Raw genomic sequence first — 64,690 nt, forward strand, 5'->3', positions numbered from 1 at the left:
AGAGATACTGGCTCAGATATCTGGCTGCAACCACAGTGAGCTTGGCGTAGCCCACAATATGGAGTAGGGGACAAAGGTGACAATGCCATTTTACACACCATGGATACTGGGGCTGTCAGGAGCCAGTTCAGTCCCCAGAATAAGCTAGAGCAGCTTCAAAGGCTGCCCTAACTTATGTCCTGGCAGCAATTGTCCCAAAGGAACCATTCAGAAGATTAACATAACATAAGAATAGAAGAGTGGCCATACTGAGTCAGACCAAAGGTCCATCTAGCCCAGTATCCTGTCTTCTGACAGTGGCCAATGCCAGGTGCCCTAGAGGGAATGAACAGAACAGGTAATTATCAAGTGATCCATGCCCTCTTGCCCATTCTCAGCTTCTGGCAAACAGAGGCTAAGGACACCATCCCTGCCCATCCTGGCTAACAGCTTTTAATGGACCTATCCTCCATGAACTTATCTAGTTCTTTTTTGAATCTTGTTATAGTCTTGGCCTTTACAACATCCTCTGGCAGAGAGTTCCACAGGTTGTGCGTTGTGTGAAAAATTACTTCCTTTTGTTTGTTTTAAACCTGTTGCCTATTAATTTCATTTGGTGACCCCTAGTTCTTGTGTTTTGAGAAGGAATAAATAACACTTCCTTATTTACTTTCTACATACCAGCCATGATTTCTCCAGCCACATCCACTCCCTCTCCCCACATGCGTCTTCCCTCCCCCTGGCACAATATAAACATAGGGCGGCAAATGGGAAGCAGTAAAGGCCCATTCTGCAGGCCTTATGTTACTAGTAAACCCTTCTTACACTGGATTGGTGGAAGCAGATTCCCCAGTGGGAAGATCTGGTTGATTTTCATCCTCTTTGTTCTGCAGGAGCAGTGTAAAGGAGCCACATAGCAGCCCAGAATCAGAGCCCAAGTGTGCCTTGCTACTGTGCATGGGAATCATTACCTTTTCAGCAGATGTCACACCTTCAGAGAATTCTGTTTTATACTTTGACAGACCAGAAAACAACATCTCTGTCATCTCATGTCTCTCTTGTAGTCCTTTGATCATAGCATTAATCTCTTTCCAGAATGTTTTCACTTTCAAAATCACCATCTGGATTCTGGTTAAATGCTTGGATACCATTTTCAAGTGCTTATTTTCCCCTTGGGTAGCCAGTGAACAATATGCAAACATAAGCCATATCAGCAAACAATGATTTGCATAAATGTATCTCTCTTATGGAAAAAACCTTATTCAATTGCTAGTTAAAGATACTCTATACATTTTTTATAGGAGAGATTTCATTTTCTATTGCAATTTTTAGGTTTTCAAAGTAATTTTCTATGAAACTTTATGGGTTTCATCCTTAGTAAATTCTTTCAGACTTTTCCATAAGGTACTAAAACTAAATCAGTGCTTTACCTATATGGTGACCCAGCATGCTTTGCAGAAAAGCAGAAAAGAGAGCATTTTGCACCTTTATGAAAAAGAAAAAGAAACAAACAAAACTGTAAACCAGAGAAGTTGTAGTAAATGTTAGAGATGCAGTCAGTTAATTTAGGACAGACAAAGCTCATTGCTTCAAACTTCTTTGAAACTGCGTTACAAATAGATGTAAAGAGAACAGGAGTACTTGTGGCACCTTAGAGACTAACAAATTCATTTCAGTACAAGCTTTCATAGACTACAGCTCACTTCTTCAGATGCATAGAATGGAACACATAGACAGGAGATATTTATACATACAGAGAACATGAAAAGGTGGAAGTATGCATAGCAACTGGAAGAGTTCAATCTCTCAAACAAATAGATGTGTTTCCATTATGTTAGATATCAAAAATGAAATGTCTTCTTTAACTTTAACCCTTCTCCTGCAGTGCTGGAAATGCTGGGCTAGAACTTGCCAGCCAGAAAGTGAGACTAACTAGAAAGAAATATGAGAAGGTGATAAATAGCTGGGCCTGAGCAAAAGGAACAAATGGGCAGGGGACATGTCTGACTGAGGCATGTGGTGTAGGTATGGCACTTGTATCAGACAAGACTTGGTTTTTGCAAACTGCATTTGGTTATTCTAGGACTTGGCAGCTGCAGCCGCCATTTTGAAAGCCTTGTATGGAAGTGTGCATTCTCATAGAGACTTGGCTTCACTCTGCTCTGTATTGCGCAACCCCCTAGCACAGATGAGCTGTAAAAAGTGACTTACCCCAGTATAGATTACCCTGGTGGCAGTACCTGTAGCTACCGCAGTGCCAAACACGTTTGTGTAGCCAGGCCCTGAGCTCCATGGTGTTACTCCTGGGGGAATTCTGTGCCAAAAAATGAAAAATTCTGCACACAATATTTGAAAATTCTGCAAAATTTTGCATATTTAATTTGTCAAAATAGCACAATATAATCATGCCAGTTTCAATTATTTTGGAAATTTATTTCAAAATATCTGTCAGCAAGTATGTCTGTAACAATACAGAGCAATAAAGAAAAAAAGATTCTGGTAATATTTTTTTATAAATAGCTTTCTTATTAGGCATGTTATGTAGAACTTTGAATAATTCATTTAAATTAAAATACATAACTATATTTCCTGCACCTGTCAGAGGTAGTGCAAAGGCTGGGGAAGTAAGGGGTAACGGAGGAGCTGAGGGAGGGGAAAGGAGCCTAGGAATGAACTTGGAGGTGTTGGGTGGGAGAAAGTGTTTTTTGGGGGGATGGTATTGTTAGGGAGTTGGGAAGCCCCCTCATGCAGACCCTGGTTGACCCCAAGCCTCTCCCATTCAGTCAAGCACATCTGCCCTGTCCCCACACTCCCCATAGCCATGGGTCTCTGCAGACACCCTCCCCTCGCCATCTCCAGCGTCAGCGTTGTCACCCCACTAGCTCCTGAGCCCATGCCTCAGTCTGCACCACTCCAACCATTCTGAACCCAAATGTGTGACCCCTCAGCAGCCCTGTGTGGCCCACTCTGTCCTAGAGTGGCTCTGCGGGCAGGGTGCTGTGGTGAACTCCTGGGGGAATTCTGCAGAACTGGACATAGCATTTTTTTTCCCCACAGAAAATACATTCTGCCCCGAAGTACTGCAGTTCCTCCTTTTGCCCACCAGAGGCCGTTGTGCACCAGACCAGCTGGCTGCTTTCATGCAGCCGGCTGTTCTGGTGCCATAGCGGCCTCTGGTGGGCAAAGGGTGGAAATGCAGCACTTCGTGGGCAAAATGTCTATTAGGCGGGAAAATACACAATTATTCGGGACAGTAGCATTCTGTGCGTTCGCAGATGCGCAGAATTTCCCCAGGAGTAATGGTGGTCAGGGGAAGTGCACCTACTTCTACACCCTTTCAGGGGCTGCAGCAAACCCCAGCCTGCATGGCCAGAGGGTGCAGAGGAGGAAATGGGGGGTGCAGAGGAGGGATGCGGGATGGGGCATGACACTGCTCCAGCCCTTCTTTCTGTGCATCCCTGAGGAATATGGAGGGAACACTCCCCCATTTGCAGGGACTACAGTTGTGCCAGCCTCTTAAATAGGCTCCTTCTGACCCCCCCTCGCCCCCCCATACTCATGTAAGGGCTGGAAGGGAAGCAATTTGACCCTAACGCATTTTAACTAGCCATGGCGATGGGGGAAGAGAAAACAATTTAAGGACAAAGAGACAAAGCAAAGGGTGGAGATGCAATAAGGGACCAGACTCCTTGAGTCCCCTCCTCTTTTCTTGTCTGTCCTTTCTTCCTGCCCTTCTCCCGTACTTGCTTTCATGCTCAGTTTGGAGAAGTCAGTCCGTTTCTCAAATTCCTTCCTCAGGTCAGAGAAGCTGAAATACAAATGTGGTATTCTGGTGAAGCAAAGCAGAGCAAGCACTTAAAAAGCAGCCAAAGGAGCAATGGTGGGACTATACAGGATGGAGGGTGGAAGTATTCAAAACTCTTTATGTACCTAACATGGCTGGTTCAGGGATATTGAACCCAAACCTGCTACAGTGTGAGGTGAGGGACAAAGGACCAGATTTTTAAAGGTGCTTAAAGATCCAGAGCGGCACCTAGCCCACATCCTCAAAGATATTTAGGTGCTGAACCTACATTGCTTTCAATTGGAGTTAGTCACCTAAATACCTTTGAGGATCTGGGCCATAGTGGAATTTCCAAAAGCACCTCCAAGGTGCCCTCTAACCACCTATCTACATCTTTAGGCACTTTAATACCTTTAAATGTTTGGCCTTAAATGACTTACAAGACTTGTCTCTCCTTATCCAGCTGATTCTCTGCCAAAAGTTTCTAGAGGAAAAGAGATTACTTTTTCCCCATCTTCTCTATGTCTTGCAGGAAATCTTGGCTCCAGCTGTCCATCTTAACAAGAACTGATTTTGCCATCTCTATCTCATTGATTTTTACCGCTCTCCTGAGAACAGGAAACAGGGAAGAAATAACATTCTGGGTAGTTACTGCATGCTATACAGGAAAGAAATATGTCAATATGGTTAGTTCATGCTAAAATCAATTTCATTGCATGGAGAATTAGGCAAATGTCTCTAGATGTTAATGAGAATTGAGATGTTCACTGCATTGACAAATGTATCTTTGTCTTTCTTTGTAAATTCAGTCAACTGTGCAACGAAGGTTGCTTGGGACTGTTATGCAGACAGAGATGGCATAACAGTGCTGTATGTATGTCTATTATATAATTTCCATGATAAAGCCAGGGAATTTCATACAAAAGGCAAGGCCAGAACAGGCTATATTTTCAGAAGGCCAATGAATTCCAGGTGACTAACAACCTAATTTTCATCTACAGATCAAGTGATCATCCAAGTGCTAATGTTTGCTGCTCCATTCCCCCTCCCTCCCCCATCGCTTGCTCTCCCCCACCCTCACTTACTTACAACAGGTTGGGGCAGGAGGTTGGAGTTCGGGAAGGGGTGCGGGCTCTAGGCTGGGGCTGGGGGGGGCGGGGAGTTGCAGTATGAGAGGGGGCTCCGGGCTGAGCCTGGGGCAGGGGTTTGGGGTTCAGGAGGGGATGAGGGGTATAAGCACTGGGAAGGAGCTTGGGTGCAGGAGGGGGCTCTGGGCTGGGGCAGAGTGTTGGGGTGCAGGAGGGGGTATGGGGTGCTGGCTCTAGGAGGGGGCTCAGGGCTGGGGGTTTGGTTCCTGCGGGCTCCTGCCAGGCAGCACTTACCTCGGGTGGCTCCTGGGCAATGGTGCAGTGGGGCTAAGGCAGGCTCCCTGCCTGCTCCAGCCCCACACCGCTCCAGAAAGGGGTCAACGCTCCACTGCGGCCCCAGGGGGGACATGTGGCCGCACGCTGTCCCTCTCTGCAGGCACAGCAGAGGCAGTGCTTGCAGGCAGGAGCAGCATCAAGAGACCCCTGCTCCCTCTCCCGCTGGCCCATGGGGGCTTGCTGGTGGCTGGGAAAGGCGTGTGGCCAGGGCAGCCAGGGACCCTGCCTTGGTGGCAGAGGCAGCCCCACTACACGGGTGGAGATCGTGATCAACTGGGAGAGTCTCCAGAATCGACCAGTCGAATGCGATCGACTGGTTGGTGACCACTGTTCTAAGCGGATGGGATAGAGTTTTCCCATTGGCTTAATAACTCCACCTCAGTGAGAGGTAGTAGTCATGGTGGCAGAAGCTCTCCTCCCAGCCCCGACATAGAGCTGTCTACACAGGGGGTTAAGGTCGGTATAACTACGTCACTCGGGTGTGGACTTTTCATACCCTCAAGCAACGTAGTTATACTGAAGTAAGCATGTCGTGTAGACCTGACCTAAGTGAGCCAGATTGCTCCCTGTTTAATGATCTGTCCTCTTCATTATTTACCACTTCCTCAATCTTTGTGTCATCTGCAAACTTTATGAGTAATGATTTTATGTTTTCTTCCAGGTCATTAATAAAAATGTCAAATAACATAGAGCCAGGAACCAATCCCTACAGCACCCCACTAGAAACAAATCTGTTTGATGATGATTCCCCCCTTTACAATTACATTTTAATACCCATCAGTTAGTTAGTGTTTAATGATTTAATATCTACCATGTTGATTTTGTTTGTCTAGTTTCGTAACCAAAATGCCATGCAGTACCAAGTCAAATGCCTTACAGAAGTCTAATTATATTACAGCAACACTCTTTTCTTTATCAGCCAAACTTGTGGTCTTATCAAAAAAAAGATCTCAAGTTAGTTTGACAAGATCAAGTTTTCACAGACCCATGCTGCTTGGCTTTAATTATATTAACCTCTTTTAGTTCTTTATGAAGTCCTGTATCAGCCATTCCACTATTTTCTCCAGGAATGATGTCAGATTGCCAGCCTATAATTATCTGGGCCATCCCATTTACCTTTTTTAAATATTGGCACATTAGTTTTCTTCCTGTCCTTCGGAGATTCCTCATTGTGACAAGACTTGTTGAAAATCAACATTAATGGTCCAGACAGCTCATTGGCCAGTTCTTTTAAAATTCTTGGATGCAAATTAGCTGGACTGGCTGATTTAAAAATATCTATCTTTAGTAGCTGCTGTTTAATATCCTCTTGAGCTACTGTTGGAATGAAAAGTATTTCTGCACTGTATAGGAATAATATTATTATTTATTACTTGTATTACCATAGCACCTAACAGAGATGGACCAGGACCCCATGTGCGAGGTGCTACACAAACACAGAACAAAAAAAAGGCGGTTCCTGCCCCCAAAGAGTTTGTAAGTTAAGTAATTCATCAGTTGGCTTCTTCCCAAATACAGAACCAAAATATTTATTAAACATTTTTGCCTTTTATACATTATTGTTGGCAATTCCATCATTTCCAGCTAGTAACTGACAAACACTATTGTTAAGATTAACTTTGGTCCTAATATACTAAAAATCTTCTTATTGTCTCCATGTATCCTTTTGTTTCCATTACCAATTTTCTACAATTCCTGGCTTTTAAATTATATTAATTGCTATTAGCATCCCTCTATGTATTTATTTATTTGTTTATTTTAATAGCTGCTTTCATTTCCCCTATAAGACAGGCAGGGCCAGCACTTCCATTTAAGCGACCTAGGTGGTTGCCTAGGGCGCCAGGATTTGGAAGGGTGGCAGACTGCTCCAGTGGACCTCCCACAGGCACACCTGTGGCAGGTCCACCGGAGTCATGGGACCAGCGGACCATCCGCAGGGACGCCTGCGGCAAGTCGACCGGAGCCACAGGACCAGTGGACCGTCCGCAGGCACGCCTGCGGGAGGTCTACCGGAGCCGTGGGACCAGCGAGCCGGCCCTGCGCCTAGGGCGCCAAAAACCCTCACGCCGCTCCTGAAGGCAGATTGGCTTTTTAACCAGTGTATCCTTTTTTCTTCATTGTGGGAGCATGGGTTGGCTCTGCATATTTAAAGGGCCAGCCTTGGAAAGCCACGATGGGAGGAAAAATGCTCCTGTAAGAGAGTGACCCTGCTCTGGAAAGAGTTAGCAGAAAGCAGCAAGTCACCAAGGAAGGTGTCCTAGGAAAGAGGTTCCTTTGGTGCTGTGCCTGTCCTCACGCTCTCCCAGGGAGTGTAGGGGAAATGACACTTCAGAAATGTATCAGAGGGGTAGCCGTGTTAGTCTGGATCTGTAAAAGCAGCAGAGAATCCTGTGGCACCTTATAGACTAACAGACGTTTTGGAGCGTGAGCTTTCGTGGGTGAATACCCACTTCACAGACGCAGGTAGTGAAATTTCGCAGGGTAGGTAATATATGCTAGCAAGCAAGCTAGAGATGACGAGGCTTAGTTCAATCAGGGAGGAGGGGCCCTTCTAAGCAGTAGAGGTGAAAACCAAGGAGGAGAAACTGGGTTCGTTAATTGGCAAAGCCATCACCAGTCTTTGTGTTATGCCAAGCGACGGTGGCAAATGCAAATGACCTAGCTCATCAGTTTCTCGTTGAAGTCTGGTCCTGAACTTTTTTGCTGCCAGGATGGCCCTTAAGGTCTGCTGTAGTTGGTGCTAGGAGGCTGAAGTGCTCTCCTACAGGTTTGATATCGCCATTCCTGATATACTGATTGTGTCATTATCTTTTCCGTATGACTGTCCAGTTTGCCGATGGAAAGCGAGGGGCATTGCTGCCATATGTGGATTTATTGGTGGAACGGCAGGTGAATGACCGGTGAGGTGTGCTGATCTGGGTAGGTCCTGTGATGTTCGCGGTTAGATCATGGGTGGGCAGATGTGGCATTGAGTTGTTTGCATGGATTGGGTCCTGACTAGAGTTACTATGACGGTGGCAGTTGCCTGTGAGAAACGTTCAGGTTGGCGGTGTCTGCGGGGCAAGGATGGGCTGCCACCCAAGATGTGAAATTTGGATCATTGCCCAGAGTGGTTGTAGATCCCTGATATGGCGTGAGATGGGTTTATAGCGGAGGCTGTATGTGAGCCGTGGAGTCTGTGGTTCGTTTCTTGGGTTGTCTGTGCTAGAGAGTTCTGGGACAAACGCTGGCTCGTTTCTGTTCCTAATTTCTTGTGCGGGGTATATGTAGTTTGAGAATGCTTGGTGACGATTTTAAAGTGGTCTCGTCGGAGCGGTTAGAGCCAATGCCGTTTACCCAGTGCTGGCGTAGACATGGATGCGTGTGATGGCGCGCGGATGGAAGCTGGAGGCAATGAAGGTAGGCAAGCAGTCGTAGTTCGATAGTGGGTAGTTAAATGACACACTTATTTGCACCGTGGTGCTAGAAATGGACCTCCTGTGTACGATTGGTCCAAGCATAGGTGATGTGGGGTAAGTTGTAAAATCAATGGGGAATTTCTAGAGTTCCTTCCCATGGGCCAGAAGATGAAGAGTCATCATTGAGCGTAGTGAGAAGGGGCGTGAAGTGGACAGAGCGAGGAAGCGGTGTCCAGGTCCATTAAAAATATTGCGTATTGTGGCCATGCGGGATGCCATAACAGTGCACTGATCTGGAGACTATATGTCATCAAACTTGAAATAGTTGTGTGTGAATATAAGGCCAGACTCAGTAGCCAGTTGTGCTGTGATCATCAGGATCGTTCCTGACAGCTTGTATTCCACCTGTGGTGGGATGTTTGTGTAGAGACCCTCTACATCATGGTGCTAGATGGTGTTTCTGGAGGGACCACGCATTGTAGTTTCCCAGAAATCAGAGGTGTCCGGAGATAGCTGAAGTGCTGGTGGCTATGGTCTGAGTAGAGAGTACTACATATCAGACAGTCCTTCAGTGAAGAGTGCCAATCCCGAGATGATGGGCACTGCACTTTCGAAAGGGAGGAGTTGTGGAGGGACAGTCTCGCCTACATGATTTCTGGGATCTGGGGACTGTGGGACTGATCCCGCTGAAATGTAACAGAGCAGGAGCAGAAGTTGGCCCCAGTGAGAGTGCCAGTGCCCGAGATGATGGGGCATTGGCACTTCAGAAATGGGAGGAGTTGTGGAGGGGACAGTCTCGCCTACATGATTTCTGGGGACTGTGGGACTGATCCCGCTGAAATGTAACAGAGCAGGAGCAGAAGTTGGCCCCAGTGAGAGTGCCAATGCCCGAGATGATGGGGCATTGGCACTTCAGAAATGGGAGGAGTTGTGGAGGGAACAGTCTCGCCTACATGATTTCTGGGGACTGTGGGACTGATCCAGCTGAAATGTAACAGAGCAGGAGCAGAAGTTGGCCCCGGGGGCTTTAGAGACCCCTGAAGCTTCTAATAAACACTGGGGAAGGAAACCTACTCAGCAAGGTCAGGCTCCACTCATAACTCTCCTGTAAGGGCTTTCTGACCAGGCTCCAGCAGAGCCCACTGGTGAAGCAAACAGCCATCTCTGCACAGGTCACCTCACTAGCCCCTGAATCTGCAAATTCTAAGAAAACAGCGGGACACAAGTTTTCCCAAGACTCTTAGGAGTGAAAGATCATGTGTCATTGGAAATGAAATGTCTCCTAGATTTACAGAAAAAACTTGCAGACTTTGGATTTACATGTATGCTTTGCACAGTTATCTCTTTTTGTCTGATTGTGAGTGGTTCCTCTCCCCCACAACTTCCTCAAAAATATTTAAACGTTTATCTTGCATCCATTAATGTTTTGCAGTATGTTTCTAGCTGCTGTAACTTATTGTAGCTTTGCCTGCCTAGACACATTGTATGACCAAAATATCAACACAGCATAGGTGCTGGAACGAAGGGTGCTGGAGGTGCTGCCACAACCCCTGGCTTGATATGGTTCCATTATATAATGGGTTTACAATTTGGTTCAATTGCTCTCAGCCCCCCATCCCCATATACAAATTTTTCCAGTAGTCCTGTCACACAGAGCAGATTTTCTCTTTCTTTCTTTTAGTGGGAGCTCTGAGTTTGCACTAATAGGGTCTGTAGTTATTGATGAATAGACTGAAAATGCTAGGGTTGAGCTTAGTATTTTGTTAGCATATTGTTTACGGTATTTGATAGACTAGGACATAGATTTAATTATGTTACGTTACCCCCTAATTCCTCTTGATCTGAAGTTCAGCCCAGAGAGAAGGCAAATGGAACTGAAAAACCTTTAACTGGCAGGCAAAGATCTTCCCGTTCTGCTCATTGATCTGTTTCATGAGACTCACACGACGCGCGTTCAAGTATAAAACGGGACAGGTCTGTTCACGTTTTTCTTTTTTTAGCGCTGCAAAATGTTGCCAGTTCAGCCCCTGCGGGTGTCCGTGTATGGATATGAGGAAGCCGAAATAATGAATTCATTTCGTTGGTCCCAGAGCTGAAATGCGCCGGAATCGTAGGGGAAAAAAAACCTTTTAAAGGGCTGTGGCCAGCACTACGCTTTGTCGCCGCTGTACTGAACCATGCCAAGCACACAAGGCCCGTGCATAGAACAGCTCGTGCACGGAACAAGCACAACTTCTTTGTCTTTGCCACATCAGCAGGTGGGTGGGATCGGGCAGATCACAGCACCCGGGCATCTCGCTAAGTAGGCGAGTCACCCTGGGGGCGACCTGTGCCCGCGCAAAAATTCTTCTCACATTAGCAGTGAGGACCCGGGCGTCACCCCGGATCGTTATTTTCCTTACTCATAAGTTTAAGGCATAACAAGAAATTGGAGCAGCTAGAGGAGGGAGCCGACACGGATGCTATAACGGTCGGGGTGAGCAAGGCGTCAGTTCCACCCCGGATTCAGGTCAACCCAGGCCGCGGTTCCAGACACTCCTTACGCTTCCACCCGTGTCTCTTTTCAGCGTGAGCGTTATTTTCGGGGTAGAAATCGTCCAGGGTAACCGTGGTCGCGTATGCAAATATGGAGTCTTCGGACACACAGGATTGTGGGAACCGCGCGCCTTTCCTTCTCGCCCTCTTTGTGGCGCGCGCCTGGGAGGGGTCGCGCGATGCAGCGCCGTTGCCGCGCGGAGCTGGGAGGGGAAGCGGAAGTAGTTTAATCTCATGTCCGGGGCTCGCTCGCTGCGTCTTGTTTCTGGGCCCCGCGACAAGATGGCGGACCTGTCCCTGGACGAGCTCATCCGGAAGCGCGGTGTGACGGTGAAGGGGAGGTGAGCGGCTGGGGGCCCAGGACGCAGCGCGCCGGGGCGGGGAGTCACCGGCGGGACCCCGAGCCCCTTATCGCCCCGGCCCGGGCCTGTTCCAGCGGCGCCCGCCTCCTCCTCACACCCCCGACTTCCCATTGGCTGATCTCTGTCCCCTGGGCTCCTCTCTAGCTGCTAATTGGCTGGCCTTGTTGTCAATCAGAGCGGATGGGGGGATGGAGATTCGGGGAGGGGACAGTTGGGCGGCGGCGGCGGCTGCCCCCCTTCCCCCGCACTCCCCCCCCCCCCCGCGTGCAGGACTGGCCTCTTGTCTGGGGCCGGCAGCCTGGCAGTGCCATGGGGGCCGCTGAGCCCCTAGCGCGGGGCGCGCCTTGCCCTTTCCTGGTGCTCGCCTAGGCTCCCCTCCAGCTTCTTGCCTCCGCCTGCCCAAGCCCCCTCCCTGCCAGGGCAAAGGGCTTTTATCCCGCTGCTGCTTCCCGAGACTGCTGCTCCGTTGCTCGTCTCTCGGCCTCCCCTACTGCGGCTTTGTCTACACTGGAGAACTGAACCAGGCTAAGCGTAAAGGGTTCAGCGAGTCCACACTAGCCGTGCTGAAAGGATTCAGTAACTGTTGCAGGTTTGCCTTCCAGCCATGCTAGCATACACTGCTTTAAGTGTAGGACTTCACGTTTTCTGTGTTCTTGGGTACCTTCCCTGCAGTTCCTGGCACAGCTCCCAGAGGCAGTGGGACTTGGAAGGCCTAGTTTAAACATTTGGGCTAGTCTGCAACCCTACTGGCAGGAGTTCAGGATGAAGTGATTCAGACTAAACAGATATTTAGATCTGAAAAATCATAGTCTCCTTCATACAGGTGATAGCACACCTGCAAAACTATTCAGCCTACTTGTGGATGTGACATGTGTTATAAGGTAGTTAAGAGGTGAGAATGATTCTTAGCATAGCAAGTATGTATCTAGTGTAGACAAGGCCTATGTGCCCTCTTGATTTTCCTGCCCAGCTACCTTTTCTTATGGCAGCTTTTGACCTTCCTTTTTGCCTTAGACACGTGATGCCCCTCAAGACCCTGTTCATGCTTCGCATCTCTCTCTCTCTGCTCTTCCTAGGCAATCCAGTCTACTCCCATGGTTTTAATTTGGGAAGAGGTTAGACTTGAACATGTGCTAAACTGGATGAGTTAAAGTCTACATTGTCTTGTCTAGCTTCATCTTCTACAACAGGTTAGCTTACGCATATTGACTAGGGCAGCATTTCTCAACCCATGGGTTGGGTTGCAAGAAATTGGGTTGCGAGAATGTTTCAAAGGGTCGCGTGGCAGCTCCTGTCCCACAGGGCTGGTTGGGCTTGCCTCCCTGTTCCAGGCACTACAGCCTCTGTGGTCCCAGGGCCCAGCTGTCATGATAATGGGAGCCTCAACAGTCCAAATTTGAGTGAACCACACTGTAACCCTGTGAGCCAGGTCAGACCTCCACTCACAAATTTGATCCAGTCACGGAGGCGGGACCAGACCAGACCAGCACTGCAACCCCAGAGGTTGCAATGCCTGGAGCAGAAAGCCAAACTGAGCCAGCCCCACAGCACAGGAGCTGCCACTGTGGGGTGAGTGCCCCACCCCAGGGCAGGATCTGACTGTAACCACCCCAGGACGTCCACCCCCAGACTATATACTGGGTTGTGACAAGTCATAAACATTTACAAATGGATCCTGAGCCCCAAAAGATTGAGAACTACTTGGCTAGTACATTTTAACACACTTTTAAATCCTACTCTAGCCAAGGCCTTGGCTTTATCCCTTCATTCATGCTTTCCTGCATTCTTGGAACAGTCTTATGCTGTTTATTACACCAAGCACTTCCTCTCTCTTTCAAAACCCTTCTTAACAGGAATCCTTACAACCTTCATTTGCTCAGCGGTAATCTGTCAACAGCATCCCTTACTTGAACATTTGTGCCTTGTCTATTTCTTGTTCATGGTGTCTGACACAGATTGTAAGCTCCCTGATCTAGCTAATATGCCTTACTTAGTATTTGGCAAGCAGAATTAATTTGTATTACTATATAATGCTGTTTAATACAGCCTTGCAAGATTGTCATGAAAATTCAAAAGTCTAGGCATAAAATCTGCTTTCCTACTCAAACATTATGAAAGTGATCACTCTTATTTTATTTGTCACAATCAAGCTGTTAAGTAGAGTTTGTAATAACAGGAACAGAGTTATATGGAGTGATGTGGTTACTGGTTCCTCCTGTATTAGGGCATCATTGAGTTACTACAGGAGTGATTTTCTACAGAAAAGTGACAGTCATCATACCACCTACTTTTTTCTTTAACTCTTGCTCTCTTGATAACACTGATTTAATTTAATCTTCAGTACAGAGAATCCTGACTGATTTCAACAGTGTTAAGTAGATAGCAGTCTGTATAATTCTGCTCAGATGCTAATACTGGAATTGGGTGAATTGAAGTGAAAATGGCATAAGCCACTCACACATCCTAACATCTGAGGGTCATGCACTTCAAGAAAACATAACTTGTGTTTGTCTGACAGGAATTCTTGAAAAGATGTTAGTACAGGTTAATTTTGTTTTTCTACCAGGGGATATTGTGTTACAAAGAACATGCTGAAGGATGTGCTGAATCCAAAAGCATGGAAACCTGTTTCTGTCCTTTTGGTCTTTGCATGGTTCCCCCAAAATAACAACCCTTGAAGTCATAAGGGCTTAGATGGGAGCTGCTGTATGTTCAGCAATTATAGCTGCTTAAGTATGGACTTAGGAACCCATTTTTAAAAATCTTGTCATTTTACCTTTTGCATATCATGTCATATAGTTTATTAATCAGCTTATAAAACACCTAGGACCTTTAGATTAGATAGACTATTGGAATATCACTCTGTTGCTGTTCTGTATGTGCACATGCATACTCGGGGTTCTGTTTGGGAATTCAGGGTTTTGTTTGCACCCACAGAAATGCTTCCATTAATGTTAAAACCCGCTTTATCAGTCTGAAATTTATTTTTCCAGACTAAACAGCAGGCCAGTATTTGGAGGCATTCGATCTCGAATTGGGATCCAGCAAACCCTTTTAAGTAGACCAACACCAACCATCAGCTTCCAAAGGAAGTTTGATGCCCGGCAAAAGATTGGCCTCACTGATGCCCGACACAAACTGGGAGTTAAAGATGCTCGGGAGAAACTGCTTCAGAAAGATGCTCGGTTCAAAATCAAAGGGAAAGTGCAGGATGCCCGGGAAATGCTGAATTCCCGCAAGCAGCAGAGTGTGCCTGCCGAGAAGGTGACCAAAGTGATAGATGCCAGAGAGAAGATCAGCTTGAAAAGGAGTGCTCCTACTGCTGCAATTGTAAGTCCATCTGTGGGGACAGTGACCCCAGCCATGAAGATCACCAAAACAATTCAGGTAGGTAGTCACTGCTATCCTATCACTTGATCCCCACCATTTGTGCTATGACAGGCCAGTTACAATCATAACAGTTGGATAGATGAATTCAAATGATTACAGAGGAGGAGTGTGGGAATCATAGTGATGAATTTTAACCCAGACAGTGAAATAGGCATGCCGGGTTTCATGGTGTCTGTGGATTTTTGGTATTCGGAGTGTTGTCTGCAAAATCTGAGCTTTCATGTAAGCAAAAGTGACTCTGGTCCTTCTAGTGGCCAATAAAATCTTCTACATGTGACTAAGGTAGCGTTCTAAGTCTTCAGACAGACTGAAATAGTAGTACTGAGAGATATGAAGCACCCCCATCTTGCTCAGAAAAAATCTGAGGAAAATATAAGTATCATCATTAACTGCTACACTGCTGATCATCATAGCAAAACACCCATCTGGACAGCATGGTTGGATGTTCTGCTAATTGGATAGGACTGTCTGCAAGAATAAGATTACAAGTTAGAATATGCAGTTATTTGCATTTATAACAGATGTCTACAATTTTGGTCTTCATTTCCTCATCTTCTCTTCTTTTCCAGCCCTTTTCCAGCACAAGCTGATGATGACCTGTTTTAGCAGGAAAGTTCTCGTTTTCAGGAAGTGGCCTAGTTACTTGACAAATTACAAGTTTTGGGTTTTGTCCCAGTTTGTCCCAGTTTCAATATAACCAACTGATTGGCCTACCATCTTTCCTCTGCTCACTGAACTCTGACTTTACGCCCTTGCCATGGATACAACCTTTCCCATCCATCCTCAGGCAGAGGTGGATTAAGATTTATTGGCGCCCTGGGCACAAAGAACTTTTGGGCCCCCCATGCTCCTCCCTTTCCCACGCCAAGGCCCTGTGACCTGGCTGAAATGGGATAAATGGCCAGTTTTGCCAAAAAGGGACTTGGGGCTGGGAGGGGAGAGAAGAGTGACGGTGCTTGGGGGTGAGCAGCAGGGCCCAGGCCAGCCCCGCACAAGGAGGCAGGGGGGGAATATGCTCACTGGGCTCCAGCAGGCCAGTGGGCGGGGCCTAGGGAAAGAGGAGGAGCAGGGTGGCAGGACCCTGGCGGGAGAGGAGAAGCAGGGGTGCAGGGCCAGAGTTCCGGTGTTCCTGCAGGGGCCCTCACATTGGCTGGAGCTCCTGGGCACAGGCTTTATGGGCCTGTATGGTAATCCACCACTGCCCTCAGGTAACATGAATCTCAGCTAACTCTCCTCGACCCCAGTGCCACTTATCGCCTGCCAGACTCCACAATGAACTACACGTGCACTTAGTGCAGTGAGTAGACCCAGATGTCACTGTAAAGGAGGAGAGGATGCTGGACAGCTAAAAGGAAAGGTGCTGGGGGAGAGCTGCAAACCACCGCACATGATAACAGGAACTTACAACCTGATCCTGACCCCTTCTGGCTGCTAAATTGTCCTCCTCCCTAGGATGAGCACCACAGCTACCAAAACCTTTTGCTGAATCTCTTCCCTGACCACTCTTTTCAGCTGCTTCCCATGTCTGCTAGGAAAAGCCATTTCCCCCTTAAATTTGGAGGACTGAATAAGACTCTTTTTGGAGAAATTGCACATTACCTCTGCAGAGTTCCCAGTCCTTGCCAGCCTGGGGAGTGAGAGACTAGACCAAAGGATAGAAGCTGGCTCTTTCACATGGTAGTGTGATGCATTAATCACAGTACAGTAAAGCTTCCCATAGTTGTCGTTTATTCAAATAGGTGACACAGCAATCCTTGACAGTTAAGGTAAAGGGATGTGTACAGAGCTCTCGGCTGTGAGGCGTTAAGACTCTTGCAGTGCACACTATAAGATTTAAGTGGCTTCTGAAAACTTGGTCTACTTTAATGACCTTACTGATGTTTTTGACAGACTCCTCTTGCCCTACAGAGCTGACTAAGGAGTAGTGCAGGGCTTCTCAAACTTCATTGCACCGCGACCCCCTTATGACAACAACGTTACTACATGACCTCGGGGGTGGGAGGGGTGGAGCCCGAGCCCCGCTGTCCCATGTGGCGGGTGGGAGCTCAGATTTCAGCTTCAGCCCTGGGTCCCAGCAAGTCTAATGTTGGCCCTGGTGACCCCATTAAAATGGGATTGCAACCCACTTTGGGGTCCCAACCCACAGTTTGACAACTGCTGGAATTGTGCATAGTAGAGTTAGAAATGACATGAAATCACATAACTAAAACAATAGAGGAAACTCTACATGTGATCTAAGATTCTTCACAGGTTTTGCTAAAATTCCCAGCTGTTTGCAAATGCCGCTGCTCACAACCCACAAACTAAACTGTCCTGGTCCCATCAGGCAGGCAGCCGTGTTGCCTTGGGATGCAATCTTGTCAGATATCTGACATGAATGGAAGATAGATCTTGATCATTACCTGAATGAGAGACCTCCAAGGAAACCTCAGGGTGCTGCAGGAAGTGGTGTTGGTGGTTTAGTAGGGAAGACATTCTCTCTCTGAATCTGAATCAATGGCAGAGAAGGAGCCTAGAGGGAGCTGTGCTGCAGGAGATGCAGTCTTCTAGAAATGCAAAACTGAGGCTCTGACTGGTTGTGATTATTAAAAGTTCCTATGCTAATTTTGCAAAGGGAATATTAGCCCCACTGTCCTGGCCAAGTTGCGTACTGCTCTCAGAGATGGCTGCTAAACTGTTAAGAGACCCAATAGCCCAGAAAAGGAACCTTCAGTTATGGAGTGGTGAAGCTGTAGACCAGAGGTCTCACACTCAAATGACCATGAGGGCCACATGAGGACTAGTACATTGGCTTGAGGGCCGCATCACTGACACCGCTCCCGCCGCCCTCGGCCCTGCCCCCACTCCACCCCTTCCATGAGGCTCCGCCCTGCTTCTTCCCACTCCTTCCCTGCCCCCCTTCCAACCCCTTCCCCGAAATCCCCACCCCAACTCTGCCCCCTCCCTGCCTCAATGGGGTGCAGGAGAGGTGTAGGGTGTGGCAGGGGCTCAGGGCAGGGAGTTGGGGTGTGGGGTGAAGGAGGGATGAGGGGTACGGCATTGGGGTGCAGGAGGGGTGTGGCAGGGGGCTCAGGGCAGGGAGTTGGGGTGTGGGGTGAAGGAGGGGTGAGGGATGTGACGGGGTCAGAGCAGGGGATTGGGGTGCAGGAGGGGTGTGGCAGGGGGCTCAGGACGGGATTGGGGTGCAGGAGGGGTGTGGCAGGGGGCTCAGGGCAGTGCGTTGGGGTGCGGCAGGGAGCTCAGGGTACGGCAGGTGGGTGGGTGTGGCAGGGGGCTCAGGACAGTGGGTTGGGGTGCAGGAGGGGTGCGGCAAGGGGCTCAGGGCAGGGTATTCGACTGCAGGCGCGGTTCGGGGGGGTGGGCTCTGGCCCAGCATGTACTGGAACATGGGTGAGGAGAGGCGCAGGGGTGTATTGCTGTTGCTTCACCACCACCAGCATCTCCCATTGGCCGGGAACAGGGAACCGTGGCCAATGGGAACTGCTGGGGGCGGTGCCTGAAGCAACATCAACACACATCCTGCGCCTCTCCTCCCCCACGTTCTTTCTGCTTCCCAGAACAGCGCAAGGGCAGGGCAGGCAGGGAGCTTGCCCTGACCGCGGTGTGCGCCAGGCCAGAGCCGCTCTACGTAAACACTGGGGGAAGGCGGGGGGCTCCCCTGGGCTGCGTGTTTGAGACCCCTGTTGTAGACCCTGGATTTATTTCAGTCGCACAGGGTAACTAGTCAGACTGCTGAAAGGACCAGCTGTACCATCTTGTGCAGCATTAGCTTCAAGCAAAACTTCATACTAGAGTAGGGATAAGTTCATGCTTGATGTAGAACAGAACTTTTGAATTACTTTGATCCTTAGGGTGTAGGTTTCTGAACAATACCATAAAATGTGGTTATATGCACTGTTGCTTCCCACAGCACCAAAGAAGGGCAGTCTGCAGATCCTGTCACTTAGCTGTATTTAATATTTATATATGCATAAGTCTGATCTTAGCCTTGCAGGTTTTAAATTCATCTCCCGCTAATCTTGAGTCAAAGCTCACATAATTGGCAGTTATAAATCCTCTACCTAGGCTTTAGCTCTTAATTCCTTTGTTGTTTTGGGCTGGTGTGTCATGCTGAACGCTACTGCAGAAAAAAAAAATGATTCTGCATTATTCTGTCTCTTCTGTGCCTTCTAACTGAGGCTTTGTTTCTATATCCTACCATGTCGTGCCATAGTATATATGAGAGCAGGGGTATGTGAGTCTTGTTTAAGTATTCTTGAAATGAACAAATGGCTGCCCTGTTTTGAGACTGGGACCGGCAGATTCTGGTGTTAATACTTTGGCTGTTTTTCCTTTGATACCACAGCAGAAGGCTGCAGTCCCAGGACACTCTCATCCTGCAGGAATGAGGATCAATGTAGTGAACAACCACACAGAGAGACAGGTGAGTTCCATTCACTGGCAGTACTGGTACTATCCACTTGTTGTTATGTGTTTTCCCCAAGGATTAGTAAATGTGACGGGGACACCTTTCATTTTCCTCTGGGTTCTAGTGTCTTGGAAAGGGAGGAATTTGAAAGTTCTTTCACACCTTGACTCTTGTGTATTCTTGTGAAGAAGGTAGGAGGAGGAGAGGTCAAATAAAAGGGACTTTTTATGTTGTAGCTATCGTACATGACAGTTCTGAGAATACAGGGTGGTATTTACAACCTTTGCCTTTCTGAGTTTTAAAGTTTCTTTGCAGAATCCTCTCCTGTGTCCCTTCCCTCCAGACTCTTGTCATAAAATCGTTGGTAATATCACACCAGATCATGCAGTTGGTCCATCTAGTCCAACATCCAGCCTGCTAGGCTGGATCTGATTGTGGTCTGTTCACAAATGACCAGGTGCATTATGTGGGGGGTTCCCCCTTCTCAGAAGTTCTGCATACTGGACCCTGATGAGGCAGAATGCTGGATTACGTTGACCAGTGTTGTGATTTAGCCTGGTAGTTTCTGTATTCATTAACTGAGCACACCTCCGCTGGAGGTCTGAGGGAGACATCTGGCACTCTGTGCTGTCACTTTCTTTTACCGTATTTGCCTTTGAAAGCTTTAGCACCAGCCAGACTTGTAACATTCTCATCCCCTTTGATTCTTTTCTCTTTCTTCTTCTGTACGCAGGCTCTTGTTTCTTTTGGGGTTTTCCTCTCCAATATTTCTCAAATCTATCTTTTCCTCTTCATAGCTATGGTAAAACCTTTTCCATGTCTTGGTCATCTCTTGCCTTGATTAGTGTAATTACCTTCTCCCTGGCCTTCTTTGGTCTTACCTCTTAATTTACTCCCCACCCCTATCTGCCCAGAATGCCATTGGTTAGAACACTTCTTTCTTCCTTTCTTCTGGCAATGTTGCTGCATTCCGTGAATCCCTTCACCAACTTTCTCTTTCCATCCATGTCAGACACAAGCCCCTTGTCCTCATCCTCAGTGTTCCTGACAACTCCATCCCTACCAACACTTCTGCTCTCATTTCATCCAACTATCCCTCTTCTTACAGTCCTGCTGCATCTCTTGCCTTCATGCTTTCTTCATTACTGCACCTTATGCTTGGAGCAGACTCCTATTTCTTGTGCCCAACTAGAACCTGTGTCCTCCTTAAATCCACTTCTTTTGCAGATCCTTTCTTCACTGATCACCACACTTTGTAAACTCTTTCCCTGAGTATAGAATTATAGAACTGTAAGGGACCTCGAGAGGTTATCTAATCCAGTCCCCTACCTTGTGGCTGGACTAAGTATTATCAAGACCATTTCTGACAGGTGTTTGTCTAACCTGCTCTTAAAAATCTCCAATGATGGAGACTCCACAACCTCCCTAAGCAATTTATTCCAGTGCTTAACCACCCTGACAGGAAGTTTTACCTAACGTCCAGTCTAAACCTCCCTTGCTGCAATTTAAGCCCATTGCTTCTTGTCTTTTCCTCAAAGGTTAAGAACAATTTTTCTTCCTCCTCCTTGTGACAACCTTTTACGTAGTTGAAAACTGTTATCATGTCCTCTCTGTCTTCTCTTTTCCAGACGAAACAAACCCAGTTTTTTCAATCTTCCCTGATAGGTCATGTTTTCTAGACCTTTAATTATTTTTGTAGCTCTTTGGACTCTCTCAAATTTGTCCCCATCCTTCCTAAAATGTGGCACCCAGAACTGGACACAATACTCCAGTTGAGGCCTAATCAGTGCAGAGTAGAGCAGAAGAATTACTTCTTGTGTCTTGCTTACAACACTCCTGCTAATACATCCCAGAATTATGTTTACCTTTTTTTTGCAACAGTGTAACTCTGTTGACTCATAATCAGCTTGTGGTCCACTATGACCCCTAGATCCCTTTCCACAGTACTCCTTCCTACACTGTCATTTCTCATTTTGTATGTCCGCAACTGATTGTTCCTTCCTAAATGGAGTACTTTGCATTTGTCCTTACTGAATTTCATCCTACATACTTCAGGCCATTTCTCCAGTTTGTCCGTATCGTTTTGAATTTTAATCCTATCCTCCACAGCAGTTGCAACCCCTCCCAGTTTGGTACACCTCTACCCTATTATAATGCGACCCAATATAACACAAATTTGGATATAACACGGTAAAGCAGCGCTCGGGGGGGGAGGGGTTGCGCACTCCGGCTGATCAAAGCAAGTTCAATATAATGCAGTTTCACCTATAACGCTGTAAGATTTTTTTGGCTCCCGAGGACAGCGTTATAGCAGGGTAGAGGTGTATTGTCTGCAAACTTTAAGTGTACTCTATGCCATCATCTAAATAATTGATTAAAATATTGAACAGAACCAGACCCAGAACTGATCCCTGCGGGACCCCACTCATTATGCCCTTCCAGCATGACTGTGAACCACTGATAACTACTCTCTGGGAATGGTTTTCCAACCAGTTTTGCACCCACCTTATAGTAGCTCCATCTAGGTTGCATTTCCCTAGTTTGTTTATGAGAAGGTCATGCGAGACAGTATCAAAAGCTTTACTAAAGTCAAGATATACCATATATCTTTGTGTTTGAGTTGAATTATAAGCTCTTTGGGCAGGTATCTTGGCTTTGTGTTTTGGAAACAACCATATGCATTTATGTTTCCCCTTAAAAACAGCATTGGCTGCAATGTAATGAGAGTATTTGGGAGTTCCCCACAGTGTTGAGGGTAGGGATTCAAAGCACCTAACGAACCTTGGAAGTGAATTGTTCATTCAGCAACAAAGAATGTCAACCTCCTCAGCCCAGTGTATTCTGGGACTGGACAGGCATCTAATGTGTTGAATACAGTTTATTCAAAAGGGTTTTGGACTCACATGCATTTGGTAGCCATTTGCTTACCAAAAAGTCATGTACGTTTGCATTAGGCTGGTAGCTGGCAGGAAGCTAAGGAACAGCAGGCACTAAATCTTCACTGTATTAATGTTGTCCATGAGCCCACATAACGTCCAGGGATTCAGAAGTCTGTATGTAGCTGCAGTATTTCTGGAGAACTCTTTGCTGTGGCATCCCTGAGGAAGAAGTGTCATTGCGAGGGCACTCTTGTGTCCACTTGCTTTTTGAATCAGATTTATCCAACCTCACCTCTTTGTCACTGAGTTGTGAGGGCAGGAAGAAGGCACAGAGAGGAGTCGTTGCTACCATCTTTCTGACCGTGAGCAGGTCTGTTCCTCAGGAGGCTGGAGTTGGGGAGAGGAAGGTGATGGGCATGTGCCATCTGAGTAAAACAATGCCCTTGTGAGACTATCGTTTGCTTGCTGTTTGTCTTTAGGGCCTGTATGACATGGAAGATGATGATGAAACCATATCTCCTCTTCCTAGCAAACAGATGAAAATCACCACCACCAATAGCTTCCTGCACAACGCGGTAAGGGGGTGTCTCAACAGTCCCCACCACACCATGCTCACCTTGGGTGGACACGCAGGCTGCAGCTTTACAGGGCTTATGTTCTTTTAAAGTATGTAAAAGATCCCCTTGGTACGTGTTTGCCCTCAGCCCCTCCCATTCCTTCATGCCTGTGCTTCCAGCTTTACCTTGCAGGTCAGAGGAGTCCTCTTTGGGCTCCGTACGTTGTTACAAGCCTTTTGCAGCCAGAATGACTGCATACCGTCACTGGTAGGAGATTTCTGCATGTTGGCTTTTGGCTGTCTTCCCCTGGTGGAGAATAGTTCCTTGAACCTGGCTCATCATTGCCTGAGCATGCGAGCAGTGGAAACTTGCTGATCCCACTGATCCCAGACTGGACTACTAGAGAGAGATCCTCTTGCATTGCAAAATTGCAGCTGGCTGCCTATCCGCAGGCACCAACCATCTGGAGGAGGGTGGAAAAGCAGACATATAGATGTGGCTGTCCTGGTGCTCACAATCTGGTTTGGTCCATGTAAGTCAGTGCTGAATCAATACCACTTAACTCCGGGAGTTGCCAGCATCTGACTAAGATTTAAAACTGAACTCCTGACCACTTAAGGTCATTAAAAATTCCTGGATTTTTTTTGCAAGAGTAGAGGTGTTAGTTCCAATACACTGACCACATTCCAAGCATGATCATTATATTCTGCTGACCTAAAACTCCCCAAGCAGCGCCCAACTGGAGATGTTATTCTTCACATCTCTTCCCGTGATACTAGGTTAGTGTTTCTGGAGAAGAATGGCCACTGCATTCTAGCCCATAGAAAGATGAATCTTAATGGATGAGTGATCTCTGCAGGCAGTTTGAAAAGTGCTTTGGGATCTTCAGGATGAATGATGTAAAATGAAAATCCTTCTTAACTGAGCTTTACTACTGCAATGTGAAAACAAGTACCCTTTAACAGTGCTTGTCTGCAAGGCGTGGTGACGACTGTCTTTAGGGCTAAATGCATTCATAAGTGCTTTAGCTGATTTCCCCAGCCAGGGGTGGAGCTGCTGACAGTCTCCAGTAACTCATAAGGTCATCAGACTGGGAGGGTGTGACAGCACCTCAGTGTGTGTTGGTAACTCTCCCTGGCTATTGCTGCTTGAAAAGGGGTTTCTGCTTGAGAAGGTTACATCTTTCAAGGATGCTGTTATTCACCCTTTGTTTAGGCTGGGCTCAGTGGCAATAAGTTCTCTCTTTCCAAGACCGTCCCCCTCACCAAAGTGGTCCAGAATGACACCTATACAGCCCCCCCAGCACCTCTCTCTCCCATTCGGACAAAGGCCCTGACAAACATGTCCCGGACCTTGGTGACCAAGGAGGAACCACCAAAAGAACCAGCACCTGTTGAGGTGAGTACAGGATAAGGGGTCTGCCTTCTAGTGGAGAACCTCCACACCTCTAAAATCTGTCTAGTTGGGCTGGATGGAGAGCTCGCCTCAACATCTCCCTCCCACACCCTCAACATGGGATTTGTTACTTAGAGGATCAAGCCAATCTCGGTGACTGGAACCCACTTCCAGGCATTTTAAAGCTGAATCTGTCTATGAATCCTCATTTATTGCTAGACAGTAAGAAGGGGGAACGTTTGGGCTTCCCATCTTGATGTTTTTGTTGAATTTTCTGTCCCCCAGAAGTCCTGGCAGAATCCGTGTTGCTAGGATAAAAGATAAGAAATGGGTGGTTACTTCAATACCAATGGTGACTTCAGGGACCAATGGGATTTGAGATTTAACTGACTGTTTACATGTGCAGGGCTAAACTAATGGTCACATGTGGGGTTGAGGTGGAAAAATAACTTCAGAGACCTATCAGCAGGAAAGATGGGCTTTATCTGTTAAGACCAGTTGGGCTAGGTTTGAGGGAGCTTAGTACTGTCTTAACTTTTCAGCATTGTTTTTCCCTCTCCCTTCACCCATTTGCCTTCCCTAGGGCCCTATTTGCTTCAGTTTATTCATGTTTTTTCTGCCATGATGTCTTCTCTGATGTCTTTTACTCTGTCCTTCTGCATATGATATGCTCTTCTTTGTGTTGGCAGCCAGTGTTCAGCCCTTTGGAAGGTACAAAGATGACTGTGAACAATCTGCACCCCAGAGTCACAGAGGAAGACATTGTTGTGAGTGCCATTTACTGCTGGGCTCTGTGTGGCTAGAATTTCCCTCATGCCCCTCTCCATAGATTTGATTGCACTAGCCACATTTTGTGTTAGTGCAGGGGTTTGCATTTGTGTGTTTTGTTTTTTGGAAGAGTTCTTAGAGTTCCCTGCCTTCCACTTCTTAACCTTTATGCTGAAGAAAAATCCCTTTTAGGTGCATTGAGACCATGTCTAGTTGGCTGGAGGAGTTGATTTCAAGGGATACATGGCATTGTTCTCACCCTTCTACTGCCCGCCCTCCACACCCAAAACCTCCACAGCACTTGCTCATAGTAAGCCTCCCTTGTGCTCCCAGCCCCTGAGCACTAAACACAGGCCCCCAGCTGATTAGAATTTTAATTTGTGTTCCTTTCAGAATTGAAAAACATGAAAATCCTTTTAATCCCACTTTGGAAAAACTTTCCTCTCCCTTTCAGTTAGACAGAGAGGGGTTACTGGGTTTAACTCCAGTTATTTCCTATGCTATGAATTCTTTCAGTTATTTCCTATGCTATGACTGAAGTAACCTTGAACGCTTCATCCTGCAGTAGTGTTAGTAATCAATCTATCAGACACCAAGTACTTATACCAGTGGTGGGCAGCCTGCAGACATTTTCCTGCCATTGACCGTCTGCAGGCACTACCCCTCTCTCCCCCCGCAGCTCCCAGTGGTCACTTTTGCCATCCCCGGCCAATGGAAGCTGCAGGAAGTGGCAGCCAGCACATCCCAGCGGCCCACTGCTTCCTGCAGCTCCCATTGGCCAGGAATGATGAACCGCAGCCACTGGGAGCTGCAGGGGACCATGCCCGTGGACGGTCAACGTCAGCAAAACGTCTTACAGCCCACAGTCACATAACCCTGATGGGCCGCAGTGTTGCCCACCACTGACTTATACCATAGTAGGTATCTCTAGACTGCTAGCTATTTCACTCCCAGAGTCTTGAACTACTCAGCTGTGGATGTGGGGGCCCTCTTTCTGAGCCTGGCCCACCATGGTAAGACCGTCAGATCAAAGCAGTAACTCTAATGTGGCACTGACAGCAAGCACAGCCATGACCTGCTGTCTGTCCTCAGGAGCTGTTCTGTGTGTGTGGCGCTTTAAAGCGAGCCCGTCTCATGCACCCTGGAGTGGCTGAAGTGGTCTTTGTGAAGAAGGAAGATGCCATCACAGCATATAAGAAATACAACAACAGGTGCTTAGATGGTAAGTTTGAGGCTGGAGTTGAAGGTCAGGTGCATGAATTAATCAAAGGCTTTCCAGCTCGGTGCAGATTTCAGAAGGTAATTCAGAGTCTTGTGCTGCTCCAGGAGGGAGTGTATCAGGGAATGCTACTGAGAGCTGGATAAAGGGGGTTGGGGTTCAATGCTACAGGTTTTATGTAGGTAGTTGAGTATCTCCACTGTCCATCAGTGTTGTTTTCAAAATCTTGTTTCCCTAGGGGAGTGGTCTAGCTCAAAGTTTGCATCTGGCTTCCGTTGAAGTTAAAAACACACAATTCTCCCCACCAGATAAAACTATTGGTGCATCTAATCCAATATCCTGTCTCTGACCCCAGCCAATGCTGGACACTTCACAGGAAGGCATATTGTCCCTGCATGGGCAGTATGACAAACCCCTGTTTTTTGCAAAGGCCTCAAGGCACATTCAAAGCATTTCTGAAATCAGGGGGTTGCAAAAATGAATATCAGTCTCTGTATGGATTTTGAATAGTACAGTGATTCAGCTAATACAATTTACCGATTATATTATTGTAGATGGAAATTCATTGCTGACTCTAGATGGTTATTCACTTGCTCTTTGCCCTTAAACTTGAGGATTGATGGCTCTTGTAACTTTATCCTAGCGAGCAAAGTCACTTAAGGTGCAAGCAGCTCACAATCGGAGATTCTCCTGCATCTTTGCTAAACCATTGCAGTCTACTCTGTAATTGCTCGGCCAGCTGTTAGCCAGTGCTAGAGTGTTGTAACTGCATTAAGCTCTTACGGTAGCTCCGCTACTGCTTGCAAGTGCTCTGACTTTGCCATGACTCAAGAGTGAAGCTGCTGTCTCTAATGGCTCCCCACAATTCCCTAATGAGTAGGGCTGCATCCGCTCACCTCTGTCTGCACATCAGTGTAATGCTTCTGGGGTCTTGCCTTGCTGGGGATATGAAATCTGGTTTTGGGTTTTTTTTAGGGCAGCCAATGAAGTGCAACCTTCACATGAACGGGAACGTCATCACATCAGATCAGCCAATCTTGCTGTAAGTGCTCAGGGTGGAAGAGCCAAAAGAATTTGCAGGTTCTGTTTTGGGGAGAACTTTTTGAGGTGAAGTGCAGGAGGAAAATTTTTCTATGGTAAATTCTTTTCACAAGAAAATCCTCTGTACCCCTTTCTCACCTACACCCCTTCAGCTGCACCTAGCGCTGAATTGCAGCCAGTGTCTTTCCACTCAAGAAAAACAAGATGAGACTCCTTCCACAGCCCATCAGTGCTAGCCTGACTGGCTGCAGGATTGCTCCTGAGCAATGCAATGCGTTCCCTTCGCATGCACCTGAGTTGAGTGTGCTGCAGTCTGTTTCCATAGCATCCCTATCCCCTGCTGGCTCAGGAATGAGAGGCTGGGACCAGGAACTTCTACGGCTGAAAGCATATCTTAAGCCACACACCCAATGTGTTGGAGGGGGAACAGTAGCCTCTGAGGCTGCCCTAGTCTTACTGTAATGTGAGATTAACTTTTGTGTCTGTTTTTCATCATGCAGTCGATTAAGCGACACCCCCTCTGTGAAGAAGGAAGTAGAACCACGGCGGTCGAGTGCTGGTGCCTCCTCTAATCCGCCAGCTGAGGTGGACCCTGACACCATTTTGAAGGCGCTCTTCAAATCCTCGGCGGCCTCTGTCTCTGTGCAGCCCACAGAATTCAAAATCAAACTCTGAGAAGAGTGGAGGCGAGCAGTGGACTGGAAAACTTGCTAAAGGCATGGAATGGGGAGAATCACGTGGGAGCGCAGGTGTTACTGTGTTTGCCCACCTTGTGTTTTTTGTTTTCTATGATCGCTACCTTCCTGTACAGTAGTGTTCCCTTTCATGTGTATTTTCTGTTTTCATAGTTGGAGTTTTCTTCCACATTTTTCCAAGAGAATAACCTCCCCCTTCTGCCAGTGAGATATATTACCAAGCATAGACTCATGTAACTCCCTTGTTTGCTCCACACCCCCTTGTGGCCAGCTATTAAAAGTGCACCTAGAGACTTCGAGGGAAGGGGAATGATAAACAGCACCTCTTGTCCTCCGGCTAACAACCTCTGACAGAAAGGTGAAGTCCCTCTGTTACTGTTGCTTGATACCAGATTTAATTTTTAAAGCTGTTGCATTTGGGGTGGAGCCAGGTGTGATGCTCAGAAGCAAGCAGCGTTTTGACAGTTTTATCTCACGTGCACCTGGTAGGATACAACTTCTGCCTGGCTGTTCGATGCTTTGCTAATCAGCAGCTGTGACACTTGGAGGCTCTGAGAAGAATCCAGCTCCCCTGTTTATCAGCTGATGGAAGAGTTTGGGCTGTGGGGAGGATATATGCACAAGTGCAGACATACTGCATCTAATCTGCTGTCACAGTTAAGCCTCTGCTATTGTCCTGGTGAAGTTCAGCATTCAATAACGCACTGAGGGGGAGAAAATAGCCCAGGCTTCTGTGTAACATGAATATATCTGCCCCTTAGGGTACCCCAGGATGATCTGCCTTTTCCTTCTTTCTGGACCAGCTTCATGTGAGAGCAGGGATTTTGACCAGAAACACTAGAAATCGAGTGTTTCCCCTCCAATTAGGTTGAGTCATATCATGTTCTCTCAACCCCTGCTGTCCATGTAGGGACATGAGCTTTTTTATTGGGTGGGGTTGGGACTGGGAAGTTCTTCTAGAATCTCCAGTCCAATTTTATGGAGAGGAGTGGGTTGGGAAGTAAGTCATGTACTAATATGTAGGAAATAATCCTCTTGTCCACCTGCTCTGAAGGAGTATCAATTGTAAAAGGGCTCCACATGAGCTGTGCTTGGCTGACATGCAGAACAGCTGCTCGTGTACATGGGTTGGAAGGATGGTGGAGGCACTTCATGGCCTCAGAGGGATGGCCGTTGGGAAATCAGTGTAAGGTATACAGCAGAGAGGAGAGCATGGAAACCAAGCAAGCCCCAGGTAGAGCCACAAGAATGTACCTTCCGAGGAGGGACTGTTTGTCTGTGATGAGCCATTGGCCACTAGGTGGCACTTGTTGTGCTCCCATTGTTAGCATAGCATTAACCCAGTGAAAATTGGGAAGTCCAGATAGCTCTAACTCTATTAGTTTCAATTGTATTATGAGAAAAGAGGAAAGTGAAAACCACCCCAAAATCTGGCTGAAGTTTGAACTTGATCCTTCCAGCTATGAAACTAACCAATTCTGGTCAGCACTGCGGATATTCTTTAGTGAACTCTGTCCAGTACCATTGTAGATTCAGACTCCATTTCTTGGTGGACTCTGTTTCTTTTGCACTCTTGTGCAAAGTCTTTATTCTGTCCGGTTGCTACAAACCATTCTTCTCTCATGCCATTTCACTCGTAGCCATGGAAAAAACTGAGGACGCAACTGAACTTGCTTTTCTGAGTACTCATTGTATCTGGAAAATAACTGCAGTTATCGGGGATGCTTCTTATGAACTGCACATGTATGGGGGAAAGGTTTGAGACACCAATTGTTCCTCTTTTAGATCGCCCATCAGACATCTGTGTTTTAATAAAACGGGGTGGGAGAAAGGGAGTGTTATGGGTTGGAGAAGACTATGTATTATCTGTTTCAGAATAAATGTTTGTTATACAGAGATTGGATTCTAAACTTCTTAAGACGCTGAGGAAATTGACAGAGGCCAGGTCAGTTGAACTTTGAATCAAGACTGCTGCTTCACTGGTAGAAAGAAGTTGGGAAGTTTCAAATCAGTAGTGTTGGTTCAGTGAATGCCATACATAGTTAAGCACAAGGTGGGCAGTGGGAGGAGAGTGCATGCCTGGCTCAACTCAGGCAACTGGTACTAATATGACAAAGCCTTACAGCTTTAGTGCTGAAGTTCAGCCCAGCTCACTATGTCATCAAAATTACTACTAGCTAATAGCTGGCTGCTGTCCTATGATGTGAAATGAGATTGGTAGTCTTGGTCTAATTTTTAGTAGCCAGGTATCCATACTATCAAAATGGACACTGTCAGTCCACATTATTGGCAGCTTGAAGGCGAAAGAATGAATGGAGCTTTGAGACTGAACAACCCTCAGGGTTGAAATATATTGGTGAGACGATGTGGAGAAGTTTGCGTTGCTGCTGTCTTCTCCATACCTGTTCTGAGAGAGGCCTTCAGTTTACAGGTCTTTTAGGTATCTTTCAGGAGCACTAAGCTCACAACAAACATTTAATTAAAGAGTGGATCCTAACTATGCACTGTCTGAGCCTTTTGGCAATTCTCACTTCATGAAGATCTACAACAGTTGTAACAGTGAAGGGGAAAATATGTTCCAGTGTTCATTTACATGGTAATCTTTTTGGAGCAGGGACAGCACCGAGCACAATGGGCCCTGAACCTGAGTAAGGTCTTTCAGTGCTACTGCAATGTAAATAAGGCAACAAGAACCTGGGAACCTTACATAGTAGCACAACTCTCCTGCCTGCCTCGGAAAACTTTTTGTCTGTCCTTTCTCCCAGTAATAATATTTCTGTCATGACAGATGAAATGTCTATAAGTCCACTGACCTTCCAAGTGGTGGAGTGTGTGTGTTTGATGATAACCACAAGAATTCCTGTGCTGCATCCTGTTTTTTTAAACATCCATATGCTCTGTGGTGGTGTATTTACCCAGCTCATCATGGCCTCCTTAGGACAGAAGACTTGAGTTGTCTGCATTGCAAAGCCTCTTTACGTGGATGCTAACCTTCCTTTTCCCATTTGACAAGAAACGTGGTGGGCTTCAGCCTGGCTAAGACTATCAGGACCGTGTGAAGCAACAAGCCCTAGAACGGCCACCGACCACTTAGCAAGCATGTAAACAGAACCTACATGGTGACAAGCTTTCAAAGTTTATCTTCCTGATAAAAATGCAGCCTCAAGGCTCTGAAAGGGTTTGTCACTACTGTAAGTACTGCTCCGTGGAGACAAACCTGCAGTAACACTAATCCTTTTAGAGGACTGTTGTCCTGTTGATCCACAGTTAGTTCCAAAGGCAGAAAGGCATGGTGCGTTCTGGTGTCTCTCTGTCTAAAACTGTTCTCTATAGTAGATTATTATGCAGTTAACAAGGAGCTTTCTGATTTTATACACTAAGCCTCAGCCACAGCTGGAGAAAGGATACAGGTCTAGGTGGGTCACTAATCTCCATATTTTTGGCATAGGAAGTTCCTTTACTGTTAGGATGATGTGAATGTAGACACATGCATTAATGGTATTTGTTTAAGGAAGAGAGTCACATTATTAACATTGTGATCATAGGTCAAACCTGGGATAATTTAACTGACATGGACATTTATTTAGAAGGCCATGGCACACTGTTATTTCCCTACAGCCCAGGAGCTCAAGTGTGACCACTGAGAATGTTTGGATTATACATATACTGTAATGGAGAGCCTGAGTCAAAGGTGAGTTCTACTAACAGACCTTATTTGTAGAATTCTAATATAATTAGTAAGTTACCCCAAAAAAAAGTCCATTTGTCATGTGTTATCTGTAAAGGTGTAGCAGTGGGGGATCTTGACCTTGGTCATTTCTGAGACTTTAAATCTAATGAAGGTCACCTTTCCCATAATATCTACAAAGTGTTCAATCATTTATCCATATCCATTTTTATTCATAATTTAAATAAACCAAATCTTGACATCCTTACTGGATCAGCTTGTTCTGTTAATCTTGCTAATTTAGAGAATCTACCCAACTGCTTTAGACTTCCTATCACAGCTCATCCCAATTTCTCCAAAGAGCTCTCATATTTGCGGCGAGCAGAAGTTAAAATGGTTGAGAGAGAGCTTTGACTTGGTCAGTTGAAAAAAATCTCTCTTAAAGAAAACAATTTGTTCCATGGGAGCTGGGATTCTCATGTTAAAGAGAGTGAAGGAATGGGGCAGAGCCTTAGATTCAGCTGCTCATTTAATAGGATTCCATCTTTTTTTACTGTCTTTAAGCACTCTGCCACCTTAGTGATTTTGTGTTTTCCAATGACACAGACTTAAAAACAGTGGTTTGTGTGAAATTAGATGGTGGTTCAAGTTCACTTTCCAGTGGTCCACCAATATCACAACTGTCAGCAAAGATGGATAACGGAGATACAATTTCTCTCCTAGGGTTACACTGCACTTCAGTGTGGGAATTGGACAGTAGTGGGGAAGACAGAGGAGGAGTGATTTGGAAAGAACTTGTGTGTGGTTGTGCTGCACCTGTTCTGGGTATGGAGAGGTGCTTTCAGACTCCAGGGCTTTACATTTACCTCCTTTCACCAATGAGAATTTTGTTTTTTTTAAAAAATAAAACTAACATCTTAGACACAGAAGGGAGGGAGCATGCTGTGCTGCCTGGGCCTAGAGCTCTAGTGTCTTCCAACCTGTCACAGCTTTCTTGTGCAAGTTTGGCCACAGTGATTAACCTTCTGCCTTGATTTCCCCATCTGTAAAGCAGTGATAATACTTGGCTATGGCAAGATTGTTGTGGGGTTCAGCAGGATTCTCGGAAGCAGCAAAATCCCCTGATGAAATTGCTCTAATTAGGGAAAGGGCCACGGCAATGCAATCACTGGAACAGGGTCGATGAGGTGGTGGGGGCAGGGCCAGCTCTACTGTTTTTGCCCCCAAGCAGCGTGCTGAACTGCCACTGCTGATGGCAGGGGCAGTCCGTGCGCCGTTAGGGCGGCACGCGCGTTTCCGGGGAGGTGGCAATTCGGCGGCAGCTTCTGCCTTCAGCCGAAAAACAAGCTGCGCCGCCGCGCACAGCTGAACATAGAAGCTGCGACTGAATTGCCACCGCCGCGGAAACGCGCGTGCCGCCCTAACAGCACACGGCCTGCCCCGCCCTCCGCGGCGGCAATTCGGCTGCTTGGGGGCAAAAACACCCGGCTGCTGCCCCTTGCAACAAGCCGCCCAAGCACCCGCTTGGGATGCTGGTGCCTGGAGCCGGCCCCGGTTGTGGGGCAGGAGCCTCTCAGCAGCCACCTCTGGGGCACAGTCAGAAGCACTGCCAGGCCTGTGGGGCGTGAGGGCCCTGTATTTACCCAACCCCCCCGTGCGCGCTCTGACTCCACCCAGTCCGGCGCTGGCAGAGGCCTCCCTGTGTGAGGGCAGCACCTGGATCCCCGGGCCGCGCTTGTGTCAGCTGCGCCCTGAGCCTCGCCGTTCTCCGGAAGCCCCGCCCCCTACCAGTCACTGCGTGACGCCACTCCCCCGGCGCGAAGGGGACGCCGCGAAGGAACTACAACTCCCGGCGGCCCCTGCGCGCCTCGGCGTCCTGGCCGCTGAGCCGACGTCACCGACTGGGAAATTAAGATGGCGGCCGGCAAGAGGAAGCATGTGACTAGCGCGGAGGCCGTGGCACCGGCGGGCTACACAGGTAACCAGCTGGGGGAGGGGCCTGCGGCGGGGACGGGGCACGGGTTTGAAGGGGGGAACCTGTAGCCCGAAATCCCGAGGTGCCTCCGCCCCCACCGTATCCACAGGGGCTGATCAAACCCAGTCCCCCCCTCGCGCGCCCCCCGGGCCCCGGTTCTCACACGCGCCCGTTGCCGCTGTCTGTGTCGGGCGCTGGTTGCTCCGCACGCTACTGTCCTGTCCCGAGCCGAGCGCGTGGTGCATCGCCTGCGTGGCAGGGCCCCGATCCCGCGGCACCTTCCCTGGCCTGCGCCACAGCACGTCCAGCAGCTCCTGTGGCATGAGCAGGGATCCCAGTTTTCTGTGATGACACCACCCTCTCCGCCCCCCCCAAAAAATCTTGGTTTAAAAAACCCATTAAAGTCCGTCAAGTATCAGAGGGGCAGCTGTGTTAGTCTGGATCTGTAAAAAGCAACAGAGTCCTGTGGCACCTTATAGACTAACAGACGTACTGGCGCATGAGCTTTCGTGGCTTCAATACGTCTGTTAGTCTATAAGGTGCCACAAGACTCTTTGTTGCTTTTTACATAAAAGTCCATGTTTTTTTCCCCATGATGAACATGAAATGCTGAACTTAATTTTCCCTAGCCACATTATGTACAGGTATCAGTTGAACACAATATTTTACTGATATATTTACAATTTTTAAACAAGCTTGAATCCTATCGGTCCCATCAGTTATTATAACAAAATTAATAGACTTGCTGTCTGGCCACCCAGCTCTGAAGGCAATACCGTACCGAGCCAACTTTACTTCTGTGCTGCTGCCGGCAGCGGTGCTGCCTTCAGAGCTGGGTGCCAGGCCAGCAGCTGCTGCTCTCTACTCTGCCTTCAGAGCAGGGTGGCTGGAGAGTGATGGCTGCTGGCCAAGCACCCAGCTCTGAAGGCAGTGCTGCCACCAGCAGCTTTTCATGCTCTCCTCCCCTCCAGAATACATTCCATTCACCCACCCACCCTCAGTTTGAGAACCTGTGGAATAAGTAATACTGGTACTTTCAGTAAAAGTTAGTTAATGTTTTTATTTTTTCATAGAATGTAAAATTTAAAGAGTCTCTGTAAAAATGCAAATTCCATGTTTTTCCATGAGAAATGGATTTCTAGGATTCCTGGCTGAGTAAAGCACTTTGCACCTTGACACACTTTCCTGAGTTGTCAGGACTGGTAGGTGTTGGGGGAGATCCGGAGATTTATTTGTGGGAGCCAGGTAGAACCTGATTAGGCAATGAAGTCAGCAACTGTTGGTGTTGCCTCCTAAAATGTTTTCTGGAACTTGATGCTCTGCTGAAGTCAGTTGCTGTAAATTGCTACATCTCTTTAAAAATTGTCCCTTTTAGCCATTCCAGTTAAGCTTTCTGAGAAGCAACAGTCACCTCACTACCTGTATGTGAAGGAGCACAAAGTCCGAGAAGGCACCGATACTACCCACCCTCCAAACCGTACTCTCTTTGTCCTTAATATCCCCCCGTATTGCACAAAGGTGAGTTGTTGGTAGGGTTGCCAACTTTGCTTGGACAAATTACTGGAAATTTCATCACATGACATAATCTTTAATTCCTGGAAACTCTAGGACAATCCTGAAGGATTTGCAACCCTAGTTGTTGGGTTGGAAGAAGTTATGAAAGAAATACGTGAATGTGGTCTTTTTACAGGGGGCTGGAGCATAACCAGAAGAGCAGGGCGTGATGCTGTAATAAGTACAGTAACTCCTCACTTAACATTGCCCTGGTTAAAGTTGTTTCATTGTTACGTCGCTGATCAATTAGGGAACATGCTCATTTAAAGTTGTGTGGTGCTCCCTTATAACATTTAGCAGCCACTTGCATTGTCCACTGGTTGTAGGAAGAGCAGCCCATTGGATCTAGCTGGTGGGGGCTTGGAACCAGGGTGGGTGGGCGGGCGGGCGGGCAGCCTCCCTATCAGCTCCCCACTCCCATAAGTTCTCTGTGCAGCAGCCGCCCAGCAGGCTATTGATTGCTGGGCACTTCAGCTGTCCCTCCCCCCACTGCCGTGTGCTGCTCCTGCCCTCTGCCTTGGAGTTGCTCCCGGGAGCTTCCTGCTTGCTGGGCGGGAGGAAGAGGGGTGTTAATGTCAGGGTGTCCCCCTAGCCCTGCACCCCACTCCTGTATCCTATCTCCACGGAGCGGAGTGGGGAACAACATGACAGGGCTTGGGACAGAGGGAGCTTGCTGGCAGCAGCTGCTGTCTCAACTTGCTAATCTACTTAAAAAGGCAGTGTACTTAAAGGGGCAGTGCATGTCTGTCTGTCTGACTCACTGTCTGTCTGTCTGTCTCTCTCTCTCTCTCTCTCTCTCACACACACACACACACCGTGTGTCTCTCTGTCTTTCTCTCTCTCTCTCTCTCACACACACACACACACACATCACACGCCCCCCTTTGCCCTCCCCCGACACTTTGGAAAGTGGAGAGAGTGGTGCGCTCCAATAGGATAGCATGGGTTCAGTTTCCGCAAGGAATGTTTGCAGCCACTGCCGTGCATTTATTGTGTCTCCTCCCTCCTTTTGTGCTATCTTGTAGAGTGAGGGGCTACATTAATAACAATGTGTTAACTCTTGAGGGCTCAGCCAAGTGCTAGTTCATCATTTAGCAGTAAAGTATTCCCAGGGAAATATCCCACCTTCTTCCACCCTCTGACTTGACCTCAATCACGTTTCACAATCGTTATTGCTGTGTATGGTATTAAATTGTTTGTTTAATACTTATACTCTGTGTGTGCGTGTGTGTGTGTATTTATTTATTTCACTGGAACCTAACACCCCTCCCCCTCCCTTACTTTAATTCTTATAGGGAAATTGGATTTGCTTAACATCATTTCGCTTAAAGTAGCATTTTTCAGGAACATAACTACAAAGTTAAGTGAGGAGTTACTGTATGTTATTACTTGTATGGGAGAGCTGTACGGACTAAACAGTGGTGCAGGGAGAGGGTGATGATGACTTAACAAAGGCTGTGCTTCCCTCTGAGGCTTTGTCTAGAATAAGGAAAAATGTGTTTTGTTTGTTAGCTAACCCCACTTGAAATGCCACTTGGGATCTAGTCTAGGTGCAGTTTAATACCTTTAAACCCACGTTAGCTAGTCAAAGACAACCATAGCGTGGAGCCAAAAGTTCACCTTGAGTAGCTAACGAGTTCTTGTAAAATCACCCTTTGTCCTCGTTACAAGTTACAGGGATCACTGAAGCCCATGTCTTCCTATTTGCCTGGTGCTTCTCCCATCTTGTGACATATCAAGTAACCGTGGGGAGTTGCCACAGATTTGCCCACGCAACCTCCTTAACCTCAAGGGAGCTGCAGTGCTTCTGGAGCTTATTGATCCTACAAGGCAGAAGTCTAGGGACTCTGTTACACCAGTTCCACAAGGAAACTGGTGTAAGTTTGTTCAGTTAGCCCAGAGCTGTAGGATATCATTGCTTTTAAAGGTACAACTGATAGACCATCTCACTGACCAAAGAGCTTCACAGGAGCTGGGTTTGATCTTCATTCCAATCTCACTCCTAAAATGTGTCTTTGCTTCAAAAGTTTATGCATGTTTTTAGGCCATGATGCAGCTACACAAAAGTAGAAGCTGATGCAGATGCAGCTCCGGCGTTCTTGGCACTGTGTTCTGAAAATCTGCTGGGAGCAGATGTTTCTTAACAGTGATGAAAACACGTGCGCCTTATGCTCACTATAATTTATCCCAGAGCCGTTGCTCCACTATTTGAAAACAGGTACAAAACTTGAGTGTGGACACTCCCCTGTGGGCTGAGAGCCTAGATCTGGCTCCCTCATGGTAAGTACGCTACCAGATGGGGGACCCAGGTGAGGGTGTCTTGCTCCTTGACCGCCAGTTGCAGGAAACATTGTGATGCGTCAAACTCACATGTGAGGGGAATGGCAGAGGGTTTCCTTGTCACTCAGCATTGACGGTTGCAGATGAGTACAGGGAGAGGGTTATAAACCATTCTCAGCTGGGAGGATGGTGATGGCTGCAGTGTGGAATCTTTGGAAGTAGGGGGGAAATGGGGTATCTACAGCAGACTGTAGCCCCCATCTCCCAAGGGAAGGGTACACAGGTGAGCCCTGGTCACTTTTTTCCCTCTCCCTTGTATTAAGGCATGTCTGTCCAGGCTGTTTTCCTGCTGCTCGTCTGTCCAGTATGTGAACGTGTGTGAGAAACCGGGACCACGAGAGAAACCAGAGGCACCCAAGTCCAAATTCTTCAATCTCAAGACAGTTCTGGTAAAGCTCAGGGAGACTCTGAGAAGAGCAGAGGGAAAGGGGGCATGTTGTAGGGGTTAGGACGGGAAGAAACCTGAGGTGTTGGTGGAGAAAGAGGCCTCCTGAGGGATTCTTCAATTTTTTTAACTCTCTCCTGGCAACCCTAGTGCTGGCTGCAGCCTTATTTCTCTAATAAAGGCGCTCGTTCTGTGGTAGTGCTCGTTCTGAGGGAGCTGATTGGTCACTGACTGTACCAATGCACTGCCTTTTCCCTAGGGATTTCGAGTGGCTTACGTGGTGTTTAAGAATCCAGCTGGGGTACAGGCAGCCAAGTCCCTATCTCTGCAGGGCCCTCATGTGATATCTTCAGAGATACACCCCGTGAAAACCGGTATCCACAGTAAGTCACCTTGTGCTCTCCAGACTTGTCGATGGGAGGGTGTATTAGAGAAGTGTCTCATCCTGGCTATACCCCACGCCATAACAGTGCCATCCAGGTTGTGTGTCAATCATCCCTCAACAGTGATTCTCACATGCCTCATGTTGAGCTGGGAGTTGTCCAGCATTTCCCCTGTCCCTCCTCCTTTTGTTCTCCATTCCCTGTATTCCTCACTCACCCCACATGGAACTTCTCACACTAGTGGAAGGACCAGTTCCTGATCACAGGCTCCATAACCAGCTGCTCTGGAAGGGGTGGGGAGGTCCACAAGGGAGTTGCAGTTGTCACCCCTATGCCTTGGTCATTCAAGTGGTTGTGTGGCCCTTATCCGTAGTCTTTCAGTATCTTCTCTGGTTTGGGGGAGTTGGCCTTGACTTGCTTATAACTGAGAATGAGACTAGTCCCCATTCCTATGGCATCATGTATTGAAAGATCACAGTGTGCTTTACTGACATTAATGAACTATCCAGCTGGGAGCACAGTCCATGGCAGAGCCAGGATTTCCTGTGGTTTGGCACCTCGTCCTGCTGATGCTGACATCTTTGCTTTAGCTTTAGAAGGATGTGATGCACTTTAAGGAGATGCTAGGTCCTCACAGCAGAGGATGTTAAATTTGAACTCTGAATATTTAGGGCCCTGGCTGGCTTGTGTAGTGGAGCATGGAGCTACTCTGCTCTGACACTGGATTCTTCCCAGCCCTAGACGTGAGTGGCTATCCGCTATTCTCATCACACAGGTGTTCCTTAGCCTGTGTGAAAAGAGCTGGCAGGCATCAGCCCAGATCATGGTGAGAAAGGTGCCTGGGCCTTATGAACCACTGTGGCCGCATTTGTCAATCACTGGTTCCCTTGCTGGCCATCTTAGCAGGCAGGCCCTGGAGTGATGACATGGAGACTGAGCACCTCTCTGGTACCTAGAATTGTTCTGTCCAGGGCTGCATTGAGATATCTTATTGGGGGGTAGACTCACTGCAGAGGCAGCTACTGACCTCTTCTCTCCTTGTCTCAGAGTGGATCGCTAGTTATGCTGCTTCAGTGGTGGATCCAGCAGAGCTGAAGGCTGAAGTGGACACTTTCATGCAAACCTATGATAAGAAAATAGCGGAGGTAGGAAGGGCTGATGAGATAAACCAGGCATGTGCTTTCTTAAGGGATTCTCTGTGCCTAGCAAGTCCTTGGGGATTGTCATTGTTGACTGGCCTGTTCCTGTTGGACAGAGCAGCTCTTTGCGCAGCAGCAGGAATGCCCGAGTCTTCCAGTGTTTCACATGCTGTCAGGTTGTCCACGCTCTTTATCGGGGTGGCTGGCTGGGCAAGGCCTCCTGTTTGGGCCCAGGGTTGCTATCTCCCAGTTGCTGGCAGGCAGTGCACAGGCACTTGGTCTGACCAGGTTCCATTATCCTCCCCACAAGCTGTGGTATAGTTACCACAAACACACCAGCTCTTGGATGCCCACGTCCTCAGCCACTTTGTATCACAATTCTACAGCTCCCTCAGAACACTACTGTGGGCCTTCTCGCATGGCAGAGCAGCAGGTGCTGGGATTCTCCGTGCCCTTGGCGTGTGAGGGAGGTGTTTGGTAGGTGACAGCCTCAGGAAGCTGTTGTGGAGTGGAACCAGTTGGCTCATGAGAGGTTTGGACTAAGTTGCATTTTCTCCCTCGTCGTCCTCACCTAGGAAGAAGCCAAAGCGAAGAAGGAGGAGGGTATTCCGGATGAGGAGGGTTGGGTAAAGGTGACACGGAAAGGCCGAAGGCCTGGACTCCCCCGGACAGAGGCTGCCAGCTTGCGGGTGCTGGAGAGGGAGAAGCGAAAAAGAGCACGCAAGGAGCTGCTCAACTTCTATGCCTGGCAGCATCGAGAGACCAAGAGAGAAAGTGAGTTGTGTAGGCAGGGATGACTACTTCCTTGTTCCCCAGCATCACAGTCTGAACACCCCACCTGTCCAAGTTGGTTGTCACCAACACTGTGACAGGTGAGAGTGGCCACCACTGCTCTTGTGAATTCCAGGCACAGCTGCAGGACAGCCAGCCACACCACTTCAGGCTGCGATCCTGTCAGATCTTGGAAGCTAAACAGGGTTGGTTCTGGTCAGTATTTGGATGGGAGACCTTTGCGGAAAACCCGGAGAAGTGACGTTGATTCAAATGGTTGCATTTTCCCTTTCTGAGTTAGTGCAGAAGCAATACCCAGCAGAGTGCTGTCGGGAGCTTGGGTTGCTATCTGAATGGTACATGATCATGAGATCCTTGTCTTGTCCTCATTGATTTGATTCCATGCCAGTCTTTGTAAGAACACATTTGTTAGCACCCATATCCTTTTCAAATTTCCACTAGATGCATCGGACAAAGTGGGTATTCACCCATGAAAGCTCATGCTCCAATACGTCTGTTAGTCTATAAGGTGCCACAGGACTCTTTGCTGCTTTGTGTTCTCTCTGTTTCCCTTGAATTCCCAGTGAATATAATTTTCACTGGCTGCATACAGGCAGCTGCGTTAAAGTAAACAGCGACATGTTCCACCGCAGATGGAACTGGAGCACAGTGGTAAACGAGTGAGTCCCTATATATGCAGTTCTAAATTCAGCACTGATGCAATGGGAATTGCATCACTTAACTGGAGTGGCTGTTGAGCTTCCTTGTGCTAGGATTGAATTTGCTTCCCAGTAAGTAAAGAGCTTTTGAGAGCTGCCAGGGTACAAAGCTCTCAAGCAAGGTAAATCTGCTGCTCTTGGTAACGTGACCATGCCCATCCTGGTCTTGCCATACCCAACCCCCACCCTTTGTCCTTTCAGACATAGCTCAGCTGAGGAAGAAGTTTGAGGAGGACAAGCAGAGGATTGCGCTGATGCGGGCCCAGCGCAAGTTCCGGCCATACTGAGCCACTCTGTGCGCTGCCACGTCCTTGGATGTTTCCGCGGGAGGGCGCGTGGAGAAGTTTACAGACAGAGCCTGTTGAGGGGCCTCTAGGAAGTGCAGTGACACCAATTTGTTCCCTCTGCTGTAACTTGGGCCCTCAATGAGAAATCCCTGGTGGTTACAAGTAGAGGGTTGAGTGGAGCTCTTCGTCTGCTGAACATGCCTTTAGTGGCAGTGAGCCCAGCAGAGACTCCCATTAGCATGACTTGTGCAGTTCAGAGGCTGCAGCCCCTCCTGTGCTGAGCAGGATGGGGTCCTGTAACCAGCCTTCACCTTTTATCTTACTGCACTGTCTCCTCTGGACACCCATCTTAAACCAGATCCCCCAGCAAGGGACAGGACACCCCCCCCCCTCCTGGACAACTGCAGGAGGGCCGCTGCTGAATCAAAGGCAGCAGATGTCCACTGTATGTGAATTGTAAATAAACTTCCCGTTTCCTATGTGCCGCCTTATTGCCCTTGTCAGCCCTCAGCTAGCAGCTCTCCATATGCCTGCTTGAGTAGATAACAGGGCGGGATACACTATGCAGTGTGTGCTGGGCAGAGCTTCTGCCCTAATCCAGGCCAAGCTAATGTGTTGCCTGCTGCAGTGAGCTGCACCCCTGGGGGGAGGGGAAGTGAGGCCCTGTGGAAGGAGGGGAGAATGCTCCTGTCCCCCTGAGGATGTGCCCTGTGGCAGTTTTTCAGAGCGCTGGGCTGGTGCTTGCAGGCTTACAAGGCAGGTGTTCATGCTTCCCTCCCTGCTGTCATGGACCTCCTGCTTGTTGCCTTTAGGGCACTGAGCTGCTCTGGCTTATCCTGTTGCAGTACATTCACAGGAAGGCAGTGTCAGTGTCCTGTGTTTCTGACTGCAAGGATGGTGCTCACGGGGGCCTGTCTGTAGTGCTTTGGCTGGAGGAGGGAGTCCCCACAGGCCCATGATTCTCCCCACAACCCTCTCATTCCCTTTCTCTCAAATAAGGGTGAATCTGTTTTAACAGTCCAGCTCTCTTTTGGAGTAAGTGGCCCCCTTCATTACAGTGATGGCAGCTAGGCTATTGCTTGTTTAGCACATGGGAAGAGTGTGACCTCTTTTGATTGCCTCTGGTGTCCTTTACAAGCCAACTGATTGCTTTGAGTAGACACTAGGAAATGTGTCACAATGGCTGCTGTTCATGGTCCAACTGTGAAGCTGTGTGTATTCCTACAGGGTTGTCTGTCTCCCTCAAGCAATGCCACCCTCTACTCCCCTCCTAATACCAGATTGTGGCTTTTTGCTCAAATGCTGTACTCTCCTTGGATGCTGAGTCCCCTGTAATCTGCTAAGGAGCAGAACCTGAACTGTGCACCCACTGGTGCCAGAATAAATTCATGTCACTCCTGGCTAAAATGCTCAATGAAACGAGAGATGCATAATTGCTATAGGAGGCAGGTACTGGGTGAAGAGAGGTGAAATGTCATACAGTATCAGAAAACTCACTTCTCATGCATATATAAACATATCTATTATAAGCTGTAGGTGGTGGGGAAGTGCCTGGCTTAACCCCTCCCTGTCCCTTCCAAGGCAGCACATCACCAAAATGAAGCAAGGGGGTTTGCTTTCTGCTGATGAAACTGCACCAGGTTTAACAGGGAAGTGGGTCTTAAATCCAGAAGCTGCTGTTGTAACATGTAAAGTGGAGGTATGAGTTGGGACTCCTCCCTGTCTCCATTTGAACAGCTCTTGAGAGTCCTCTGTGCCTGTTTGCTGAGACAGGTTCTTTTGCCATTCCAAGCCACTGGGCTCAAGAGAGGGATGAAAATCATGTAATGAGCAAAACTTCAGGGCCCAGCCAGGTAATGGTGCTGTCTCGTCTCATGTGCAAGGCTATTAAGCTCCTTGTCCTCTTTTGTCACTGCTGCTGTCTGCCCTGAAAAGCTGTAGCCAAGCCCTGATGCAGGAATCCAGGCTACAGCCTGGCTTTGGAGCTCTGGTCCCTTTTCAGGAAGATGTTGATGAGCTCAGCCACTACTTCAGGCTCATTCAGGTGGACAAAATGATTCCCCATCACCTCAGCTAACTGGAAGTGCTAGAGGGAGAAAGAATAGGGAGACGTGAACTGGAGGAAATAGTTCTCCACGCAGTCTGTGGAGTTCACTGCAACAGGAAGTCATCAAGCTAAATGCTGGTTCTAAATATTTTTCTTGAAGAGCGGGATAACTTCATCAGCAGATGCTGTAGACGTGCAAATAAGCATAATCTTACCTCATCCTGCAAGGTCGTAAAATGATCAACTGAGCTGGGCAGGCAGACATGTTCTGCAATGAGCAGTACTGAGCATGGGGTCAGAGGCTGCAGTAGGGGCAGGCAAAAAAGGCAGCTGCCCAGGGCAGCAGATTCATGGCACAGTGGGGCCTACTCTGCCCCACACTAGCTGCTGCAGTGTGGGCTGTCTGTGTGGATCCTGCATCCATTAATGGTTCCTCAAAGTGCTTTGATCTAGTCTGGTTTCAAAGAGGACTAGATCAAAGCGTATTAACAAACTGATAATGTATGTCAGTGGCACCCTGGGCACATTAGTATATGAGGCAGGGACCATGTAGCTGGAGGGCTCAGCTTAGCCCCTGGTGGCATCCCCCTGGATGAGCCAGAGAATGAGGGGCCCCCCAGTGGCAGGTATGTGGCACCCCCAGCCTGTCCCTCTTGTCCTAGTCTCCAGTTCCTTTCTATCCCTGGTGTCCTACTCCAACCCCAGATACCCCTGCCCCACTGGGATACTGCCCTCATTTTCCATATCCTAACTCTTCCCCCGCCCCCATCCTAGCCTTCCTGCCCCTGATCTCCCTCCTGTGTAGCTAGCCCATCTTCCACCTGGCATCCTGCCCCCTATCTATCCCACCTTATCTGCCCCCATAGGCATTGGAGACAGAGGCCAAAGGGCCATTGCCCCCTCCCCCAACACACTTTTAAAACCTGGCTGGGATGGAGCACGTCACAGCCTGGCCTGGCTGGCCTCTGGGTCCCACTCTGCTTCATACCCTGATCATCTCCTGATCCCTCACCTACTGGCTGCTGAAAGGCCACGGTGGCTTGTCTGGGAAGCAGGATGGACCCATCACCCAAGGGCCTCAGGATTGGCAGCTGGAAGGGTAGGATTGGGGGGAGGTAGGGGCTTCAGACGAGCCTCCATCAAGGGGTCCAGGAGGATCAGGGCTTCCCTTCCCCCCACTTCTGCAGTCCTTCCAATTTCCATGCCCCTGATCCCCTGGGGTCTGTCCCTTTCCCCAGTCCTCCCTACCCCCTGGGGTCTGCCCCACCCCACCATGTCCTACTCTCTCCACCTGCCCCAGGAGCTGCTCCCTTGACCTGTTTTCCTACCTCCCGCCATACCCCATTTGTCTCCTCTGTATCCTGGTCTTCACACTCTCCCAGGTCTGCCCGCCCCCAGTCCCACTCATCCAGTCTCCCTATATTATTCCCCACATCGTTCCACCCATGTATTGCATGCCCCCACTGCCCCACCTTCATGTCAGGAGTCCCCACTGGCTTGGTGCAACTCCCCCTGCATCGTAGGGTTCCCTTTGGATTGACACCCAGAAGGGTTTGCTTGGGGGAGGGCGGATGGATGGACCCCCTATGCCACAAGTCTCAGCTAGATCCCTAACACAGGGCTGCTGGTTCCTCAGGATGGGGGATCCCAGTGTGGGGGTCCTTCCAGGGCAGCCTATTTATGGAGGAGCACACTGCTTTACTTGCTGGACTGTGGCCCTGAAAGGGGAGTCAGTCAGGAAGTTGTGGGGAGTCACTCGTGTCTGTGCATGGGGTGTCCCCTTTGAAATGTGGGTGCTGTTTTAAAGGAGTCCTTTAGGTCCTATACATCTTTATATCAGACCCTGGGCTGGGGCGGGGTCACTTACTCACCCAGGCCAGGGCTGTAGTCAGGCTTAGTCCCACGGTTTTATCCAATACGTGTGGATCAGACTTTCCCTTGTGCCTTTATTTTCAATTTTTGTGCCTACTTGGGGGTTTCCCCCTCTGCCTCGCCACAAGTCCCCAGCATGGGGGAGGCTTTGCTCCATTGGCCTCATCAAAAATTGTACCAACCTGGCTCTGCCTATGTTACGGAAGTGTAAATGCGGGGCAGGCAGAGCACTGATGTAGTGCCTAGGGTGGCAAATTGTCTGATGCACCCTCTGAGGGGGGTAGGGGATCTCCTTCATTTGAAGCATCAGGCTGCTGAGATAACTGGAAGTGGAGAAGGACTTGGCCTAGCAGTTGCTGAGTGGGGCAGCCTAATGCTTCAAGTAAAGGAGACAACCAGAATGATGAATGGTGTGAACTTAAGGCACTAAAGCTAGTCCAGTAGAACTCCCCAGGTGGATGTTTATTTTGAAATAATTGCTATTTCCCTGTGTGCACAAACCCGCAGTGACTGGGCATGTCTGGCTGGTGCTTGCTCTCACCTTCAGGTTGGACTGGAATGCTTCCCGCAGGGGCTTCACAAAGTACCGGCTCGCATTTTCAGCTTCAGGATTAAAAATTCCATCCTGTGCTCTAGAAAACAATCACAAAGTCCCATGTAACACACACTGTGTCTTGGGCCACATCTCCACAGATCTTAGCTGCTCTCCTTCCCTGAGAGGTGAGACCAAACACAGACACAGAGAAATTGAACTAGCTCATCTTGCTTTCCAGAGTCAAATATGTGTAGGCTGGGACTGGACTATATGACTCTGTTGTGGACACCAAGGGTTAGACTCACTTAGTTGAGTGAGAGGAGGAAGGACCACACTCAGGGGTCCATTATCTATCAAAACCTTTGCTGAAAGAGTGGATTGATCATGGTGCATAAGCTCAGGAAAGTACCCTTCCCAGGGTTCAGTTCTGTGAAGGTCAAGTTCTTAGGAGAGCCAAGGCCAGGACAGCTTTGCCTAGGGTCTGAAAACCAGCTTCTTTGGTGCTTTCACCCAACTAGCCCCTCCATCTCTCCCTGGTGGCTTTCCCCTTCCCCCTTTGAACATGTACGTTTGGTTTTAGCCATTAAACAATCCCCGGCATTAGCCTCCTCTGGGCAGTAGGGTATGAGGGCGTACAAGAGCAGCCACTCAGGAAGTGCTAGAACAGACAAATGAGAGAGAACAAAACAAACTCCACAAACAAGTATGTTGCAGTTTCCCAATTTTAACTTTTATGGGAGGCTGTAACACTGCATTTCCTCCACACGGTGGTGCCATGTGCGATTACAAGTCCTCTCCCTCCCCACATTTTCAAGATGTCTCCAAAAAATGTTTGTTTCCACTGGATCCAGAGCAGGCTCCAGACACCAGCTCAGGAAGCAGGTGCCTGGGGCAGCCAATAGAAAGAGGCGGTGGGTTCTTCACTCTTCCTCTTCGGTGGCAGTTCGGCAGCAGCTCAATCAGGTTTTACTTTTTTTTTCTCCTTGGCTGCTCGGGGCAGCAAAAAAGCTGGAGCTGGTCCTGACTGGATCCAGAAGAAATAGCTAGACACTTAAGAACATGTTCTCCTAAAGTAAAAGTGCCTATGGTTCTATTTCTGTAACAGATGGAGGCTAAGCCAGCTCTGCAGTTAGTTTCTCCTCCATTTTCCCCACAACGTCCAGTGGGATTTTATTTTATAGAGGTGCTCTAAGGTCCCAATCAGGATTAGAGACAGGTTAAGCAGACATGACATCAGCCATGCAGATCTTGTCCTTTAAGAAGAGGAGCAACATACAGAAGTGAGCAGGGGAATATAATGTTTATAATTACTTGTTTTGCCTTATTTAAATAATCATCAGTTTATGCCCTGCTGCCTCTTCTTGGAGGAGCTGTGATAAAAGCGGGCAGTTGAGAAGGGCTGTGGGGGAGGCAGTGGTAATGGGTTTAGATTAGTTTCGGGGATGGGTTTTCCAGCTCTGAGAGGAGTGGAGAAATGGGTAAGCCAGGCTAGCGTCACTGGTGAAGAAAGAATTAGACAATGAGAAGTAGTTAAAAGGCAGAGTTTTAAAGACCTTCACAGGTTTCTTGATGTTATGATACTAAGTTCCTTCGTAAAGCATTTAAGATCTACTGATGAAGAGTGCGTTACAAAAGAGGTGGGTATTATTACAGTGAGATCCACTTCTGAACTAACTCCTTAGTGTCTCCTCCTTAAGTTGCCTCATCTTCCCTCCCTGTTAGTTGGTACAGTATAATCTATACATTTACGGCCCAGTTCGGCTGCCAGTGACATGAATCTCTCTGCCATACACTTCACGGGGAGTAGTGCTAGGTCTGCAATGTGCTGTTTGCCACCTGTTCTACATCTGTGTTTAATTTAACACCAGCTCCTCTCCGAAAGCCTCCCTTGTGAGATGTTACCATTGATCACAGCAATAAGCCATCACGGGGGGCACCTTAGCAGTTATTGTACCAGCCTTAGGTGTCTGTGTATGTGACCTAACCTGAGAAATGCACTGCCACCCTTCTTTCATCTGGGGTGGCTAACTGCTATTAGCCTAGGGCCCAGTAGTGTTATTTAACTTAAATCGACCCCCACTTTGTGCCTGCCTTGCTGTGTTTCGTGCCACTTCGCCCTATAAAAGAGATCCCCGTAGAAGGATAAGAAAACAGAAACACACTTTTCCCTTACTATTTTGAAAATATTAGTATTTATACGACAGTAGTGCCTAGAGTAAATTTGATAGTTCATTGCCATAATGCTCTGGGATGCATGCAATCCAGACTGGATGAGAGCTGTGTGCTTATTTTTCTTGTTAAAGGCAGACTCCAGAAAGCAGCTCTCCTATTCAGCCATTTTAGAATCTTTGGTCATTTCACATACGCACCTGCTCTTTTACAATCAGGCTTCTCCCACTGTTATTCCAGTCCACTCATGCGGTGCCAGGGTGAATTGGGGGCTGGGTTGGGTTGGACTGAGAGGAGAAGCAAGCGAGCAGCAGGTGGGAGTGAAACATACACTCAGCAGGAATTGAGAACTGTTATACAATGGGTGTTTCCACCATGAGAGCTCCACTACAAGTATTTCTCTCCCCCTCTTCCACTTCTGAGCAGGGTAAAAAGGGTTACAGCATAGGGCACACATTAGTGACCCCTTGGAAGTCTGTGCACACAAGTCCACAGATGCAAGCTTTGAAAGACCCAGTGAGCAGGAGTCTCCAAGAAAGGGAAGAGAATCCTGCAGAAGGGAAAGAAAGCCTGAGCCTGGGGACAAAGGATAAGAAAACCCACCTTTAACAGGCGGGATGATGGCAGCCCCTTGGATGGGCTGGGGAGTGGAGGCTTCCCATGGGGTAGATGGTCAGAAGAAGCATGAATACTGCACTGGGAGTTCTCTCTGCCAGCCTAGAGACTCTTCCTCCCTGAGCATCCAGCAGCACTAGCCAGTTGTGAAGGGCTCCTTGACTCAGCTTCTTCCGGATTCCATGACCTTCCATGACTTCTGCAGTAGCTGGTGCTCACAGCCCCTGGGCCAGCAGCAGCAGTTTGGGTGTGTGGGAGGGCGCTAGGGGCAGGGGGTTGGGAGGTGTGGGTGGCACTTACCTCAGGATCCCACTGGCATGGCCCTGCAGCTCCTAAGCAGAGGGGCCTGGGGGCTCTGTGCACTGCCCATGCCCGCAGGCCCTGCCCCCGCAGCTCCCATTGGCTGCGGTTTCCGGCCAATGGGAGCTGCGCAACCAGCGCTTGTGGTGGGAGCAGTGCACTGAGCCCCCTGGCCCCTCCACCACCTCGGAGATGTAAGGACACATGGAGCCTAGGGAGCCTGTGAGCCCCGCTAACCCTCCCCCCCAGCACTAGCAGGGGACCCAGGCTGCATGCTGCTGCCCGCCCCCTCCCCCAGCATCAGCAGGGGTCCCAGGCCACCTTCCCCAGCACTCACAGTGCCCCCGGACCCCGTCCCCCTCCCAGAGACCCCCGGGCCTAAGTTTTAGTTAGAGGTATATAGTAAAAGTTATGGACAGATCATGGGCTGTGAATTTTTCTTTACTCCCCGAGACCTGTCCATGACTTTTATTAAAAATACCCATGACTAAAACGTAGCCTTAGTTATGAGGGAGCAGCAAGAGAGAACCAGTGTCCATGCCCTTTTCTGTAGGTGAACACACACTTGCCATGGGTTAAGTGAAGGAATCCGTGGAAGGGGAACGGGGCTTGCTGCTGGAAGTGGCACTACCGCCCTGTCGAAAGCTGAGCAGGGGGCTAACTTTGTGTTTGGTTGTGTGTCCCGGAGTGGTTATACACCAAGCGTATTTAATTCCTGTCAGTATTAAATCCTTAACTCTACCTTCCACACATGGAAAGGGTTTTTATTCATACCTGTCCTCCAGTGCACCACCCACCCTGGGCACAGGCACATGGAAAGGGGCGGACGATAGGTATTGGCTATGCTTGTGCATCACTCACATGATCATTAGGACACTGGCCTGGATTTTGTTCAAGCAGCTCACACACTGCTCCAGAGTCAGGGAGTCTTGATTGTGCTGCAGATGCAAAGACAAATGGAGATACAGACATCCACAGAAGTTCCAGGGGGGCGGGGTTGGGAGGCAATGCACTCACTGGTTGGCCTGGAATCTGACATTTGACACTACATCCTATGGGCTATTCTGGGGCCTGGATGGGATTTATCAGTGCAGCAGGGTGTTGCAGTGTAGACTGCAATCACAGGGATGAGCACATACAGACATGCACACTAGCTTTAATCTAGCTAGGATGGCTAAAAATGCAGTGAAGATGTGGGCGACAGTGGCGCAGGCTGTACAAGCCTGTCTAGACCCTAGGTATGTACTTGCGCCCTAGCCCATGCTCGAGTCTGTGCTGCCATCTCTTCACTGCTGTTTTTTTTTTGCTGTGCTAGCTGGATTAAAGCTGGCTCAGACAGCTCTATCCAAGCTGCAGGCCCACCATGATAAGTGAAAAACCCTTGTGATCTTATTAGGGCAACAAGGTGTCTGGAGCTATGAAACAAGGCACCTCTTTCTACCTGTAGGGTTTCAAAATTGCAATAACACCAGTACATCAAAGCCAAGTGCTGTAATACGTTCAAGAATGAGAACGGTCTCAGTTCTGAGCATTTCTAGTGAGTGTCTGACACACAAGGCTCCGCAGACCCCAGAGTGATGCTGAGAGATCGCATGATTAGAGTTACCCCATTCACACAAAGTTGTTAGGAGAGAAAGGTTTTAGAAAGCCTCCCCTAAAAGAAGGCTGGCTGAATCTCTTGCTTGAGTCCCTACCTTAGGGCAGACAAAATGAGGACTGAGGGCAAGTCCACACTTAAAATGCTGTGTCAGCGCTTTGATGAAGACACTCTGAGCTGACAGGAGAGAGCTCTGATCGGTTTAGTCAATCCATCTCCTGAGAGGCAGGAGCTATGTCGGCAGGAGAAGCAGTGCTGTCTATGGGGTGGGAGGTTAGCGTGGTATAACTGCATTGCTCAGGGATGTGGAGTTTTCACACCCCTGAGTGATGTAGTTATTCTGATATAGGTCTGTAGTGTAGGGCAGACCTGACTTGTTTAAAGGTACGACAGTCGGACAAGGTGTAGATATCTGATCACCCCAACTCCTGCCCCCGCTCTTCTTCCAAGGAAACCCCACAGAAGGGAAACAAGCTGAAAAGCTGCCCCTAAGCACCCTCCCACTCTCCCCGGACTTAGGATAGGGAGGGAGAAGACTTGTTCAGGATGATCTGAAAGGGTCTAACTTGCTCTGCTTAGGAAATCCCATTAACTGCAGTGGGGTTTCAAAGCTGTATGGTCAATTCAACCTATTAGAGTGTAAAACAGTCTCCCAGAGGAAGCTCTGCCATTTATATAACTTAAGACTTGCGGCCGGGGGGGTGGGGGGGAGGGGTGCTGGAATAATTTGTAGAGTGGGGGAGCTGAGAGCCATTGAACCAAACTGTAAACCCTGGATAGGATGGAAACTGCACCCCTAGTTCCAGCACCTATGGCCTGGGCTTTAGGTGGTGGGAAATGGAACTCAGATGGGACGTGACCTAAAACAGGAAGGTTTTTCCCCTCTCAGCAAAGGGCCCCATCAGAGTAAGGGGCAGGGGAGAACGTCAGTACTCACCGTAAGGGCTCTCATGTCTCTGTTAAACACCAGGCCTGGAAAGAAAGGAGAGAGAGTTATTTACACCCCATGGGTAGGAATTCACACTGCGGTTCCAGCTCCCCCTCTGCTTTTTAGTTAACCCAGGGTCATATCTAGGGGGAAGGGAAGGAACAATGGATTGGGGATTTCTTCTTTTTACTCAAGTGTTAAATGAATTAAGCCCCTTGGCCTGAGGGGAAAGGTGGGCTTGGACCTCAGTTGTCAGGTACAGGAAGCTCCACCTTCCAAATGTAGTCACTCATTCAGATCTCAGGGGCTATTCACACCCAGGCTGCCCCAGGCCTTGGACCCAGGCCAGGGAACAGGTGGCACTTTAAGCCCAAAGTCAGCATGGCTCTGTAGCCAGCTGGCCATCACTTCCCTGAGCAGCTAAGGCACCTCACCTCCCGGCACCTCAGTCGCTCCTCGCTGCAGTAAGATCCTCCCACTCTCCTCTGTCAGGTGGCTGTTGGCTTGTAATAGCCTGGGGAAGAGACAGCATGTGGTTTTGGAGAAGTAGGGGGTGGAAAGCATCAACAGAGAAGATGATAGAGATAGTAGGTGGAAGGGAAAAGACCTAACTAGTTCAGTTCTTGTACATTAGCCAACCTATTCCAGCCCCACAGGAGGCAGGGGGCTGGCAATGGGGTACAAGCCCCTGCTCAGATTCTGGAAGAAAATGAATTGCTGATTCTGAAGGAAGGGGAAAGTACAAAGGGGTCAGCTGCACCTCATGGTTCTTGCCCCCACTAATTCTGTCCAGGAGAACACCCACCTACGGCAAGAGATCTGCGAGGGGAGAGGTGGCACCATCTCTCACAGGGACCAAAGATGGGGCCAGGGGGGACACGCACCTCTGCAGCGCTTCTTGGGGGCTGCGTACTTTAGGGGGCTGGTGCTTGTTCTCCTCCAGACTCAGGAGACTTTCAATCACCTTCCTCTTAGAATTCAGCCATGCGTCACTTTCCTAGAAATCAGAGATGCAGGCAACAGAAGTGATTGTATGTTTCTATAGCACCTTTCACCCTCAAGGATCTCAAAGCACTTTACCACCTATGTACAGCTCATCTGAACAACCACCATGGATGCTGGGAAGGGGTGAATGGCAGCACTACACAGCAGTGGAGGTGGTAATCAGGGGAGGACAAAGTATTGCCAAAGACACCACTACTCTTACAAATGAAATACTACAAGTTCTTTAATATCTCACCTCTGACTTGGATGGCCCATCTCTAGAGGGAAGAGGGGAGTTCAGCTTCCTGTGCCTACCTAATCCTGGGCCTTTGTCCTGACCCTGCCAACAAGACAGCCAATTAGTGGTGATGGTCATTGGTGTGGGGTGAACGCCTGTCCCACTACGAACTGGAATAAGATCCATCAAATCCTTTCTGATGACTATTTTGGTGACCTACATGAAAGGAATGGCCCTAAGGTGACATTGTCAAAGGGTCTCAGAATATCCCCATCTGTACAAGTTTGTGCATGTATAGACAAGTGGAGAATTTACACCTTCAGATTATCTATTTGTGATTAACCTGCACTTCACTGTTGTGTCCAAATGGGTTTGGAACAAGCAAGTTCTGCCCTGGCACAAGTGACTGTGAAATTTGAGCATGCAAGTGATTGTGCAGGCAGAGGCTTGGTCTTCACTTAAACATGATGTTGGCAAAGCTACAGGGTGTGAAAAAGACCACACTCCTAATTAGCATAGCTATGCCAACAAACCTCCCAGTGCGGATGCAACTATGTCGATAGAAGAGGGCTTCTATCAACATAGCTAATGTTGTTAGGGAGCTGGTTTTCCCACTTGGAAAGAAAAACTCCTGTCGGTGTATGCTACGCCTAACACTAAGTGGCTCTGCTGACATAGGCTCTGTACTATAGACATACCCAGAGAGAGGCTATGTTTAAAAAATGTTGCCAACTCTCACGGTTTTGTCAAGAGTCTCGTGATAATTCTTACTTTCCTTAAAGCCCCAGCTCCTGGAGCCAAGTGGCTATGTGAAGATTTCAGTCTTTGTTCTTAAAGAAAAAATAAGTTTCTAGCCCTTTTGGCTGTGGAGAAAGCTTCAAAATGTGACCCCCAGTGCAGCCAAAAGGCAGAAGGTGAATAAAAAACACCAAAAATCTATTATTTTACATCATCTCATGATTCTAAAGCCAACCTCATGGTTTTTGGTGACTCATGATTTTTGAACATTTGGGGTTGGCAATACTGAATCTGATCAGATTGGAACCACTGAACTAGAAATGAAAGTCTTCATGCCCTATCAGTCCCCTGAGTCATCCAGCCCTGGGACGGTCTGCTACTGTGTTTGTCCGGTGCCTAGCACAATGAGGCCCCATTTCTGGTTGGCGCTTAGGTACTACCCTAAGGAACGTGATTACGAACAACAAACAAGGGCATTGTTTCTTCACTATGAATTCCCGAAGCCCCAAGTGGCTCCAGATATTTATTGTTCATTTAGATCTGTTCTGACCAGCACTGTGCCTGGGGAAGAAACGGGAACTGTTCTAGTTGTCTTACGTCTCTCAACCTCTTGTTCCTTTACCCGCTGCAACTGGAAATGAGCACATGCCCTCCAGAAGGGAAGACCACTGAGAAACATGCTCCCCTAGTGGCAGTACAAGGAATAAGCCTTCTGAGGGTTTTTTCTTTACCCTGTCGTCTCTCTCTTCTGTGTCTGCCAAAGGGAAAAATCTAACCTGAGGAGCTGGGAAGAAGCCATAAGATTCCACCAGGATCAACTTATCCACCATCTCAGGGAAAATGCAGGAGAACTGGAATGAGGCAGAAATATTGTGAGAGGGAGGAACAGAAAAGGGTCATGTTCTTAGCTGGCCCAGAACATACATAATTCTCTTAAGCATCCTGTATCAGGAGGGGCTTCCTCTCATCTTAGACACAAATTTCTTTCTGTCCCATGCAGGCTGGCCCCTAATTCCCCCAGCCTATAGGGGCCATCACTCTTCCATCTGAGGCAACCCCATGAATAAAGGCTGCTGTACTCACCATTCCTGCAACAGTCCCACCTGTGAGAGAGAGGACGACACTCGGCTTATATACAGTAAACACTGTACAGGGCAACATCCTTCCCCAGAGTGACAGCTACCAAGAGGATGCCAGTGAGTATTGGTGGGGTGGCCTAGAAGCGCTCACTTGACAAAGAGAAGGAGGCAACAATCTTACCTGAGGTTTGACTCCCAAGCCACAGGTCAGTAAGTGTCCCAGCAGGGGGCACAGTAGGAATTAGAGCAGGGATACTGGCTGTGGGGGAGATCCCTTCAGACACCACACCCAGTCTGCCTCAGCAGGAAGCCCTGGCTAGTGGGAGCTGCTAGCAAAAATGGTACAGTGTTTTGGGAACAGGGAGATGTGGTCACAGATGGGATAGATAAGATCTGAGGCATCAAACCCACTGGGGAGAGGAACATTTTTAATTACGGTCTGTGGCCCAAGGGATAAGTTTAGGGGTACCTGATCCCCTCAGTTCACAGCATTTCTCCCACCAATGGCAATCAAGCATAGAATATGGACTGTATGTAGAAACAGTGAGGATATCAGGAAGTCCTCTTAGTTACATTCAGTATCACTCGGGGAGAATACGGTCACCTTTAGGCCTCCATGCTTTCCTCTGTGTTCCCTCCCTCCCTCCCTTATCTCCCCTTCTTTCTTCAGAGCAAAAGTGAGAAGGAGGGAGGAGAGGAAGCTGTTCCTTTCCTACAGCATGTCTCAATTCCCCCATGGACTCAATACCCACTCTATTTCCCATCCTATCTGACAAAGTGATGAGCAACTAAAGAGTTAGTGACATGTAAAGTGTCATCCTTAGGATTTAAAGTTAATGTCCTGATAAGATCAGTAAGAGGGTTCTGGGAGATTACATCTCACAGAGCCATTGTTTCAGGCTCTCTGCCAACTCAGGAAGACAGCACTGCATTGATTGAAACCCACTTTGCATTTGGACTATTTTTCTTGTACTCAAGAGGCCAAGACACAGCTCTTTTTAAAGGTGTGCTAGATGATTGTGTGTAAATCGAATGGGGTGTGAGCCACATAATTGCATCAAATGGGTGGGGTGCTTGGCACTTGAAAAGAAAATACTGCAGTCTATTCTCTGACAAAAAGTGATGCAAGTTAATCATTCACCAATGTTTGCTGGTGTCAGACTGTCACTGGGACAAGAGTCACTTACCCAAACTGTGGCCCATTAGAGTAAATCGACTCCACTTCAAGGCTAAAAAGCAACAGATAAAACACTGGATTAAATACAGCAGCAGTGATGTGTTGCCACTCACCCCTTCCCTACACACAGAGACCTAAAGAGAGCCTTCACTGATGTTATGCTTCCTAGTCAGGAAATAGGATGGATTAGTAGGCCAAGCTTACAGGGACCAGCCTCTGCCTGCCTCAGCTTCTCACTGCCTGTTTGCTGGTTCCAGGCAGTTCCCTCTGGCTCGTAGATCTCACCTGCCACAGCCGTTCCCATTCAGGGGAAGTCCTTGGGACCATCAATCAGACAAAGGAGCCGGGCTGCATTCTGCACTGTAGGAAAGTCGAATCTCTGAATGCTCTGCTGTGGAGCATTCATAGGGAATAGGGCAGACAGGGCCCTGGGGAAGGACTGTTATTACTCTTAATGAAAACATGTGGCATAATTCAGCATGCCAGGTTCCTAAATCACATGATGCATTTTCATAACAGCCCTTCAGGTTTGTGGAAGTCAGCCTGGAAGTTACAGCTGCATCCATCCTGCACCTATAAATGTGCCCTGGCATCTTCAAGACAGGGTTTGCACTGCAGCACTTCAAAGGAAAGGGGTGTGTGCTCCTTCGGCTCTGGAAGGCTCCTTCGGCTCTGGTTTCATTCCCAGGCAGGAAATCAGACCAGGTGGTGTGGAGGATTTGCAGAGTCCTGGTCAGGCTGCTTTTGTTTATGGCAAACCCTGCTGTAAAGCACAAAAACTGACTCCATGCACCCACTGATGAGTCACAGAGAAAGGTTCGATAGGCAGAATTGAGAGACTCTTCTAACACTGGTCTGAGCTGGGGAGCAGAGCGCAGACCGTTGAAGCCTTGGGGCTGGTTGGTAAGGAGCGAGCCTGGCAGCACACAGATCTATTGGACACATCAGCAGGTCACTAACTGCTGCTGTTGCAAGGTTTTATTTCTATCACTTGGTTTCATGTTTCTCATTCTGGAAAAAGTCAGAAATTGGGCTCTTCATCCAGGCTGCGGGTGCAGAGTGCTGCAGGGCCACCCAGAGGGGGTGCATGGAGGAGGCAAGTGGGGCAATTTGCCCCAGGCCCCACAGGGCCCCACCACCCTCCAAGAATATAGTATTCTATAGTATTGCAACTTCTTTTAATGGATGGGAGCCCCTAAAATTGCCATGCCTCGGGTCCCCTGAATCCTCTGGGAGGCCCTGGAGTGCTGCTCTTGGGTGCTGGTGGACCTGCAGCTCTGGGTAAGCCCTTGGTTCCTGAGGGGTCTGGCTCCTGCAGTGGTCAAGGCTCAGCTCCTGACTGGGGTCCCATGGTGCCTGAAGCCCAGGTAAGCAGCATTATTCCCCCTCTGCACCTAGCACACTTTCTGGATGAAGTGCTCTTTGAGGGATCCTGGGGCTAAGTCTGGCTAAAGCCAAAGTCAAGAAGGAGTCTGGCCTAGGGGGCTATCCAGAGGATGGATCACGGTGAGGCCAGGAGGAAGCAGACGATAACTGGTCATGGGGGTGGAGGGGGGCAGGGGTGTGAGAGGCGTCCTGTCTGGCTGTGGAGCCAGGAACACAAAGCTCCCTGCTCTGCGAGTCCTCCCAGCCTACTCACCTGCTGTCACCCTGCGGATCTCGCTCACGTAGTCCAAGAAGTGGTAAGGAAAGCCCATGGGCCGGTGGGATGACAGGCCATGGCCCCCAAAATCCATTGCCATGTAATAGTAATCTGAAAGAGAGGCAGCAGTGACAGTAAGTCACAGAGCAGCCTCCCTCCCGCCAGCAGCAAACCAGAGGCTCTACCATAAAAGAACTGCCCCACCTTTAGGGAGCAATGGGATAAGTCTGTTGAAGGTGTTGGCATTGTCCAGCCAGCCATGCAAACAGACCACGGGACGGCCTTGCGGGGATCCCCAGGCCTTGGCTGCAATGTGGCCCCAAGGAACTGGAAACTTCAACTCCGAGACCATGCCTGAAATACAACATACATCAGCAAAATTACCTCACCCGAGCATTGCAGCTTCATTGCTCAGTTAGGGTGCTGTGAGACTCGTCACATTGTGCTCAGAACAGGGGCCAGCTGTTAGTCACCTAGCAAACTCCAGCCTGTGCTTATGTAGTAACTGTTTGCCACCTCCACCCCTGGGCCTGACCCACGTGCTCCTGGCCTCTCACTAGTCCTTGCCCCATGTACAGCCTTGCAATCACATCCCTCCTCTTCCTCCCACATCCCAGCTCCCCCAATTTCACCAGCTGCCCAGTGAGTGATGAGCTGGACCCAGGATCTTACCCTCTTTAATCACAGAGGTTATTTGCCGAGATGTTTTGGGGTTTCTTTCTGGTAAGTGCTGACCCCCCAGAGACCTTTCCTGTGGTATTTCCCCACCCCTAGGTCACTAGCAGCTGCCCTCTCTGGTAGCTAGCACCATCAGCACAACTGCACCTTCCAGGGCAACATGCCAGTGATGCTCCTTAACTGCCAGGAAGGGGAGGGCTTTCACAATAAAGCAACAGAAGGAATTCCCCTCTCCCAATCCTTTCCTGGCTCCGCAGCACCTGCTAACCCTGCTAGCCACAAGCACAGAAGATCCAGAGTGGGACTCAAACCTGGATCTCAGCAGCAGATTCCCCTTGGTTAGCAACACAGACACCTACCTGTCACTGGCAGAGAAGACCATTTCAGCAGCGAGGGCATCTCGTTTTCTACCTCCTGGAGCTTTAGAAGAAAAGGGGAACACAATCTACTATGAACGGTAAGCAAGGAGAGGCAGACCCTGACCTTTCTCCTTCAGCACTTTAGTCACTCTGTAACCTGATGCCAGATTGCCAGAGTCTGGTCCACCTTGTCACATAAGACACTCCTCCTCTCACACAGTATTTATTAGCATCTCCAAGGAAACAGCTCCCTATTCATCATCCACCAGGTGCTCCTCTACCATAGATCCTCTCCCCCGCCCTCCATGGCAAAATTATCATGCCCCTGGGAACAATGTGGGATGCTTGGCAATATCTGTATAGCTTGGCATGCCAATGAAGGCTCATTTAATTGAATTCAATCAGCTGCTTCTGCAGAATGGCAGGAGATGCTGCAGATCATGAGAGATGTCAGCTGCTGCATGAAAAAAATCCCAGAAATAGAATAGGAGGGAGTAGCACCTGTAAGGCTTGAGGGGTATTGATAGAGCCAAGGCTGGTATTGGCCAGTCAGAGAGAAGATATGGGATCAGATTACCTGACTCAGCATGGTAATCTCCATTCATTTCAGAGGCTCTTTTACCTCTGCTCTCAAGATCCCCCAATCATTGTTGCTCCCCCAATTGCTGCCACCTCATCCTGGCTCTATGCGTGGGCTGGGAAGACAGAGGCTTTTGCTCTTTCCACCCATTCAAGAGCATATCAGAGCAGAGGTTGCTCTTGCGTGAGGAGCCCAGGACTTTTAGGCTTAGCTCAGGCCCCATGCCAAAAAGTTATATCAGCATAGCTACAGTGGTCGGGGCGGGGGGGTATGGAAAAACCACACCCCGACCAACATAGCTATACCAACATCACCCCCAGGATAGACGCAGCTACTCTGACAGAAGAGGGCCTCTGTCAATGAAGCCAATGTCATCCAGGGAGGTGGTGTTCCTACAGTGATGGGAAACTCCTGTCAGTGTAGGCTGTGTCTGTGCTAGTGGGCTATGCTAACATAGTTACATTGGCATAGTATAGACATGTCTTCAGTCTGAGAAGTCAGAGAGTGGTTCAGCCCCACTTATCAGCAAACAAAATATTCTATAGTATTCTTGCAAGGAGAAGGAAAGCTTACTGGTATAGGGGTACCGACACACTGTAGCAGCAAAGCGCTCCTAGTGTGGGAGTAGCTATACTGGCAAGGCTGTTACCGGTATAATAAAAATCACCTCCATGAGCGAAACAAAGCTGGGAAAAGCATAGCTTTGCGGGCATAGCTGCACCTACCCTAGGGACTTCTCCTAACTCAGCTATGTCAGATCACAGCTCTTCACACCCGACTAACAGCTGTGCTGACAGAAGTCCCTAGTGTAGAACTGCCCCTAGAGTAAGACACGTAAGGCTGGAACTTTTGCTGGTATAAAGCAAATATGCCAATTTACCCTCACTGCAGACATGGCCCTTAAGTTTCCAGAAGCCAGGCAGCTTGAGACGAGGGACACAGCCTCTCTGCACTAGGGTGTTGGTCCAGTTCCAGCCCCTGGTTGAATGTGTTCTTGACCAGGGCCGTACTCAGGGCTGCCGCTTCCATTTAGGCGACCGCCAGGATTTGGGAGGATGGCATTTTGGCACCCTTGGCAGCAATTCGGCGGCGGGGTGTCCTTCCACGCTCTGGGTCTTCGGCAGCAATTCGGTGGCGGGGGGTCCTTCCATGCTCTGGGTCTTCGGCAGCAATTCGGCAGCGGGTCCTTCACTCGCTCCTGGACCCGCCACCAAAGCGCCCCGAAGACCGGAAGCGCGGAAGGACCCCCCCACCGCAGAATTGCCGCCGACCGGGAGCGCAGAAGGACCCCCGCCTAGGGCGCCAAAAACCCTGGCGCAGCTCCTGGCTGTACTAGAAACTTTTGCCAGTCTAGGGGGTGGGATTTTGCCAGTCTAGGGGGTGGGATTTTGCCAGTCTAGGGGTGGGATTTTTTTCACAACATTTCTTTTCCACCAAAAGCCCTAGTGTAGAATCAGTTATAGTGGCAAAAAGTGACTTTACCAGAATAGCTGATTTCATTAGTGCCAGTGGCATACACTCTCCTGGCAAAAGAACTCTCTCATCAATATAAGCTAGGGCTGTGCAAAGAGGGATTGCTGGCATAGTTATAGTAGCAACAAATCTTTTCTAATGCAGATTAGGCCAAAGTCATCCCAGCTTGCTTCACAAAAGCTCTTTGGTAGGATCTGGTCTGATTCAGCATCCTGCCCATCTAACCCCTGTCTTTGCAGCCTCAGCACACAGGCCAAGGACTGAGAGCACCAGGGAGAATGAACGGACCCCTTAGCTGTGGGTCCCCTGGGCTAAGGCACAGTAGGAAACTCCATTGCTACCTACCCAGCCTATACTTATTCCAGAAACTACAAGCCAGGCTTTCGCTCTGGCATTCTCCCCAGCACTAGCCTCAGTCAGTACAAACGGGAGATTTCCTAAAAGGAGGAAGCTAGATAAGAACCACAAGGGGAAAGGAGATCAGAAGGCACGAGGGCATCTGTGCAGCGGCTACTCACATACCTCCAGGAGTCCACACGGCTACGTCAAAGTCACAGCTGCACACACTGAGCCCTGAGTCGGCTTGATGCAGAGAGCGGGAAGGAAGGACTCAGATAGCCACTTCCTAATAGCTGCAGCCGGAACTAGAGAGAAGATCCTCCCCCTGTGGCTGCAACGCTTAAAGGGACCTATTACTGCCCCTTCTCCAGCTCTCCTCTGTAGCCTCATTGCGGTACACAACTTAAGGATGGTGGGGCTGTGCCCTTTTAAAACTGATGTCCAGCAGTAGTGATTATAACTGTACCTTACACTTCTGTAGCACTGTCCATGCTGAAGGGAGCCTGCTTATCTGTGCACGGCGTAGAAAGGGAGTGTTTCTTCCACTGCTGAAATGCAGCCACTGCTGCTCTGGTGTATTGCAGCTGCTCTTTAACAGCACTCAGCAACCACTAGGCCAGTGGTTCCCAAAGTGTTCTGCCGCTTGTGCAGGGAAAACCCCTGGCGGGCCGGGCCAGTTTGTTTACTTGCCGTGTCCGCAGGTTCGGCTGATCACAGCTCCCAGTGGCCGCAGTTTGCTGCTCCAGGCCCATGGGAGCTGCTGGAAGTGGCATGGACCGAGGGATGTGCTGGTCGCCGCTTCCAGCAGCTCCCATTGGCCTGGAGTAGCAAACCGTGGCCACTGGGAGCCGCAATCGACCGAACCTGCGGATGTGGCAGGTAAACAAACCAGCCCAGCCCACCCGGGGCTTTCCCTGCACAAGCGGTGGAACAAGTTTGGGAACCACTGGCCTAGGCAACAGTGTAAGATAGGACATGAAGAAGGATGCTGTAGCCAGTGTCAGCTTCAGGGGAGACAATCATCACCCAAACAAGAATTTAACCCAGACACCAGTAATAAACCCCCCTTGCACTTGCAAAAGTAACATGATCCCTTTTATGCAGTGTTGTTGCAGCTGTGTCAGCCCTGTGATATTAGAGAGACACGGAGGTGAGGTAATATTTTTTATTAGACCAACTTTTGTTGATGAATAAGAGCTCTGTGTAAGCTTGGAAGTTTGTCCAGTAAAGGATATTACCTAACCCACCTTTTCTCTGTAATTATCCCTTTTGTGACTAGAAGGGATCAGAACCTCTGCTTCCTGTGCCATGCAGAAGGCAGTACCACTGTGTGCCTATGGGTGTGTGCTTTTTTTAAACTCTTTCCAGGAGAGTTCCCCATCACCAAGGAGCAGCGACCCCTGGTGACTATAAGCACAATTGCAGCCAAAGGACAGCCTAGCCTGCAGCACCCCTTCCTGAACACAGCTGAGACCTGCAGCTTCACTGCTCAGAAATTTCTGCATTTTGACAGCAGAAGACTGTGGCCTGATCTATGCTACACGGTTAGGTCAACATAAGCTTCCTTAGGCTGACCAGGCCCTAGGGTGACCAGGTGTCCCGATTTTATAGGGACCGTCCCAATATTTGGGGCTTTTTTTAATATGGGCTCCTATTACATACACACAGACACACACACACCTGTCCCGATTTTCCACACTTGCTATCTGGTCACCCTACCAGGCCTTGTTCTACACTACAAATTTACGTCGAATTTAGCAGCATTAGATCGATTTAACCCTGCACCCGTCCACACGATGAAGCCATTTTTGTCAGCTTAAAGGGACCTTAAAATCAATTTCTGTACTCCTCCCCAACGAGGGGATTAGTGCTGAAATCAACATCACCGGGTCAAATCTGGGGTAGTGTGGATGCAATTCAATGGTATTGGCCTCCAGGAGCTATCCCAGAGTGCTCCATTTTGACCGCTCTGGACAGCACTTTCAACTCAGATGCACTAGTCAGGTACACAGCAAAAGCCCCGGGAACTTTTGAAGTTCATTTCCTATTTGGCCAGCGTGGCGAGCTCATCAACACAGGTGACCATGCAGTCCCAGAATCGCAAAAGAGCTCCAGCATGGACCAAACAGGAGGTACTAGATCTGATTGCTGTCTGGGAAGATGAATGCTATCAGAACTCCATTCCAAAAGTCAAAATGCCAAAATACTTGAAAAAAATCTCCAAGGGCATGATGGACAGAGGATACAACAGGGACCCGCAGCAGTGCCGCATGAAAATTAAGGAGCTGAGGCAAACCTACCAAAAAACCAAAGAGGCAAATGGCCACTCCGGGTCAGACCCCCAGACATGCTGCTTCTATGATGAGCTGTATGCAATTCTTGGGGGGGCCCTACCACTACCCCACCCCTGTCTGTGGACACCTGCAAGTGGGGAGTCTCATGCAACAGGGATGAGGATACTGGGGATGAGGAAGATAAGGAGGTGGAGGAGGATGAAGATAGTGCACAGCACGCAAGCGGAGAAACCATTCTCCTCAACAGCCAGGAACTGTTTATCACCCTGGAGCCAATACCTTCCCAACGCGGGCTCACGGACCATGAAGCCGGTGAAGGCACCTCTGGTGAGTGTACCTTTGTAAATATAATGCATGGTTTAAAAGCAAGTATGTTTAATGATTAATTTGCCTTGAAGACTTGAGATGCATTCGCGGCCAGTACAGCCCCTCCTTTTAAATGGCTAACCCAGCAGGTGCTTGGTATGGGAAAGGAGGGTGCTGCTGTTTGAAACCATTCCCAAATGTTATGAAGTTGAACAAGCCGAAAGACTGTGGCTTACCATGACTGCCTGCAAGCTGAATTCTGTTGCCCAGCCCTGCGTGTGTGATCTCTCACATCAAACTTGCAGGCCCTCAATATAAGAGGCAAAATGCGACCTTGTAACAAAAACACATGTGCTGTGTAATGTTAACAGCTTGGTTCACCATGTAAGAGTCTACTCATTGTTCTCTAAAATATGTCTTTTTAAATACTACTCTCCCTTTTTTTCCTCCCACAGCTGCAATTGTTTCAACGCTCCCCCTATCATCTCCGTCCCAGAGGCTAGCACAGATAAGAAAGCGAAAAAACCTCACTCGCGATGAAATGTTCTCTGAGCTCATGCAGTCCTCCTGCACTGAAAGAGCTCAGCAGAATGCGTGGAGGCAAGCAATGTCAGAATCCAGGAAAGCAGAAAATGAATGTGAGGACAGGAGGGATGAGCGAGATGAGAGGTGGCGGGAGCATGATGAGAGGGGGAGGGAGCAAGATGAGAGGAGGCAGGATGCAATGCTGAGCCTGCTGGGGGATCAAACTGATATGCTCTGGCGTTTGGTGGAGCTGCAGGAAAGGCAGCAGGAGCACAGACCATTGCTGCGGCCCCTGTGTTACTGCCTGCCCTCCCCAAGTTCCCTAGCTTCCTCACCCAGATGCCCACGAACGGAGGGAGAGGGCGTGCACCGGGCACCCAACCACTCCACCCCAGAGGACTGCCCTAGCAACAGAAGGATGGCATTCAATAAGTTTTGAAGTTCATTGTGACCTTGTCCTTCCCTCCTCCCCTTATCCACCACCCCACCCCACGCAGTGCTTCCCTCCTCCACCACCCCTTCCGGGCTACCTATTTGTGTGATGAATTAATAAAGAATGCATGATTTTGAAACAATAATGACTTTATTGCCTCTGCAAGTGGTGATCGAAGGGAGGAGGGCGGTTGACTTACAAGGAAATAGAGTGAACCAAGGGGGCAGGTTTTCATCAAGGAGAAACAAACAGAACTTTCACACCATAGCCTGGCCAGTCATGAAACTGGTTTTCAAAGCTTCTCTGATGCGCAGCGCACCCTGCTGTGCTCTTCTAATCGCCCTGGTGTCTGGCTATGCATAATCAACGGCCAGGCGATTTACCTCAACCTCCCACCCCACCATAAATGTCTTCCCCTTACTCTCACAGATATTGTGGAGCACACAGCAAGCAGCAATAACAATTGGAATACTGGTTTTGCCAAGGTCTAACCGAGTCAGTAAATTGTGCCAGCTTTTAAATGTCCAAATGCACATTCTACCACCATTCTGCACTTGCTCAGCCTATAGTTGAACAGCTCCTTACTACTGTCGAGGCTGCCTGTGTATGGCTTCATGAGCCATGGCATTAAGGGGTAGGCTGGGTCCCCGAGGATAACTATAGGCATTTCAACATCCCCAACAGTAATTTTCTGGTCTGGGAAGGAAGTCCCTTCCTGCAGCTGTTCA

General features: G+C 48.6%; 3 protein-coding genes and 1 non-coding gene across 8 annotated transcripts; 2 read left to right on the top strand and 2 right to left on the bottom strand.

Annotated features, from left to right (window-relative positions):
- Positions 1–10,854: 10,854 nt before the first annotated feature.
- LOC116838154 (U12 minor spliceosomal RNA) lies at positions 10,855–11,004 on the bottom strand. Its single transcript, XR_004376873.1, has one exon. It is a non-coding gene; the product is annotated as a U12 minor spliceosomal RNA (small nuclear RNA).
- Positions 11,005–11,266: 262 nt separating this feature from the next.
- Positions 11,267–31,769, top strand: POLDIP3 (DNA polymerase delta interacting protein 3). Of its 2 annotated transcripts, none has more exons than XM_032803179.2 (9): positions 11,267–11,461; positions 14,476–14,869; positions 19,221–19,295; positions 22,639–22,734; positions 23,932–24,114; positions 24,801–24,878; positions 25,972–26,101; positions 27,074–27,140; positions 27,640–31,769. In XM_032803179.2, the coding sequence occupies exons 1-9, from the start codon at positions 11,355–11,357 to the stop codon at positions 27,812–27,814; spliced, it is 1,305 nt and encodes a 434-aa protein (XP_032659070.1). In that variant the 5' UTR covers positions 11,267–11,354; the 3' UTR covers positions 27,815–31,769. The 2 variants fall into 2 exon arrangements, with proteins under 2 accessions (XP_032659070.1, XP_032659069.1); XM_032803178.2 differs by having other exon boundaries at positions 11,277–11,461; positions 19,218–19,295.
- A 1,581-nt stretch (positions 31,770–33,350) lies between these two features.
- On the top strand, positions 33,351–41,533 carry RRP7A (ribosomal RNA processing 7 homolog A). 2 transcript variants are annotated; one of them, XM_032803150.2, is made up of 7 exons: positions 33,353–33,479; positions 34,852–34,994; positions 37,634–37,759; positions 38,015–38,138; positions 39,186–39,283; positions 39,853–40,051; positions 40,969–41,533. In XM_032803150.2, exons 1-7 carry the CDS (start codon positions 33,416–33,418, stop codon positions 41,052–41,054), a joined length of 840 nt encoding a protein of 279 aa, XP_032659041.1. In that variant the 5' UTR covers positions 33,353–33,415; the 3' UTR covers positions 41,055–41,533. The 2 variants fall into 2 exon arrangements, with proteins under 2 accessions (XP_032659042.1, XP_032659041.1); XM_032803151.2 differs by lacking the exon at positions 37,634–37,759 and having other exon boundaries at positions 33,351–33,479.
- A 547-nt stretch (positions 41,534–42,080) lies between these two features.
- SERHL2 (serine hydrolase like 2) lies at positions 42,081–60,687 on the bottom strand. Of its 3 annotated transcripts, none has more exons than XM_032803148.2 (14): positions 60,588–60,687; positions 58,013–58,101; positions 57,180–57,329; positions 56,973–57,086; positions 55,344–55,385; positions 54,161–54,180; positions 53,854–53,928; positions 52,358–52,441; positions 52,002–52,114; positions 51,552–51,631; positions 51,127–51,161; positions 49,454–49,530; positions 45,515–45,605; positions 42,081–43,140 (listed from the first exon to the last, which is right to left on the bottom strand). In XM_032803148.2, the coding sequence occupies exons 2-14, from the start codon at positions 58,050–58,052 to the stop codon at positions 43,021–43,023; spliced, it is 1,041 nt and encodes a 346-aa protein (XP_032659039.1). In that variant the 5' UTR covers positions 58,053–58,101; positions 60,588–60,687; the 3' UTR covers positions 42,081–43,020. The 3 variants fall into 3 exon arrangements, with proteins under 3 accessions (XP_032659039.1, XP_074923937.1, XP_074923943.1); XM_075067836.1 differs by having other exon boundaries at positions 58,013–58,073; positions 60,587–60,687; XM_075067842.1 differs by lacking the exon at positions 52,358–52,441 and having other exon boundaries at positions 58,013–58,073; positions 60,587–60,687.
- Positions 60,688–64,690: the final 4,003 nt, after the last annotated feature.

The sequence above is a fragment of the Chelonoidis abingdonii genome, chromosome 1 (genome assembly GCF_003597395.2).
Source record: "Chelonoidis abingdonii isolate Lonesome George chromosome 1, CheloAbing_2.0, whole genome shotgun sequence".
NCBI lineage: Eukaryota > Metazoa > Chordata > Testudines > Testudinidae > Chelonoidis > Chelonoidis abingdonii.

Coding starts and splice junctions, on each gene's coding strand:
- POLDIP3 (XM_032803178.2), top strand. CDS start 11,355: ATGTCCGGGGCTCGCTCGCTGCGTCTTGTTTCTGGGCCCCGCGACAAG. Junction 24,879..25,971: donor TCACAGAGGAAGACATTGTT/GTGAGTGCCATT, acceptor GTCTGTCCTCAG/GAGCTGTTCTGTGTGTGTGG. Junction 27,141..27,639: donor TCAGATCAGCCAATCTTGCT/GTAAGTGCTCAG, acceptor TTCATCATGCAG/TCGATTAAGCGACACCCCCT.
- RRP7A (XM_032803150.2), top strand. CDS start 33,416: ATGGCGGCCGGCAAGAGGAAGCATGTGACTAGCGCGGAGGCCGTGGCA. Junction 37,760..38,014: donor TCAATCTCAAGACAGTTCTG/GTAAAGCTCAGG, acceptor CCTTTTCCCTAG/GGATTTCGAGTGGCTTACGT. Junction 40,052..40,968: donor TCGAGAGACCAAGAGAGAAA/GTGAGTTGTGTA, acceptor TTGTCCTTTCAG/ACATAGCTCAGCTGAGGAAG.
- SERHL2 (XM_032803148.2), bottom strand. CDS start 58,052: ATGCCCTCGCTGCTGAAATGGTCTTCTCTGCCAGTGACAG. Junction 57,087..57,179: donor TATCCCATTGCTCCCTAAAG/GTGGGGCAGTTC, acceptor CCTCTCTTTCAG/ATTACTATTACATGGCAATG. Junction 54,181..55,343: donor TCTAATGGGCCACAGTTTGG/GTAAGTGACTCT, acceptor TCTCTCTCACAG/GTGGGACTGTTGCAGGAATG.